Here is a 70,429-nt window from a genome sequence, read left to right as displayed (position 1 = left end):
TATGTCTGGGGGCAGTGATGTTCAGTATTCTTGGTGCTTGGGAGGGGCAACAGTGGGAGGGCTTCTAGTGTCCTGGCCCCACTGGTGGACCTCCTGATGGCAGCTGGGTTTTTTGGCCACTGTGTGACAGAGAGTGTTGGACTGGATGTGTCATTGGCTTGATCCAACATGGCTTCTCTTATGTTCTTATGTCTGGGGGCAGTGATGCTCAGTATTCTTGGTGTTTGGGGGGGCAACAGTGAGAGGGCTTCTAGTGCCCTGGCACCACTAATGGACCTCTTGATGGCACTTGGTTTTTTGGCCACTGTGTGACACAGAGTGTTGGACTGGATGGGCCATTGGCCTGATCCAACATGGCTTCTCTTATGTTCTTCCTTCCCTCCTTCCTTCCTGCCTGCCTGCTTCAAACATCTGACGTTTATTCTATGTGGCTCTTACGTTAAGCAAGTTTGGCCACCCCTGTTCTACAGGGTCACCATTAACAGGCTGCAATTTGACGGCACTTTCTAACACTGGTCATGGTGGGAAGACTTCAGGACAAACCAGGGCTAGAATTTGAGCTCCTGGCACACTAACTGGTATGTGGAATGTGCTAGTTGTGGCTTGCAATAGAAGCAAAGTTCCTGGTCCTTATGGGTGGTGAAAAAAGCATCACGACAAAGAATCCTGGATTGCCAGAATTTGATGTGGCACATGACTTACTATTGCAAGTGATAAGCAGGCAGTGTTGGATTTTAAAATATCTGTCCCTAGATGTACTGATAGTTTTAGGCAGGTAATTATGCTGATCTACAATAGAAGAGCAAGATTTGAGTCCCATAGCTTCTTACAGTGCAAGATCCCTTCGTCAGATACAAGTAGGAATGGAGATCCTGGAGCCCTTCCACTTTCTGACCAGGATATAAGAGGCATCTCCAAGCCTACTTGTATCTGACGAAGGCAGCTTTGACTCTCAAACATTCATGCCTTGGTCTCTCTCTTAAGACACTACTGGAGTCGAATCCAGAAATCCTGAATGGATGAATAAATTATGCAGGCCATGTTACATAATTCAGTCTATTTCTGGGGACAGGTCAGGAGAAAGCAGCAGAGTCTCAGGGATCTGGGCTTGTAATCGAACCTGCGCTCAGTGCTCCTTCTGCATTCCTTTAATATTGCAGCAAATGCACCCCTCTTTCCTGCATGGCAGGAGGAGGAGGAGGAAGAGATTTGATTTATACCCTGCCCTTCAGTCAGAGCCTCAGAGCAGCTTCCAATCTTTGTCCCTTCCTGTCCCCACAACAGGCACCCTGTGAGGCAGGTAGGGCTGAGGGAGCTCTGACAGAACTATGACTGACTCAAGGTCACCCCGCAGCTGCATGTGGAAGAGTGGGGAATCAAACCTTAGGCCTGTTTACCCCCCACCCACCCCCTTTTTTTTTTTTTTACATAAACTGTGTTCTATTCAGCCTAATCAATTAACTGTCTGGGGTCTCAGGCAAAGAGTTTTCACATGACCTCCTACCTGAGCCTTTTTAACTGGAGATCCTGCCGGGAATTGAACCTGGGACCTTCTGCAAGTGAAGCAGAGGCTCCGCCCCTCAGCCATGGCCCCTCCCTCCAGCCAGCTTATTCTCAATCACTTCTCCACCTGTTCCTCCTCATTTTTATTGTTTAAAAGTTAGCCGATAGGTGTTTTGCACGGCTCTGAATGAACGGGAGGGATCAAATTGGACACCCCCTCCCACCCCTAAGCTCCAGTTGAGTTGCGGAACGAGAAGAGAGACTCACCTGTGAGCGGGGGACAGACGGGAGCAGATGGCCTCTGTCATTGGCTATGAACTGAGTGTAGCCTTCCCGTGCAGAAGGGTGCTAGATGCAGAAGGTGGGCCCATCGGGACAGTCGAAATGGGAGGAGGAGGAAAAGAAGAAAGAACTTAAGGGTTGCTTTTGCTGGATCTGAAGGCCCATCTGGTCTAGCTGTGATCGTCCAACAGCCAAAGGCCTCCAGAAAACTCCCAAGCAGAGTATAGAGGCATCAGGACCTCCCCTGTGGTTTGTGGTCAGCATCTGGCAGTCAGGAGTAGACTGCTCCTGAACCGTGAGGCTCCATTTTACTATTGCGCCTGTCACCTCACTTATCTTTAATATATCTGTATGGTTTCTTTTTGAAAAGTAAAATAAGAACATACAACAACAACACACACACAACAATCCATCCTTGAAACTTTGTCAAGAAGAAATGACAGGGAGTTTTTTCTCCTAATCCTAGCATCCCAAAAGGGGATGAACAGCGCGTGCTTTTAATGCGTTTATGTCAAAAGGTGGAAGGCTTTTGCAGGATAAGTCTATCAATGGCTACTAGCTTCGGTGACTGAGGGGAACCTTTAACATTCAGAAGAACTAAGCCTCTGAATCCCAGAGCCCAGGAGGCAGCTTTGGGGGAAGTCCTTGGACTCTCTGCTCTGTTGGCCCGCCAGAGGAACTGGTTGAGGCCACTGTGTGAGGCAGGATGCTGGACTAGATGGACCCTCACTGGTCCGATCCAGCAGGACTCTTCTGATGTTCTTCTGAGAGGAAGGCCCTGGCCTCCATGCCCTGTTGTTGGCCCTCCAGAGGAACTGGTTGAGGCCACTGTGTGAGGCAGAATGCTGGACTAGTTGGCCACTTGTCTGATCCAGCAGGGCTCTTCTGATGCTCTTATGAGGGGAAGGCCCTGGCCTCCATGCCTTGTTGTTGGCCCTTCAGAGGAGCTGGTTGGCCACTGTGTGAGACAGGATGCTGGACTAGATCGGCCACTGGTCTGATCCAGTGGGGCTCTTTTGATATTCTTCTGAGGGGAAGGCCTTGGCCTCTCTGCCCTGTTGTTGGCCCTCCAGAAGAACTAGTCAAGGCCACTGTGTGAGGCAGAATGCTGGACTAGATGGACCACTGGACTGATCCTGGGGAGTCAGCTGGGGAGGGAAAAAGGGGGTTACGCCCTCTTCAAGGAATCCATCCTTGAGAAAAACTCACCTGTTTACACACTCTGGGAAGGTTCCAGTTTTGCAGATTCCGGGGGGCGTAGGCATCCTCATACTACAAAAGAAGAGAGATGAGGGGCATAAAATATTAAAGGCATCAGGTCCAGGGGGAAGGGGCGGGGTCTGTTGCTGAGCTGCAGAAGCATCAAACAAGCGCCAGATGCAGAATTCAGCTTGCTGCATCAGGGAAGAAGAATATCGACTTGTTTCTTTTTTAAAAAAAATGGAAAGGAAGTTTCTAGTCCTCATGGTTAGACAGCATCTGGGGGTGGATGGATAAGGTTTCTGCCTCCTGCATGGTGGGGATTCATCTTCTTGCTCCTCCATATGAGGAAGAAATACAGTATTATTATGTAAAGCTGGGAGGGGGGCGGTTTTGTGGGCAAATGGGGAAGGGAAAGGTCTGGGGGAGGGTACAGGAGTCTTTCCAAGGGAGTTTCCTGCCAAACATTGTAGCTGGTTTGGGACAGGGGGGTGTTTTCTTCCTGCATAGAGAGGAGAAAAGAATTTCAGAAGGGCAGGTTGGGGGTTCCATTGTATGGACAGAGACTGTGAATAGGAGAGAAGGGAGGTAGAGAGGGGTGCCAGCCTCCAGGTGGGACCTGGAGGTCTCCTGGAATTACAATTCATCTCCAAACAACAGAAATCGTTCCCCCGGAGGAAATGGATGCTTTGGAGGATGAACTCTATGGTCTGCTGAGGTGCCCCGCACCCAAACTCCACTTTCTCTAGACTCTACCTCCCCAATCTCCAGGAATTTTCTAACCTACAGTTGGCAGCCCTACCAACTAGGGAAGGGCAGGACTGGTTTTTTGAGCAGGAATGCACAGGAACACAGTTCCAGCTGGCTTGGCAACCGGGGTGTGTGGCCTAATATGCAAATAAGGTCCTGTTGGATTTTCCCTACAAAAAAGCCCCGTGTGGCACAATGGTGATGTCAGGGGGTGTGGCCTAATATGCAAATGAGTTCCTGCTGGGCCTTTTCTACCCGAAAGGCCCTGGGGAAGGGAGAGGACATTTAGGATTCACTTAGCTTAGGGAGCTGGTCTCCCTCCCCGGGGCTCAAAGGTTTGGCAGGGGTGGGGAGGGCTCTTCGTTTGGAATGAAGGACTTGGGGGGCTGTCTTTCTGGAAGGGGGGAGAGAATCCACAGCAAGGGCAAGGGGGATCCTTTGGATAGGAAAGCAAATCTGTCCCCTCTCAGTGGGGTAAGGAAAAGGGGGATTCGTTACTGAAAGGAGGGGTGTCCCCAGGGGAGAGAGGTCCCCCCCGCGGCTCTCACCTGTCCCGAACTGTAATGCGTTGCCATCCTGGCTTCTTTGATCCTTTGTTTGGACTGGTCTCCTAGCAACCCAAGGGCGGGACTAGGGGAGAGAGGCGGACCGCAGCCAATGGGAACCTGGGCTCTTAAGCCACGCCCACAGCTCTCCTCTGCCCTCCCGCCTCCTTTCTTAACTGACCTTTCCCAGAGGGCTGGAGAGCTCCGTTTGCTTTGCAAAAACGTAAAACCTTTTATGGGTCTGGTGTTTGAGCCCGACGACCTCTGCGCTTGTCGTGGGAAAGCGAGTGGCGTCTTCGCGGCCCCGATCCTGGCCTCAAGCCGGCTTTGTTTCCACCTTCTCGGGGCCAGCATAAGTTCCTAGTCCGTAAGGGGAGCTGTAATCTAAGAATTCATCAATAAAGTCTACTCTAGCCGAGACTCTTGGGGGGGGGGGGGGAGCGCGTTGCTTGCATTGTCATGGGACACGTGCAGAAAGTAGTAACGCGTGTTTCTGAGCATGCACAGAGTTCAATCCCTTGCAACCAGGTCCTGCGTCTTAGCTACGGTTGCCTACTCCTGGTTGGGAAAAATTGGCGGGTGGGGCCCGAGGAGCGCGAGGTTTGTGGAAGGGAGGGACTGCAATGGGGTATAGTGTGCTATACAGCCTGTCTTCCGAAGCAGCCATTTTCTCCGGGGGAACTGATCTCTGTCGCCTAGAGTTCAGTTGTAATCGCAGGGGATCTCCACCCAGGCACCACCTGGAGGTTGGAAACCACAAGTTCTGGGCAGCGTTTGGAGTGCGCGACTTCCCTCCTCGATTCACCGGCGGCGCCGTGAAAAATAACAACACCTTTTAATAATAATACTTAATAAAAACAATAAAAAGGTGGATCGCGCCTTTTCCAGGACGGCACACAGCTCGTTCCGTTTGCTCCGTATTTCTGGGTTCCGTCTCTCCCATGCAACCTGCTACCGGCAGTAATTAAATTGCATTTGCTTACATGCGAGGGAGCGGGGGGGGGGGGGTGTTGGAGCCTGGAGGCGATAAAGCCGGATTAATTTACAAGGATAATTAAAAACGGTCGTCCCGCCCGCCTGGGCTTTGCTGGCTGCGCCGTCTGCCTTGTCAAAGGAACGGGCCCGGCTTGCTAATGAACTGCGCGGCGGTCACATCAACCGCCGCAGCTCCCATGAAGAACCGGATCTATATGTTTTTTGGAGGGGGGAGGCAACATTAAAAGATGGTGCCCCCTTTTGGGCCCATGCTACCTTATGGGCCCATAGAATAGAGTGGACTCCATACACAATTTGGCGCACCTCCTCCAGGGCAAGCACCCCCCCCCCTCTGCCCCCCCCCCCCAGACCCGACCCTGCCAGGAAGCCACGGACACCGATACCCCATGATGCCAACCATCCAGGTTTTGCATCCGCTTCTGGAACGGGGAGAGGGGAGAGTTCAGAATCCCCAACTTCCTGAAATCCGAGTTCGGCAGGCGCAGATAGACTGCTCCAGCACAGAGAGGGTTGCTCAAAAAAAAAAAAAATCTATTGCTCCAAAAAAAAAAAAATCTATATCCCCCCTGGATATAGTGATCCTGCATAAGGTCGCTGCCCGCTCCAGGCAGGGTGGATCCTGCCACTAGGCAAGCTAGCCGATTGTCTGGTGCATCGGCCTTCTGGGGGTTAGGGTTGCCAATCCCCAGGTGGGGGCAGGGGATCCCCTGGTTTGGCCCTCCCCCCGCTTCAGGGTCGTCAGAAAGCGGAGGGGGGGGGAGGGGAGGGAAATATCTGCTGGGAACTCTATTATTCCCTATGGAGATTTATTCCCATGGAAAATCATGGAGAATTGATCTGCGGGTATCTGGGGCTCTGGGGGAGCTGTTTTTTGAGGTAGAGGCACCAAATTTTCAGTATAGCATCTAGTGCCTCTCCCCAAAATACCCCCCCAAGTTTCAAAACGATTGGACCAGGGGTCCAATTCTATGAGCCCCAAAAGAAGGTGCCCCTATCCATTATTTCCTATAGAAGGAAGGAATTGAAAGTTGTGCCGTCCCTTTAAATGTGATGGCCAGAACTCCCTTTGGAGTTCAATTATGCTTGTCACAGCCTTGATCTTGGCTCCACCCCTAATGTCTCCTGGCTCCACCCCCAAAATCTCCTGGCTCCACCCCCAAAGTCCCCAGATATTTCTTGAATTGGACTTGGCAACCCTACTGGGGGTACCTATTTGGGTATCTCCTGTGAGACTCGGTGATGTTATCAGTGCAGTGGGGAGCAGCAAAAGTTAGCCTTGTCTATGGTGCCAGACAGGCCAAGGCTGGCCCTGGCACCAGGTTGGGAAATGCCTGGAGAGTTTGGGGAAGGTGGCATGGAGTCCACCATACAAAACAGCCATTTTCTCCAGGGGAACCAGAGCTACCAAGCCCCCAGACCGGGTGGGGGTTCTCCCACCTGGGAGGTTCTCAACCTGCCGGCCCACATTGGGCCAGCGGGGGGAACCCCCCCTGACGTCACAGGTGCAATGATGTCACCTGGGATGACATCATTGGGCCAGCGACGTTGCACGCTGGCCGATCTAGGCGTTTCCAGGGAAACTCTGTGGTTTCCCCGGGTGCTCTAGCATTTTGGAAGGGAACACTATGGTGTACCATAGAGTTTTTACCTCCCCAAAAGCTAGAGCATCTGGGTAAACCAGTTTCCCCAGAAATGCCTAGAGTGGCCGTGCGTGACGTTGCTGGCGCAATGGCATCACTTGCGGAAACAGTCCCCCACCGGAGGCCACAGGGGACTAAGGGGAACTCAGTAGTCTTGAGGTCAGTTTGTAAGTCCAGGTGATTTCGAGGCCACACTTGGAGGCTCAATCCTACCTGGAATGAGAAGAAGAAGAAGATGAAGACTGCAGATTTATACCACGCCCTTCCCTCTGAATTAGAGACTCAGAGAAGCTTACCATCTCCCATGTCTTCTCCCCCCACAACAGACACCCTGTGAGGTGGGTGGGGCTGAGAGGGCTCTCACAGAAGCTGCCCTTTCAAGGACAACTCCTACGAGACCTATGGCTGACCCAAGCCCATTCCAGCAGGTGCATGTGGAGGAGTGTGGAATCAAACCCGGTTCTCCCAGATAAGAGTCTACACACTTAACCACTACACCAAACTGGCTCTCTGTACATACACATACACACACACACACCATACTCCCTCTGAAATGAGTGGTACCTCAACCCCCCATCCCAGCAACACATCTCCAGTTGCTTCCCTCTCTGCCCTTTTTAAGAACTTCATTTATCTCCGGGGAACCAACACAACTCGCATCACTCTTTTCTCCATTTTGGCCTCCCAGCAACTCTGTGAGGTAGGTTAGGCTGAGTGTATGACTGGCCCAAGGTCACCTAGTGAGCCTCCATGGCACAAGGCGGTTGAATCAGGCTGGGATCAATCAGGTCCTATTCTGACTTCCTCACCAGCAATGTTCCCGCTAAGCTGTGAAGTCTTGTGAGCAAAAATTCAACTTTGTGAGCCACAGGCATGAAAGTTGTGAGCTGCTGCATCAATCAGTGTGTTCTGGGGCCATTTTTCCTGAGCTGAGACAAAAATTTGTGACCTGGAGGCTAAAAAACTGTGAGCTAGCTCAGCTTAGAGGAAACACTGCTCATCAGTACACTGAACGTGCTCTTATGTCAGACCGTAAGACAGGGGTGCTAGCCTCCAGATGGGACCTGGAGATCCTCCAAATTACAGCTCATCTCCTGACTACAGCGTTCCCCTGGAGAAAACGGAGGCTTTGGTGGGTGGACTTTATGGCACTGTACTCCGCTGAGGTCTCTGTCCTCCCTGGGTTCCATCCCCAAGTCTCTAGGAGTTTCCCAGCCTGGACCTGGGAACCCTCCCCTCCCACCCCCTGTCAGTGGCTGCTGGGGATCCGGCAACCCTCCCATAAGCATCTACAACAGGACCTGGCCTGCTGCCCTGGCTAAGCCTCTGAGCCGGCCAGCCCTTGGCTTTTTTATCGACCTTCTTGGGGAGGGGGGAGAAAAGCTCAGTGATTCTGTCAAGGCAACAAAACATTATAAAACTGAATGGTATTTCAAGAAGCGGCCTGTGTATATCCTATGACATTTCAGTGCCTGTGTTATACCTGTCTGGGTTTTGTATGGGAAAGTGGGCCCTATTGCACACACACACATACACCCCATCAGGCCTCCATCCCAGCTACTTGAGTCTGTGTGCCTTCATGGAATATTTACGACTTAATCAAGAAAAGCTACCATCCATTATAAGAACGAAAAGCCATCTTTAATATTGCATTTGTCATTTCCTGTTAGCACACCGGAACCAAAATAGCCTCTGGTAATAACCAAGTATGCTTTAAAGTCTCTCTCCCGCTGATTAAGAAGAAGAAGACCATAGATTTATACCCCGCCCTTCTCTTTGAATCAGAGCCTCAGAGCTGCTTACAAGTTCCTTTACCTTCCTCCCCCACAACAGACACCCTGTGAAGTAGGTGGGGCTGAGAGAGCTCTCACAGGAGCTTCCCTTTCAAGGACAGAATGAGAGTGGCCAACAATCTCCTTTACCTCCCCGCCCCCCCCCCCCCCCCCGCACAACAGACCAGACACCCTGTGAAGTAGATGGGGCTGAGAGAACTCTTACAGAAGTTGCCCTTTCAAGGACAGAGTCAAAGAGTGGCCTACAATCTCCTTTATCTTCTTTCCCCACAACAGACACCCTGTGAGGTAGGTGGGGCTGAGAGAGCTCTTAACAGAAGCTGCCCTTTCAAGGACAACTCCTGTGAGAGCTATGGCTGACCCAAGGCCATTCCAGCAACTGCAAGTGGAAGAGTGCGGAATCAAACCTGGTTCTCCCAGACAAGAGCCCGTGCACTTAACCACTACACCAAACTGGCTCTGATCATCTGCCCTGACAGCCAGTGTGGTGTAGGAGTCACAATGCTGGATCAACCAAAAGTGCTGTTGATTAATCTATTGCTGCAAGTAGTGGTTAAGTACGTGGGCTCTTATCTGGGAGTACCGGGTTTGATTTCCCCACTACTCCAAATGCAGCTGCTGGGTGACCTTGGGCCGGTCATAATTCTCTTAGAGCTGTTCTCTCAATAGCAGTTCTCTCAGAGCTCTCTCAGCCTCACCTGCCTTACACAGTGTCTGTTGTGGGGAGGGGAAGGGAAAGGAGATCGTAAGATGCTCTGAGTCTCCTAGTGAAGGGCGAGGCATAAATCCAATCTCTTCTCCTCTTCTTCATATTCTCACTTGTTGAGCACAAGTTGCCCATCTTTTTAAGTTCTGTGGATCTATGAATGCTTTTCTCAGGATGGGGGGAATGTGTCCCAGACTGGAAGACCGCTTCTTCACATCTGATTGTATTTCTCAGCTGCTATCAAAACCATTGGAAAGGTTGTGATTTTTGCTCACCTGGGAATCAAGCAAGGCCAAGTGGGAGATACAGTCTGCTATGCACACAACAGATTCAGAGGAAGTATTTTCCTGATGTAGCACAACAGTGCCTCCGTGTGACAAGCTGGATCCTTACATGCTTTAGCTTATATTAGAAAGGAAAGGGTTCTACTAGTGTTTTTTGGGGGGGAGAGAAACTGAGGACGCATATAATTTTTTGCAGGGTGTGAAGAAAGCAAATCAAAACAACTTTGTCCTCTTATCTTCTAATTTGGGGCCTCTAGTGGAGATGATTATTGGTAGCAGTTTCTGTACAGGGTAAGCATAATTTATAAGAGCCCTGCTGGATCAGACCATTGAGGGTCCATCTAGTCCAGCATCCTGTCTCACAAAGTGGCCTCAACAGTTCCTCTGGATGGCCTGAAACAGGGCAGAGAGGCCGAGGCATTCCCTTCATAAGAATGTAAGAGGAGCCCTGCTGGATCAGACCATTGAGGGTCCATCTAGTCCAGCATCCTGTCTCGCAAAGTGGCCTCAACAGTTCCTCTGGAGGGCCTGAAACAGGGCAGAGAGGCGAAGGCCTTCCCCTCAAAAGAATGTAAGAGGAGCCCTGCTAGATCAGACCATTGAGGGTCCATCTAGTCCAGAATCCTGCCTTATACAGTGGCCTCAATCAGTTCCTCCGGAGGGCCAACAACAGGGCAGAGAGGCTGTGGCCTTCCCCTCATAGGGTTCCCAACCCTCCCGCCCTGGCGGAGGACCCCAGGATTTCCAGCCTCTTCCCCCGCTCCCCAAAAAAATGGAAGTGGGGGGAGGGGGGGGAAACGGCGCCAAAGAGCGTGGCCCGGTGAGTGGCAGGGGCGGCAGGACCGCGGCGATTGTCCTGGGCTGGCCGCCCTCTGGCCGCTTTTGGCCTTGCTCCCCCCCTTCGGCGGCTCCCGTGGGGAGGAGGGGGCGTCTGGGCCGGGCTGGGCTCCGAGCCCCCTTTGGCCGCGGGGAAGGAGGCGCCAAGAGCGGTTCTGGCGCGTCCCCGCCAGCCTTGCTGCTGCTGACCAACTGCTGCTGCTGCTGCTTCTTCCCGATGGCGAGCAAAGAAAGGAGGACTGAGCCGCCCGCCAGCCCGCAGGCAGCGGCTGTCACCGCCACGACGCGCCGGAACGCCATGAAGGCGGGCGAAGGAGAGAAAGAAGAGGCGAGAGAGAAGGAGCGGGGGCAACTCGGCAGCGCCGCCTTATCCGGGCCAAAGGCAGAGCCGGCTGCGAGCAGCCCGCCTCGTCACGCGTGTGTGCATCGTGTGTGTCGTGGCGCCGCCAGAGAGAACATGGCCCGGTGAGTGGCCAGGGCGGCGGGGTGCTGTGGGGTGGCAGGCTGGCTGGCAGGGCTGGTCACTTTTGGCCTTGCTCCCCCCCTCCGGTGGCTCCTGCGGGGAGGAGGGGGCGTCTGGGGGCGTCTGGGCCATCCCTTTAAATGTGATGGCCAGAACTCCCTTCGGAGTTCAGTTATGCTTGTCACACCCTTGCTCCTGGCTCCGCCCCTAATGTATCCTGGCTCCACCCCAAAGTCTCCTGGCTCCACCCCCAAAGTCTCCTGGCTCCACCCCCAAAGTCCCCAGATATTTCTTGAATTGGACTTGGCAACCCTATCATGGGGGTACCCATCTTCAATAATAATATTTAAAGACGCGAAGGTGTTGATAGCCCAAAGCCCTAAGGAGGCAAAGGAACTCTTAAGACTACTGGGAATCGCCACAGATGACTTGAGAGAACAAAGAGCAGAGGAAGGCATGGAGGCAGCAGACGACCCAGGAGAAGAGCCTCAAATAGGCACGATAAAAGGCGAAGGATGGATTCTCACGAGGAAACGAGGAAACCTCATAAAGGGAAGTATACAAAGGTTGAAGGAGCTAACTTTATGAAATAAGCTGTAAGGGGGGGATTGGGGTGCATACACTCTGGAAGGTGGGGAGACAGGATGATGTTTTCATTCACACTATTGTCTCTACCACAGGGAAGGGGGGTGGGAAGGGAGGGCATTTCTTAATAAAGAAAGAAAATCACCCACAGCCAGGAAGGCCTAAGATAAAAAACCCCAAAGAAAATGGATAAGACAATAAGACTACTTTCACTGAATGTAAATGGTTTAACATCAAACCTCAAGAGATACAAAGGATAGATTTGATGTGTCTACAAGAGACACACACACACACACACAAAGATAGAAAACCATTAATAAAAGATCCGAAATGGCAGGTCTTAGCAGAAGCTAGAGGGACTTCCAAGGCCAGGGGTGTGGCAACCTTGATCCATAAGAATTTTACAGTGGAGGATGTCGAAAAATTATCAGATAAGGAGGGTAGATACCTATTAGTTAAGTTTAAACTGGAAGGAAAACGAATTACTATAGTGAACATATACGCACGAAACAAAAAGCAAAAGAAATTTTTAATTAAGGTCTTTAAGAAGATTCAACAATTCTCAGAGGGAGAAATAATAGTAGCAGGGGATTTTAATACGGACTTGACAAAGAATAAAAATATTAAGCTGGGGGAATGGGGCCTGAAAGAAGCACACGAGTTTATAGGCTCACGACCTAGGCCCACACATATATCCAGTAGGCATAAAACGGCGTAGGGTTGCCAATCCCCAGGTGGGGGCAGGGGATCTCCTGGTTTGGAGGCCCTCCCCCCGCTCCAGTGTCATCAGAAAGCAGGGGGGAGGGGAGGGAAATGTCTGCTGGGAACTCTGTTATTCCCTATGGAGATTTATTCCCATAGAAAATCATGGAGAATTGATCCACAGGTATCTGGGGCTCTGGGCAGGCTGTTTTTTGGGGTAGAGGCACCAAATTTTCAGTATAACATCTAGTGCCTCTCCCCAAAATACCCTCCAAGTTTCAAAAAGATTGGACCAGGGGGTCCAATTCTATGAGCCCCAAAAGAAGGTGCCCTATCCTTCATGATTTCCTATGGAAGGAAGGAATTGAAAAGGTGTGCTGTCCCTTTAAATGTGATGGCCAGAGCTCCTTTTGGAGTTCAATTATGCTTGTCACACCCTGGCTCCTGGCTCCACCCCCAAAGTCCCCAGATATTTCTTGAATTGGACTTGGCAACCCTAAAACGGCGTCATGCATAAATTACATAATCCTGGAAAAGAATAATAATATGTCTATAAAAGAGATTACAACCTTTCCAATCTGGATATCTGATCGTGCTCCCATAAGTATTGAATTGGAGTTAAAATTACCCACAATAAATAGACCCTGGAGATATAACAATCTAATAATGGTGAAAGAAGCGGATAGAAAATTTATGAAAACACAGATAAACTTATATTTTAAGGAAAATAGAGGAACGGTACCCACTAATATACTATGGGATATTGCAAAAGCGATAATAAGGGGTCATTGTATAAAGAAAGAAAAGAGTATAAAAAGAGAATGGTACGAAAAAGGACAAACCAAATTCCAAGAACTAGAGAAGTTACAAAGGGAACAAATGGTAAAATATTGCCCTACATTACAGAGCAAAATTAAAGAGATTCAAAAACAGTTGGAGACACTAGATATAGCTACAATATGGAAAAAGGAAATTATGGTAAGGAACGACTTTCAGAGGAATAGCATTAACACAGCTAAAAGATTGGCGAACTATTTGAAGCAAAAACAAAACAGAAGGTTAGAAGTATAAAAATTAGTAATAACTCAACACAAAGCTCCAAGGAAATCATCAAGGCTTTTGAGCACTTTTATAAAAATCTATCTAAGAAAAAGATCACAATAGAGTTTCAGGAGACAACCAGTCTAGCGTTGGAGAAAGAAAGGAAAGAAATACTAGAGGGCGATAATACAGTTCAGGAAATAAGGGAAGTAATAAAAGAACTAAAAAAAGGCAAATCGCCAGGGCTAGATGGCTTCGCAGGCGAATTTTATAAAGAAATGATGGAGATTGTTGTACCCGAAATGCAGGTAGTCTTTAACGAAGTCTTGAAAGGGGAGAATGCCCCGGATACGTGGAGGGAAACAGAAATAATATTAATCCTAAAACCTCAAAAGGATCCAGAAGAAGTAGGTTCATATAGAAGAAGAAGTAGGTTCATTCCACAAAATTGGAATGGCAAGCAGCAGTTCTTAATATAAGTGGGCAGTGAGTTGGTGCATAGAATCATGGGAATGTTTTTAGCAGATTAAAAAAATCCCAAAGGGATCTGTGCTTGTTAGTGTTAGGACAAAACAGGGCTGAAAAAAACACTGGAGGGTGATAAAAAGCAGACTGCTGTTGTAGGTGCGAAGTGCCATAAATCTAGGTGACATTCTGGCTTTGTTAGTTAGACAATTTGCTTCATTCAGCACTCTGAAAACTGACTCTAATGTTATAAACAATACAATACAAAAACTGTGCACAATATATCACAACCAATAATATAAAGGCTTTACTACACAAGTCACTGAAGGAAGGAAGCGTAAGTTTCCATCAACCGGTACATCATATACACCAAAAGAATACCATTCTGACTTAGCCTCCGGCTCACACCTTTTTTTCTTAGCTCAGGAAGGATAGCCCCAGAGCACACTAATTTCTGCAGGAGCTCACAAAGTGGAATTTTTGCTCACAAGACTCTACAGCTTAAAGGGAACATTGCTGGTGTCCTAGCGGAGGTATTGCTTGTGCATAAATTATGCAACCCAACAAGCATCTTTTCTGTATGCTGAGCCTGCGCCTTAAAACAAAACACACACTTGGTTCTTTTAAAAGTTTTTTAAACCAAGCAAAAAAAGGGGGAGAGGGGCTATGGCTGTCTGTCTTCTTCTTTACCTCCTGAACAAATCTGAGGGAAACATACAATAGATTCTTCTTTACTTGGTGAATTATAGATTGTAGTTTCTTCTGGGACATTGTTTATGATTTCTACTTCACTTGTTTATTAACTCTTGCTTTTTTTTGTAACAGGAACTCTTTTGCATATTAAGTCACACCCCTCTTATGCAGCCAATCCTTCAAGAGCTTACAGGGCTCATCTTACAGGGCCTACTGTAAGCTCATGGAGGATTGGCTACATAAAGGGTGTGTGGCTTAATATGAGGAGTTCCTGCTTCAAAAAAAGCCCTGTTTGTCTATCAGTTTCTACCTGCACTTGAAAAGCATCTGAAAGATTGGTCTTTACCTGTTGAAAAATACAAGATTCTGTTCTTTATCTGGTGGGCTGTACATTGTAGTTCCTGTTGGGATGTTATTTATAAACTTCACCGAACTTGCTTATGAACTCTACCTGTACGTTTCTGCCTGCAATTGGTAAAGTATATGAAAAACTGGTCTTCACTTAATTTTTTTTCATGAACCGCATATTGCAGTTCCTAATGGGAGACTGTTTTTGAACTTTACTTATTGGCTGTTGTCTTTACTGTATATTTATGTTTGGAATACTTTGATTTTTTTTCCGCCTTGATATGTTTTATATATTCATGTTTATTATGCTTTCACATGTATCGGTTATTCTAATACTTAATGTTTGTTCTTCATATAAGGAGTGCGTGTGTTTTGTAAAACAAATCAGAGAAATGACATGTTGGGAGTTATTCTGACATATTCCTAGGGTTGCCAATCCACAGGTGGGGGCAGGGGATGCCCCGAGTTGGAGGCTCTCCTCCTTCTTCAGGGTCATCAGAAAGCAGAAGGAGGGGGGGGGGGAATGTCTGCTGGGTTATTCCCTATGGAGACCGATTCCCATAGGGTATAATTGAAAATTGATCCGTGGGTAACTGGGGCTCTGGCGGGGGAGGCTGCTTTTTGAGGTAGAAGCACCAAATTTTCAGCATAGCATCTGGTGCCTCTCCTGAAAACACCTTCCAAGTTTCAATAAGATTGGACCAGGGGGTCCAATTCTATGGGCCCCGGAAGAAGGTGCCCCTATCATTCATTATGTCCAAATGGAGGGAAGACATTTAAAAGGTATGCGGTCCCTTTAAATGTGATGGCCAGAACTCCCTTTGGAGTTCAATTATGCTTGTCACAACCTCACTCCTGGCTCCACCCCCAATGTCTCCTGGCTACACCCCCAAAGTCCCCAGATATTTCGTGAATTGGACTTGGCAACCCTACATATTCCGGAAGGCAAAAGACCGTCACTGACCAGGAACTATCCAAACACCGCTGCAGTTGCATACTTATACTTTGGGGGAACTGGGACCAGAGCTTTATTTTGGTCACGATTCAGCACCCCAGGAATCTGTTTCCGGAGCCAGGGATGGTGCCTACTTGGTACGGTGCGAAGGGCGGGGTATAAATCCCAATATAAATAAATAAATAAATAAAATAAATAAAGCGAAAGATACGCCTATGCAGAGTCGCCGTTGCCCTCCCCCACAAGATGTGTGCCAGTTGAACTGCGCCCATACCTGGTCGCCTCCACCCACAGCAAGGAAGAGAGATAAGAGGGCAGAGTCCAAGGGGTGCAGCATGAGAAAGAAAGGCAGCTTGAGCTCCACAAGGTACGTGGCGAAATGTCTCTTTTCTCCTCCGTGTGTAGATTCCATCGGGCAAAGAGATTTGGGGCGGGTCTGAACAAAAACAGTGACCTAGAGGCAGCCCACCCCTTGAATACTTTCTCCCCTCAGGTGCTTAACAGCTTCCCCTCCCCTGCTTCTGCTGCTCCAGAAGGGCAGGCCAGATGGGAGATTTATCCACCCCTTAGTGGTGGTGGAAAGTACCATCCAGTCACAGATGATTTCTGACGACCCCATGGGGTTTTCAAGGCAAGAGTCCTCAGAGCTGGTTTGACATCGCCTGCCTCTACGTAGCAACCCTGGACTGCCTTGGAAGTCTTCCATCCAAATACTAACCAGGGGCAACCCTGCTTAGCTTCTAAGATCTGACGAGATCAGGCTAGCCTGGGCCCTTCATGTCAGGGCCCACAGCTTCGTAGGCCACTGTCAATTGGGGAGGCAACCTCCAGGTGGAACCTAGAGATCTCCCATTATTACAGTTGATCTCCAGACGATCAAGATCAGTTGCTCTGGAGAAAATGGCTGCTTCGGAGAGAGGACTCTATGGCATTATAAAAGAAGAAGAAGAAGATATTGGATTTATATCCTGCCCTCCACTCCGAAGAGTCTCAGAGGGCTCACAATCTCCTTTACCTTCCTCTCCCACAACAGACACCCTGTGAGGTAGATGAAGATATTGGATTTATATCCCACCCTCCACTCCGAAGAGTCTCAGAGTGGCTCACAATCTCCTTTACCTTCCTCCCCCACAACAGACACCCTGTGAGGTGGGTGGGACTGAGAAGGCTCTCACAGCAGCTGCCCTTTCAAGGACAGAGGCTCAGAGTGGCCTACAATCTCCTTTCCCTTCCTCCCCCACAACAGACACCCTGTGAGGTGGATGGGGCTGAGAGGACTCTCACAGCAGCTGCCCTTTCATGGACAACCTCTGCCAGAGCTATGGCTGACCCAAGGCCATTCCAGCAGCTGCAAGTAGAGAAGTGGGGCATCAAACCCGGTTCTCCCAGATAAGAGTCTGCACACTTAACCACTACACCAAACTGGCTTTCCAAAAGGTACTACACCAAAAGGTACTACAACAAAAGGTAAAGGTAGTCCAATGTGAAAGCACCAGTCATTTTCGACTCTGCGGTGATGTTGCTTTCACAACATTTTCACAGCAGACTTTTTACGGGGTGGTTTGCCATTGCCTTCCCCAGTCCTCTACACTTTCCCCCCAGCAAGCTGGGGACTCATTTTGCTGACCTCGGAAGGATGGAAGGCTGAGTCAACCTGGAGCCAGCTACCTGAACCAGCTTCTGCTGGGATTGAACTCAGGTCATGAGCAGAGGGCTCCAACTGCAGTACTGCAGCTTTACCACTCTGCGCCACGGGGCTCTTCCGGTGGCATTATACCATGCTTTTAAAATTTAATTTATTATTTATTTTATTATTTGGTTTAAGAACATAAGAGAAGCCATGTTGGATCAGGGCAATGGCCCATCCAGTCCAACACCCTGTGTCACACAGTGGCCAAAAATACCCAGATGCCATTAGGAGGTCCATCAGTGGGGCCAGGACACTAGAAGCCCTCCCACTGCCCCCCCCCCAAGCACCAAGAATATAGAGCATCACTTGCCCCAGACAGAGTTCCAGCTAATAGCCAATGATGGACCTCTGCTCCATATGTTTACCCAATGTCCTCTTGAAGCTGGATTATATCCTGCCCTCACTGCAAGTGGGTTCAGGCCCTTTGCCTACCTTAACCCCATCCTCTGCAGACTCCAGCCCTCAAATCTCCAGGAGTTTCCTCACATGGAGCTGGCAACCCTACTCCCCACCCCCCACACAATGCAGGAAATTCACAAATACCTTCCCCCCCACACATAAATCCCCAAGGACCCCTGCTCCATGCCCGGAAGATGGCAGAAACCTCCAGGATCCCTGGCCAAACTGGCTTGGAGAAATATTGCTGGACTAGATAACCCTGGAGGCTCCTTCCAACTCTATGATTCTAGGGTGTTTTGGAGGTCATCGATTCATAGGGTTGCCATAGGTTGGAAGTGCCTCTGTGGCACATAACACACAAAGGGGTTTTTTGGCTAAATTATTTGAGCAGATCGTTGTCAGAAGAAAAACGTACAGGAACATTTTGCCAGGAACTAGGGTTGCCAAGTCCAATTCAAGAAATATCTGGGGACTTTGGGGGCGGAGCCAGGAGACTTTGGGGGTGGAGCCAGGAGACATTAGGGGTGGAGCCAAGATCAAGGCTGTGACAAGCATAATTGAACTCCAAAGGGAGTTCTGGCCATCACATTTAAAGGGACGGCACACCTTTTCAATTCCTTCCTTCCATGGGAAATAATGAAGGATAGAGGCACCTTCTTTTGGGGCTCATAGAATTGGACCCCCTGGTCCAATCTTTTTGAAACTTGGGGGGTATTTTGGGGAGAGGCACTAGATGCTATGCTGAAAATTTGGTGCCTCTACTCCAAAAACCAGCCCCCCCAGAACCCCGGATACCAGCAGATCAATTCTCCATGATTTTCTATGGGAATAAATCTCCATAGAAAATAACAGTGTTCCCAGCAGACATTTCCCTTCCCTCCCCCTGCTTTCTGACGACCCTGAAGCGGGGGAAGGGCCTCCAAAGCGGGGGATCCCCTGCCCCCACCTGGGGATTGGCAACCCTACCAGGAACATTTACTGAGAGGTAACTCCCATTTCGCTCAAGGGGGGCTTGCCCTCAAAGAAGTCGGCATATGGTAGTTTTTTGTACTCCACTTTTGTCTACAAAACATATCATCGCCCCTCTCCTCCGTTTTACCCTCACTACAACAACCCTTTGAGGTAGGTAAGACTGAGAGAGAGAGAGAATGGCTGGCCTAGAGCTGCCAGCTTTGGATTGAGAAAATTCCTGAAGATTTTGGGGATGGAACCTGGGGAGGGCAAATCTGGGGAGGAAAGGGATTTCAGCAGGGTATAATGCCATCTAGGCTGGCCACCCTCCAAAGCAGCCTTTTTCTTTGTCATCCGGAAATCAGTTGTAATTCTAGGAGACCTTCAGGCCCTACCTGGAAGATGGCAGCTAGAGTTGCTGGCTGCTGGCAGGTGGTGGGAGGGAGGTGGGTAAAGTGCCCAGATTCAAGTTGGGAAACTCCTGGAGATTTGAGGAAGGAATGATGGGAGATTGGGTTACCAGGTCTGTGTCGGAGAGCCGGCAGGTTATGAAGAGAGCATGCGTTAATCCATGTTAAAGAAATCAAGCTAAGGGTCCACACAAAGTCGGGAGAAGGAGGCTGATGAAGTGTTTACTATCGAAACCGTGAGGAGTCCTGCAATAAGCTTTCTTTCTCCACACTGTTTGGAGTTGAACGCTGAGTTGAAAAGTTTTCACCCACCTCTGCGTTTACCTGAAGAAGCCATTTATCAGGCTGTGGAAAGACTTTGTGAGGACATTTCATATATTGTGTACTCAGTGTTCTGCACTTGTTCTTTTCAGTTTTGCACTAAATATATTCACACACAGTTTACGTGGAGGTTACATTGTTTCCGGTGGTTTTCTTATATTGTTTACTCAATGCACCGGCTCCAGTTGTGTTGATTATTTTCTGCAGGGGAGCTGATCTCTGCCTGCTGGAGATCCGTTGTCAAAGTGGGAGATCTCCAGGCTCCACATGGAGGCTGGCAACTCTATGGGGAGAACAGGGACCACTGCTGGGTACAATGCCATAAAGCCCACCCTCCAAAGCAGCCATTTTCTCCAGGGAAACTGTTCACTGTCATCTGGAGATGAATAACAGGGGGATCCCCAGGTCCCACCTGGAGGCTGCCATTCCTTGCTGGGCCAAGGTCACCCATCATCCTTCTATGGCAGATTGAGGATTTGAACCTGGGTCTTTTAGAGCACTCTTGCCAGTACATACCACTTTTAGCACTACAATGGTTCACAGAATAAACAAAGGATCTCATATGGCCCTTCCGGAATCCTGCAAAGTGTAGGCTGTTGAAAGTGAAACCGTCTGGCTGAATAAACAGCTTTTTTATTTCCTCCTGCAGCTGTTCTCGGATCAGAGCGCCATTTGCCTGGAGACAAAGCAACTTCTTGTCCTGTGGTGATCTGTGCGCACAGATCCCCGCCTGGGTCCTCAATGTTTCTGGGGAGTTGAGCTGATGGGCCAGTCTCCTTGCCAAGCTGAGAATCAGGTCAGTGGTCTTCCCTTCTCAGTTTCCTGTTCCGGCTCCCTAAGTGGCTGCCAGGCCGGTTGAGTTGGCTGTGGGGTTGTCAAATCCCAGGGGGGGACCTGGAGGTCTGGTGGCTGAATAGGCTTCCCAATCCCCAGGTCCCAGAGGGGGATCCCCTGGTTTTACAGGCTTCCCCCCTCTCCCAGCCAGCTGGCCGGCGGGGGAAGCCCCGCCCCCACAGCCATCATGCACCTCCAGGAACGATTCCCATAGGGAATGATGGGGAATTGATCTGCGGGTATCGGGGGCTCTGAGGGGGCTGTTTTTTGAGATAGAGGCACCAAATTTTCAGTATAGCATCTTGTGCCTCTCCCCAAAATACCTTCCAAGTTTCAAAAAGATTGGACCAGGGGGTCCAATTCTATGAGCCCCAAAAGAAGGTGCCCCTATCCTTCATTATTTCCTATGGAAGGAAGGCATTGAAAAATTTGTGCAGTCCCCTTAAATGTGATGGCCAGAACTTCCTCGAAGTTCAATTATGCTTGTCACACCCTTGCTCTTGGCTCCGCCCCCAATGTCTCCTGGCTCCACCCCCAAAGTCTCCTGGCTCCACTCCCAAAGTCCCCAGGTATTTCTTAAATTGGATTTGGCAACCCTATGGCTGAACTCTGGATGAAAAAAGCTGGAGGAAATGGCTGCTTTGGAGGGTTTCTAGAAAGTGGGCGGGGCCTAGTGGAACTTTTTCCCAGCAAGGCTTTAGACTTGCTATTGGTGATTTGGCTGGCTGTGAGATTTTAAAAAATGTTTCTTTGGCAGCACTTGTCACTCACCACAATACAGTATTGCATGACTACAGGTAAGCGACAGTAGCCATTTTGTGTTTGGCTGCACCTAGGGTTGCCAATCCCCAGGTGGGGATAGGGGATCCTCCAGTTTGGAGGTCCCTTCCCCACTTAAAGGTCATCAGAAAGTGGGATGGGGGGGAAGGGAAATGTCTGTTGGACACTCATTTCCTATGGAGACCGATTTCCATAGGGAATAATGGAGAATTGATCTGTGGGTATCTGGGCCTCTGTGGGGGGGGGCTGTTTTCCCATTTTTGGGGCCCCATTTTTTGGGTCAGCATGGAGCTGGCCAGTGGATGGAATTCCCGCCCCCGAAGAGCTCTGTTGACACTGGATGTTCCCAGCATGATGCTGTCACTCAGAAGTGACATCATCAAACTGGGCACGTTGAGCGGGGAACGTTTGTAGCATTTGGATAAAAACTCGATGGCACTATTCCCCACTCTCAAAGTGCCCTTTGGAAAACCCTGAAGTTCTTTGCAAGCTTCAGGGATGCTCAGTCATTAAAGGCAGGTAAACTTAAGAACATGAAAGCATCAGAAGAGCCCTGCTGGATCAGACCAGTGAGAGTCCATCTAGTTCAGCATCCTGTCTCACACAGTGGTTTCAGCCAGTTCTTCTGGAGGGCCAACAACAGGGCAGAGAGGCTGAGGCCCTCCCCTCATAAGAACATCTGAAGAGCCCTGCAGGATCAGACCAATGGTCCATCTAGTCAAGCATTCTGTATCACATAGTGGCCCCAACCAGTTCCTTTGGAAGGCCAACAACTAGGGTTGCCAAGTCCAACCCCAGAAATATCTGAGGACTTTGGGGGTGGAGCCAGGAGACTTTGGGGGTGGAGCTGGGGGGAGGGAGGAAACGGCGCCGGGGAGCGTGGGGAGCCGCCCCGCAGCTGCCGCCTCTTCTCCGCTCGCCGTGGCTCCTCCTCTGAGATGGGCTCAGCCTGAGCCCATCTCGGAGAAGCAGCCACGGCGAGCGAAGAACAGGCGGCAGCGGTGCAGCGGCCTCTTCTCCGCTCGCCGTGGCTGCTCCTCCGAGATGGGCTCAGCCTGAGCCCATCTTGGAGGAGCAGCCACGGCGAGCGGAGAAGAGGCGGAAGCGGCGCGGCAGCCTCGCCCGCTCGGCCTCTGGGGTGGAAGCGGAGGGGGGGGGTGGAGGCGGGCCGGGGGCGTGGTGAGCCGCAAGTCCGGGTCCTAGAAAGGTCCGGATTCGCGGCTCGCCATGCTCCTGGCCTGCCTCGCCCTCCCCTGCGCTGCTGCCGCCTCTTGGCTGCTCCTCCGAGATGGGCTCAGCCTGGGCCCATCTCGGAGGAACAACTGCGGTGGGCGGGGAGGGGGCGGCAGCGGTGTGGTGCGGCGGCCTCGTGGCGGCCTCGCCTGCTCCAGGATCGGGCGGCTCGCCGTTTCCCCCCTCTCCCCCCGCTTCCATTTTTTTGGGGAGCGGGGGAAGAGGGTGGAAATCCTGGGGTCCCCCGCCAGGGCGGGAGGGTTGGGAAGCCTACCAACAACAGGGCAGAGAGGCTGAGGCCTTCCCCTCGTAAGAACATCAAAAGAGCCCTGCTGGATCAGACCAATGGTCCATCTTGTCCAGCATCCTGTCTCACACAGTGGCCCCAACCAGTTCCTCTGGAGGGCCAACAACAGGGCAGAGAGGCTGAGGCCTTCCCCTCATAAGAACATCAGAGGAGCCCTGCTGGATCAAACCAGTGAGGGTCCATCTAGTCCAGCATCCTGTCTCACACAGTGGCCTCTGCCAGTTCCTCTGGAGCACCAACAACAGGGCAGAGAACTGAGGCCTTCTTATAAGAACATCAGAAGAGCCCTGCGGGATTGGACCAGTGGTCCATCTAGTCCAACATCCCATTTGATCAGACTAGTGGTCCCTCTTGTCCAGCATCCTGTCTCACACAGTGGCCCTGCTGGATCAGACCAGTGGTCCATCTAGTCTAACATCCTGTCTCACACAGTGGCCAACCAGTTCCTCCGGAGGGCCAGCAACAGGGCAGCGAGGCCAAGGCCTTCCCCTGATGTTGCCTCCTGGCCTGGCATTCAGAGACATAGTAACTCTGAATGTGAAGGTTCCCCTCAGCCACAATGGCTAGTATCGTCTATGAACCCATATAATCCTCCGTTAAAGCTGATTATTCCTGTGGCCATCACTACATCTTCTGGCAGCAAATTCCACCTTGTAAAGTAGCGTAAAGCTGCCTTTCCAGAAAGTGGGGTTTGAACCATGGACCTGCAGACCTCCCACTTTTAGGGGCAGCCTCCTTAGCTACTGTTTTTAGATGGTTGGCCATGGGGGGTGGGGGCAGACAATAATTTGTGTGCGATTTCTTTGATAAAGGGTTAAAAAGCGCCAAGTGAACAGTTCTCCTGATGTGAATTTCTTTCTGTCTCTCTCCCTCAGGCTTCTCTAAAGATATCATAGTTGGGGGCCTCTCCAAAATGTCCATGGACAACAGAGGTCCCGTAACCGAAGGTGAGCCTCTGTGTGTGTTTGTGTGCTTGCCTTGCCTGACAAATGAACTACTCTCGCCAGCAGCTGCTTATTTATTTTATTATCCCTTTATTAATTATATTTATATCTCACCTGAGATACATTTAGTGGTGGAGCTGTGCCGTGAAAGCCTTTGAAAATTCATGGGAAGGCTTGTTTCGACTGGGTTGCCAGCTCTGGGTGGGGAAATATCTGGTGATTTTGGAGGTGGAGCCTGGGATCAGACCATTATATCCTCCACCCAGCAGGATATAATGCCATAGAGCCCACTTTCCAGAGCAGCCATTTTCTCCAGAGGTAAATATCAACAGGTTCCGATGTAAGTGAATAATCAAAGCCAAAAAAATCACCAGAATAGCAATAACACTTTTACACAATATAGTGTATATGCAAGCTACATTTATCTAAATACATGCAATAATCATCAGAAGTAACTTGTTAACCACTCATAATACTTAATTCAACAAATGCTCACAATACATAATTCATCAATGCGACTGGAAAAAGAGTTCCATTCACTCCCCCACAGTCTGCTGTATAAAGATAAAAAAAGTACAGTTCCTCTGAGGCACATGTCTTCCTGCATTGCCAGCTTATATACAGGCTTATGTTCAGCAACTTGGGTGGAGTCCTCAAATTTCCAGCAAAACTTGTCTCTGAGAGGGTAAGGGACCGTTAGCCCAGGATTCCTCACAGTTTCAGTGCCTGTCCTTTATCAGCCTTTTTCTCTCAATATTTTATCCTGGAGCCTCAGTGCAACATTTAACAACTTGGATCAACGCATGTCAATTGCTCTTTCTGTTCCGGCTCTCCAGGATAAAATATTGAATGAAAAAGGCTGATGAAGGACCGGCACTGAAACCGTATTATGAGCATTTTTGGCTTTAATTATTTTCTCCAGAGGAACTGATCTCTGTCACCTGGAGATCAGCTGTAATTGCAGGAGATCTCCGGCCACCACCTGGAGGTTTGCAACTATTTAGGATACCTACCTCAACATGTCAATTTTTGGCTTTTTGTGATTGCTGCCCTTTCTCCTCAGCGGACATTGAAGCCTTTGCCCAATACCTGAGGAACTTCACATCTGGCCAGCTGCTGCAGCTGAGTGAGTATTTCCGCCCAGAGTTCATCTACGTCATCGAAAATGACATTCCCACCGTGCTTCAGGAACTGATAAGCAGGAGGGTCGTCACGTATTCGCAAGCTCAGGTAATGGTGCCTTGGAGTTCTTTATAAATCAAGGAAGGGGCCGCGGCTTAGTGGTGGAGTGTCTGCTTGGTCCCAGGTTCAATCTCTGTCATCTCCCAAACACCTCTGCCTGAGATCTGTACCACTATCTCTCTGGAAGAAGGAGCTTCAGGGAGATCTGTCTCTTAATTGCAATACTCTAGCCCAGGGATGGCCAAACTGTGGTTCAGGAGCCACATGTGGCTTTTTCACGCATATTGTGTGGCTTTTGAAGCCCCCACTGCCCCATCGGCCATCTTGGAGAAGGCATTTGTCTCTTTAAATCACTTCTCCAAGCCAAACCAGCTGGAGGCTTGGAGAATGCATTTAAAGTTAAAGTTGCTTTCTTTTCACTGTTCCCTCCCCATCTATTTTCCTCTCTCCCTCCCTCCTCTTAAACATCTGATGTTTATTCTATGTGGCTCTCATGTTAAGCAGTTTTGGCCACCCCTGTGCTATACAGTTCACTCTCCAAAGCAGCAGCCATTTTCTCAGTTTTTAAAAAGTTTTATTCGTTTAAACTACTACAAGACAGAAGCGTTTCAGAGTATACATAAAAGAAAGGGGAAAGAGAGAAAAAGGGACATAAAGAATGGGAGAAATAGAAAACAGAAACCAGTACAAATGTATCAGTTATAATTCCACCTCTCAATATAATACTCTAATCTTTCTACCTACAAGTATAAAAATCTCCATTAAATGTTACCTTCCTTTCTTCTTTTACCAGGACAAGAAAAAAAAAGAATAATTCTTTTAGTAAACTAGTAAAGCATTGTACAACTAAACAATTCTTCTTACACACAAATCAGACTGTCTCATCCTCAAATTTTATTAAATTAATTTACAGCTATAACAAGCACAAATTAGATTATTAATTTGGCCAAAACCCTATCATAGAAAGCACATGTATTTTCTTTATTCATAGCAGATTGCATAAAGTACCTCAAATGCAGTCAATTACTTTATCAGTCTCTATCTAAAACATTTCTCCTACAGGCATGTTAAAGCATGTCTACCAAATTACCAAGTTGTTTAAATCCTGCAGCCGTTATGTTATCTAGCTTTCCACCATTAATCCTATTTTCACCCCATTAGCAACAATCTCTCTAAATAGGCAGACTGTCAATATTTACCTATTCACCGGGGAGAGAAGAAAGAGAAAGAGAAGAGAACATAAAAAAGACCCAAATTCCAAAGTCCTTCTTCCCCAGAGTTAAAAACTTTTAAGTTCCTTTAGTTTCTACGTCCAAGTTATATCCGAGGCAGCCCATTTGTCCATAACTTGTCTTCTAGCGTCATCTTATATTTCTTAGTCAGAGTTCCTTGGTCAGCCGTTCACCAAAGCAGAAAAAAAGATCCAAAATCCTTTTTGAGGGTGGATTTCCAGATCCAGATTTGACTGTTGAAGTGCAATTTTCCTCTTCTCGACATGGCCCGCCTCTTAAACCACCAAAGAAAGAGTTCTTCACCATTTTCCCTTCTCCAGTTGATCTTTTTAACGGTCTGCATCCGGTGAAGAATTAAAAATGCATCAGACAGGGCCATTTTCTTTTCCCTTTGTTTGTTTCGCATAATCACCATTTCCCCTTCTGTTTTCACTGCCACTGATTCACTCTTTTTAATACAGAGCTCCTGTCGATTTGCCCTTTCATTAGCTGTTAAATCCTCTTCACTCAAATAGTTACCTGTAAACATGAAGTAATCTCCAAGAAGCTGTGTGAGTGAAATAAAATCCTCCTTTAGAGATCTGAAATCTGCACTGATATCTTTTCCATGTGCCATTTCATTAAATTATGTCACTTTAAAACTCAGATTGTGCATAAGATCAGTCTCTTAAATCAGATTATTTTTCGCTTCTCTCTTGTTAATTCTCGTTCCACAGCAACTTTAACAAAAGTTGTTAAGAGACATTCTTTCAGCTACCGACAGATAAAGGAGACAGAACTTTCTGTATTTCCGTTTTGCATTCAGATCATATTGCAAATTCTTAATGATCTTTGTAATATATGTCCAATTAAAGTCCGGGTCAATTTTATTGTTTATATTCAAGCCGGTTTGAATAATTAAGAAGAAGAAGAAGAAGACATTGGATTTATATTCCGCCCTCCACTCAAGAGTCTCAGAGCGGCTCACAATCTCCTTTATCTCCCTCCCCCACAACAGACACCCTGTGAGGTGGGTGGGGCTGAGAAGACTCTCACAGCAGCTGCCCTTTCAAGGACAACCTCTGCCAGAGCTATGGCTGACCCAAGGCCATGCCAGCAGGTGCAAGTGGAGGAGTGGGGAATCAAACCTGGTTCTCCCAGATAAGAGTCCACACACTTAACCACTACACCAAACTGGCTCTCATCACATTCCAAGGCCTTTTGAAGTAATCCTTGAGCTAGTCTATTGAGCTAGTCTTTATGTTAAGTGACCCATCGGGGGGGGGGGGGTAGGGTTAGAGAAATAAAACACCTACTTGTTAGGCAGAGTTGTCGCTTTAGATGTGGAGAAATGTTGTTTTAAAGGATGTACTGGAGAATAAGAAAGCTGAAGCAATCGGGAGTTCTTCTTTCATTGCTGACTTCAGCATTTATAGCTGCGGAGCTTCAGGATGCACGATGGGTCTCGGGGGCCATTGCCTTTGGCCCCTTCCTCCCCCCTCCCGTGGAATTCCCATGCCGAAGAGAAGGCTCTACAAGCCCCCCCCTTTGGGGGTATCACTTTGGTGATCCCCCTCCAACGACCAGATTCAGAATTGCTGCAGAGAGCATCTGCAGACCACTCTGAAGTCAAGATGATGGGTCCCGGAAGTCCTCAGCAGCCATTTACTCCAGGGGAACTGTTGTCTGGAGAGCAACTGTAATAGCGGGAAAGCTCCAGGTTTCACCTGGAGGTTGGCAAGCCTGACACACATACAAAGACCCATCAAGTGTATACTGTGCATGGATTGTAGGTGCCATCACCATAACTTGTGGACAGGACTTCTGTCCCCTTGAAGGAGTATGGTTGAAAATTCAATCCCAGCTCTGCCCCACAGCCCAGTCCACTCTAGTAAACCGTTCCTGGGTTATCTGCTCTTCCACGTGGTCCTGCAAGACTCCGTTCTGTAAATGTAGCTATAATGAAAGTTGTCTCTGACTGCGCTCTTTTTTCACCACTCAGTTACTACGTTTAGCATAGGATTTGTCATAGGATTGCTAATGGAAGATGGGTAGGTGGCAGAGAAGCCAAACAAATTCTTTGCATCTCTGTTCCCTGTGGAAAGAGAAGACCCCAGAGCACACTAATTGACGCAGTAGCTCACTACTGTATTGCCAAAGTAGAATTTTTGCTCACAAGGCTCTGCAGTTTAGAGGGAACATTAATCCACACCACAGCAACTATTTTCAGGAAAGGAGGCTGAGGAACCGAGTCAAATTGAGTTGATGAGAGTTGAAGTTCTAAACCTATTGGGGAAATTAGTACATCTCTAGGCATAACCCCAAGAGTTCTCAGGGAACTCCAATGTGAAATAGTTGACTTAATAACTCATAGGTGTCAGGGCTGGCTCGCCCACTAGGCAAACCAAGTGGTTGCTTAGGGCGCCGGGAGGTAGGGGGCACCGAATTGGGCTCCCACTGGTGCCCATGGCAAATGCCTAGTTTGCCTCCCTCCCTCCCACCCTCCCCACCACTGCCGCAAGCCCCCCCACCCCCTTCCTTTTGTGGCACTGCCTGGCAGCGCCGTGATCCGTCGCCGCCACCCCCCCCCCCCCCCCCGTGTGCCACACCATGCTGCACCAAGGCTGGTCTTTACTGGCTTTAGTCCGGCTGGCGCAGCTTCTGCTTCTTTGAAGAGCCCACAACACAAGAGGATGTTGATGTGTTGAGTCCTCCTGCCACGGCATGACAGGAGCAAGGAAGAAGCAGGTGGATCTATCTGACAGCTGAGGTCAGATCAACCTTGCCAGCAAGCCGGTTTGGGCTGGATTATGACTAAGGGAAAGTACCTGCTGAAGTCAGCACTATATGGACTGCCTTGATTGGCTGACTTGTATATATAAGGACTGCAATACCTGTGTGTCTTTCTCTCAGTAGAGAGTTGGATCCTGGCAGAGCACTTTGTCACTCTGATGTATATTTCTCACCGCACTAGTAGCTTTGTATATATAGATTGTAAATACACTGATTTGATACTAGGTGCTGGTGTGTGGCTCTACTTCCTTCCGGAGTACGCTCTTGTACAGTTCTCTATTCCACCCTCTGCACACACACACGCACCGACAGAGGAGACTTTGCTCTCCCTCACTTCTGGTTTCTCCTTTCGCGTTGCAGGCTTTTCAAAGAAGTAGAAGCTGCACCAGCTGCATTGAAGACAGTAAGAACCAGCCTCGGTGCAGCACAGCACGCAGGGGGCGGGGGCGGTGATGGAGCGCAGCATTGCCTGGCAGTGCCGCAAAAGGAAGGCAGCAGTGGGGGGCAGAGAACTTGCCTGGGGTGCCACACGCCCGCGGGCTGGCGCTGATAGGTGCAACCTGTCACATGGCCACTGTACCAGAAGACTGCAGAGCAGCATATGTTACACCAATTTTTAAAAAGGGATCTAGAGGGGAACCAGGAAATTACAGACCAGGCAGCGTAACATCTGTCCCAGGCAAATTAATGGAAACTGTAATAAAAGACAGAATTGTCAGGCATATAGAGGGACAAAGCCCACAGAGGGGAAATCAGCCTGGCTTCTGTAAAGGGAAGCCCTGCCTGACCAACCTTTTGGAATTCTTTCAGAAAGTGAACAAGCACGTAGACAACGGTTACCTGGCAGGCAATACATACTTTGATTTTCAAAAGGCTTTTGACAAGATGCCTCACCAAAGACTCCCGAGTAAACCCAGGAGTCATGGGATAAGAGGACAGGTCCTCTGAAGGACCAAAAATAAGTTAAACAATAAGAAGCAGAGAGTAGGAATGAATGGAAAATGCTCTTGATGGAGTGAAGAAAGCAGTGGGGTCCATGTTGGGTGTACTGGTTAAGTGTGCGGACTCTTATCTGCGAAAACCGGGTTTGATTCCCCACTCCTCCACTTACAGCTGCTGGAATGGCCTTGGGTCAGCCATAGCTCTGGCAGAGGTTGTCCTTGAAAGGGCAGCTGCTGTAAGAGTCCTCTCAGCCCCACCCACCTCACAGCGTGTCTGCTGTGGGGGGAGAAGATATAGGAGATTGTAAGCCGCTCTGAGTCTCTGATTCAGAGAGAAGGGCGGGGTATAAATCTGCAGTCTTCTTGTTCTTCTTCTTTTGTCTGTGAGACCAGCTGGCCATCTTGACTTGGCTCTGTTCCATTTAGACTTATGCCGAGCTGGAGAAACATCGGGATGCAACAATAGCAGCAGAGACTCTGGTGAATGAAGTTCTTGCAGAGAGCCAAGATGCTGCCGTCGGGCTTTGGAAGTGTTTCTTTGCTCTCAGGAGCAGGTGGTCTCACCCTAACCTCCAGGGGATGGTAGAGGAAATCCTCCGAAACGGTAAGGTACCATGTCCTTCTCCTTCTTTCCCTGAAAAGTGAGTCAGGAAAGCTTGCAAAAGAAGTTTCTCATACCTTTGGTGGCTGAGTTGAACAGGACGGCAAGTGAGCCATTCTGATGTTTTTAAAACTGGTCATAGTGGCTGTGTTTGGGGGGAGATCAGATCAGGACCACAGTGCCGAGAGGGTTAACCAGGGTTAACAACTCCAGGTTAGAAAATACTTGGAGATTTTGGGAATGGAGCTTGAGTGGGGCTCTTTAGCTTGGAGTGGGGCTCTTTAGCTTGGAGAAACGTCGACTGCGGGGTGACATGATAGAGGTTTACAAGGTTATGCATGGGATGGAGAAAGTAGAGAAAGAAGTCCTTTTCTCCCTTTCTCACAATGAAATTGCTGAGCAGTCAGGCTAGAACAGATAAAAGGAAGTACTTCTTCACCCAAAGGGTGATTAGCATGTGGAATTCACTGCCACAGGAGGTGGTAGCAGCCCTCCCACTGTTGCCCCCCCCCAAGCACCAAAAATACAGAGCCTCACTTGCCCCCGACAGAGAGTTCTAACTATACCTTGTTTTGCTGAATTAAAATTAGAAGCATGGAACGCTTCTTCACCTCCACATGCTTACTTATGAGTATTGACTGCCCTCTACTGTGTTTCTTTGTACATTATTGAGATGAGGGTGCCCCCTTCTGGGGAGGAGAGAAACCTAGATCAGGAACTCAAAAAGGAAGGCAACAGGCAGCCTCCTCTGAGGGCAGGTCATTCTGCTGCATTTCTGCTGCAGGAGAGATTGAATGATCCAGTCATGCTTTGGGGGTAGGAAATGGCTGCTGCAGGGGAGCAGGCCAGGAAATTTGAGGAAACCCAGTATGTGGATGTTCCGCTGTCATTAAATGCCTCTGCATTTGCGGCAGCCATGAGAGATCCATCACTGTCCGGATGCCACCTAGGAGATCAATTATTTGTTTGGCGGGGGATGAGGAATCAGATGTTGCCAAATGTCATTGCCGACTGTTGCTCTTCCGTGTTTCCCAAAGGTAATGCACTGTTAGAAGAAATTCTTCTGAATGAATCTGGATGCAACCTTGATCTGGAAGTTAAAGGTACGAGGGAGTCACAGCCTCCACAATGATGCTTCTGGCTCTCATTGAATATGAAAATAAGAGAAACCATGTTGGATCAGGCCAGTGGCCCATCCAATCCAACACTCTGTGTCACACAGTAGGAACATAAGAGAAGCCGTGTTGGATCAGGCCAATGGCCCATCCAGTCCCACACTCTGTGTCAAACAGTAAGAACATAAGAGAAGCCACGTTGGATCAGGCCAATGGCCCATCCATTCCATAGTGGCAAAAAACAAAAGGTGCCATCAGGAGGTCCATCAGTGGGGCTACAGCACTAGAAGCCCTCCCACTGTGGCCCCCCAAGCACCAATAATACAGAGCATCACTGCCCCAGACAGAGAGTTCCATCTATACCCTGTGATTGATAGCCACTGATGGACCTCTGCTCCATATGTTTATCCAATCTGCTCTTGAAGCTGGCTATGCTTGTAGCCGCCACCACCTCCTGTGGCAGTGAATATGTATGAGGGGTGGCATCAAAGAGATCTGGGCTCCCCTCCCATGAATGGCTCCCCTCTTCTGTACTATGGTCATGCCTTACTTATGCCCAAAAGCCCAAATAATAAATATTTTTACTTATTTTCCTTAAAGTGTTATATCCTGCCTTTCTATTAAAAATACCAAAATGTGATTATAAACAGGGCTTTTTCTGGTAGCAGGAATTCCTTTGCATATTAGGCCACGCACCCCTGATGTAGCCAATCATCCTGGAGCTTACAGTAGGCCTTGTAAGCTCTTGGAGGATTGGCTACATCAGGGGTGTGTGACCTGATATGCAAAGAAGTTCCTGCTACAAAAAAAGCCCTGATTATGTCTTGCCATAATCTCCTATTTCATTTGAGTCCCCAACTTTCACTTTTTTAAAAAAAGGAAGCCTCTAAAACCTTTTTATTGCAAAGCTTCACCTTTCCTATTATATCTCTGCAACACAAAGGCCGATAGATTTGCCCTTTTTAAAAAAGTTGTAATTACTAGATTACTATAGCTTAGTATTAGAATGATCTATTGCCACAATCTACCAGCTCTTCTGAATTCCTGGCTTTCATGGAGATAGAGATAAAAACTGAGATTTAGGAATTCAGAAGAGCTGGCAGATGGTGGCAATAAATATAGATCATAGAATCATAGAGTTGGAAGAGACCTCCAGTCCAACCCCAGTTCCAGTTCCAGTTGGAAGGGACCTCTAGTCCAACCCCCCGCACAATGCAGAAAACTCACAAACACTTCCCCCTAAATTCACAGGATCTTCATTGCTATCAGATGGCCATCTAGCCTCTGTTTAAAAACCTCCAAGGAAGGAGAACCCACCACCTCCTGAGGAAGCCTGTTCCACTGAGGAACCGCTCTAACGGTCAGGAAGTTCTTCCTAATATTGAACCGGAAACTCTTCTGATTTAATTTCAACCCATTGGTTCTGGTCCTACCTTCTGCGGCTACAGAAAACAATTCTGCAGCCCCAGATGTCTGATAATGTACCGAGACTGTGCTCTTTCCTACAAGATCATGTTGAGAAAAAAAAAATTGATAGTCATGTAGCATATTCCTATGTGTCATTATTTTTTAAAGCAATTATTTATTCAATTTATATCACACTATTCTTCCATCATGGAACTTGAGGAATATTTATTTATTTAGGCAATTTATATTCTGCCCTTTCCCAAAACGGGCTCAGGGTGGATCACAACATTCTAAAAACAATATAAGTCAACAGTTAAAAACCAGGAAGTCCCCAATCCAGACATTAACCAGATCCTATCTTCCTTAGCTTCAGCGAGGTCATGTGCCCTCCAATATTTCTCTAAGCCGTTCAGTCTTGAGAGCAAAATTCTACTTTGTGAGCTACTGGGATTAAAGTTGTGAGCCACTGCTTCAATTAACTTGCTCTGGGGCCATTTTTCCTGAGCTGAGGCAAAAATGTGTGAGCTGGAGGCTAAAAAACTGTGAGCTAGTTCACACTAACTCAGGTTAGAGAGAACACTGGCAGCCCCCAGCTGTACTCATGGGACCAGGGCCAGCCCTAAACTGTCTGGCATCCTAGGCGAGGCTAGCTTCTGGCAACCCCCCCCCCCAATGATAATGTCACCAAGTCACATGGGGTGCCCACTTTGGCGCCCCCAGAAGGCCAGCGCCCTAGGCAATTGCCTAGTCCGCCTAACGGCACGGTTGGCCCTTCATGGGACACTGGCTATCTTCCACCTTCCAGCCTAAAAGTCTGGCTTAGAGCCCTTGATATGCTAATTCAGGATATTCGTTTTTAAAAGGATTGTCATGTGATTCATCTAGATGATTTTGGCATCTGAGTTCACTCTCTCTGTCTGAACTGCTGCAGTGCCGAAATCACTGACTACAAAGTCGTCTTCATTTCTCAGAAGCTGAGCCTAACTTGGCTGTTCCTGTGGTGTTTTGTAGCCCCCTGAGTAGCCCTGACTAACCTGAGCTCAGCTAAACAGGGTCAGCTTGTTGGGAGATAGGGTTGTCAAGTAGGGTTGCCAAGTCCAATTCAAGAAATATCTGGGGACTTTGGGGGCGGAGCCAGGAGACTTTGGGGATGGAGCCAGGAGACATTGGGGGAGGAGCCAAGAACAAGGCTGTGACAAGCATAATTGAACTCCAAGGGTGTTCTGGCCATCACATTTAAAGGGACGGCACACCTTTTTAAATGCCTTCCTTCCATAGGAAATAATGAAGGATAGGGGCACCTTCTTTTGGGGCTCATAGAATTGGACCCCCTGGTCCAATCGTTTTTAAACTTGGAGGATATTTTGGGGAGAGGCACTAGATACTATACTGAAAATTTGGTGCCTCTACCTCAAAAAACAGCCCCCCCAAGCCCCCGGTACCTCCAGATCAATTCTCCATTATACCCTATGAGAATCAATCTCCACATAGGGAATAATGAAGTGCTCAGCAGACGTTTCCCTTCCCACCCCCTCTGTTTCTCGGGACTCTGAAGCGAGGGATTGGCCTCTCTATTCATGAGTTGCTGCCAAATTCTTCAAAGTAACACAGACACCCCATCCCAAGAGGAAGCCTTTCCATCGGAGACAGAAGGCTCCGAACGTGGAAAGGCACATGGTGGTTGTGGGGGGGGCGGGGCTTCCCCCCGCTGGTTAGCTGACTGGGGGCGGGAAGGAGTCTTGGAAAGCGGAAGAACTCCCGCTGGGACCTGGGGATTGGCAAACCTATTGTCAAGTCTGTTATGGAAAATACCTGGAGACTTTGGGTGTGAATCTGGGAGAGGGCAGGGTTTGGGGAGGGGCCTCAGTAGGGTCCAATGTCACAGCCATTATCTCCAGGGGAGCTGATCTCTGCCACCTTCTAAGCAGCCATTTTCTCCAGGGGAGCTGATCTCTGCCAGCGGGAGATCAGTTGTAAAAGTGGGAGATCCCCAGGCCCCCCCTGGAGGCAGGAGACCATCTGGGAAGACTGGGATGCTATGCAGAGGAAGGCCATGGCAACTGCCCCCCCTCTGCTTACCTCTTGCCTGAAAATCCCCACGAGGGGTCACCATTGGTTGGCTATGACCTGGCTGCACTTAATTATTATTTTGTTCTCTTCCGCCCAGCTTGTCAGGATGAACACAAAAATATTCTGAGGAAACAAACCAAAATGCTGAAAGAGTGTGGCAGTCAGGCTCAGTCTGAAGGGCAGAGCTTTCCCATCCTCAGTCGCTATGTAGAGATAAAAATAGTCTCCGATGTCCACTTCAGGAAACAGAGCGCTGAGGAATACGAGGCCCTGGCAGCCGCTGGCGAACTGAACGAATATCGCCTCCGCCACAAAACGCAAGCCGAGTTGGAACGGATCACGCCGGATCGTCTCTTCCGCTGGTGCTTTCGATCCGGCCGCTCCCCTCGGTCTGTGATGGTGAGCGGAGTGGCTGGGGTGGGCAAGACGACCCTTGTGCAAAAATTCGTGTTTGACTGGGCCACAGGGAGACATTACCAGAAATTCGCTTTCGTTTTCCTCTTCAAATTCCGAGACCTTAATGCCTTGGGGCCAACAACCAGTCTGGAACAGCTCATCCAACAGGCGTACCCCCAGTTAAGTGACCACCTTCCAATGATTCTACAGGACACAAAGAAACTGTTGTTCATCTTTGATGGTTTGGATGAGAGCAACTGCGACTTGGATTTGAGCCGGAACCGATCCCAAGACCTCTGCGACCAGGTGGGAGACGTGAAACCCGTCTGCGTGATCGTGGCCAGCTTGCTCAAACAGACCCTTCTCAAAGGCTGTTCTGTCCTCCTGACCAGCCGGCCAAACAAACTCGTTCACTTGGAGACTGGGGTCCTCCATCGCGTGGCCAGCATCGTGGGCTTCCTTTCCCAGGAACGAGAAAGATACTTCCGCAACTTCTTTGAAGATGATGTGGTCACCCACAAGGCCTTGTCCTATGTGAGGGACAGCCAAGTTCTCTACACCCTCTGCTACAATCCCTCCTACTGCTGGATCACTTGCACTGCGTTGCAGCCTTGCTTTACCTCCAAGACGGGCCAGCTTCAACCCCTTCCAAAAACCATGGCCCAGCTCTTTGTGAGCTACATGAAGCACATGTTGGCCAATCACAGCAAGCAGCTCCCTGGACCGCCAGAAGTGCGGGAGATGCTGATAAAGCTGGGCTGGTTGGCCGATTATGGCCTCAACAACCACACCTTGGTCTTTGACCAAAACTATTTGGAGGCCTTCAATTTGGACAGGTCTCCTTTCCTAACGGCCTTCCTGGTGGAGAACATCCAAGCTGGCATCTCGGTCTCTTCAGTCACCTATTCCTTCGTTCACCTCACCGTTCAAGAGTTCTTCGCTGCCCTCGTCCATTACTTAGACTTCAAGGAGCAGAATTTTGAGGACGTCATGGTGTCAGCTAAGAGTAACCGAGGTGGGGAGTATGAAATTTTTTCTCGTTTTCTCTGTGGCCTCTCTCACCCTGCCACGAGGGCACCCCTGGAGGAGAACTTGGGGAAGTTCTCCACGGTGACCACCAAGCGTGTCATTGAATGGCTCGCCAAGATGGACTGGAAAACTTTGATAAGCATGGACACCGGTGGCAGAAAAAATGGCACGGAAAAGAAAAGGAAGGCCATGAACATCTTCCATTTGCTTTTTGAGGCTCACAATACTCAGCTCGTGCGTCAGGCGGTGGAGGAGACTTCCTATATGGACTTCTCGGAGCTGTTCCTCATGCCCGTCGATTGTATCATCCTTGCTTATGTCTTCAGCTGTTGCAGGCAGATTGCGGGCCTAAACCTTGACTCCTGCCTCATCCAGGTGGAAGGGTTGCAACGGCTTGGCCCTCAGCTACACAAGATCAGAGAACTGAGGTGAGAGAGTGAAGGGAAATTCGGGGATGGTGTAAAATTGGGAGGGTGGCACGCAACTTTGAGGGTGGTTACCATCTGCCAAATCGTCTGCTCCCCTATATGCTCTTCGGTGTTCCTAGTTACCTTCACTGGAAAGCGCTTTCCTGATCTAAACAAGCAGGGCTTTTTTGAGCAGAAACTCACAGGAACGCAGCTCTGGCTGGGTTGGTATCAGGGGGTGTGACCTCATATGCAAATGAGTTCCTGCTGGACCTTTCCCCACAAAAAGCCCTGTGTGAAACAATGGTGGCATCGGGGCGTGTGGCTTAATATGCAAATGAGTTCCTGCTGGGCTTTTTTTTCCTATGAAAAATCCCTGCGCGAAACATTTGTGTTGTCAGAAGGTGTGGCCTAATATGCAAATGAGTTCCTGCTGGGTTTTTTCTACCCCCAAAAGCCCTGTAAACAAGGCATCCCTGACCTGGATGGCCCCATGCTAGCCTGATCTCATAAGATCACAAAAGAGATAATGTATAGATCACAAAAGCTAAGGAGGGTGAGCCCTGGCCAGTATTTGAATGGGAGACCACCAGAGAAGTCCATAGTCCCTATGCAGAGGCAGGGAATGGCAAACCACCTCTGAACTTTGACCGAGATGGCCCAGGTTAGCTATATCTCATCTGATCTTGGAAGTTAAGTATGGTTGAGCCAGTTTGGTGTAGTGGCTAAGTGCGCGGACTCTTATCTGGGAGAACCGGGTTTGATTCCCCACTCCTCCACTTGCTGGAATGGCCTTGGGGCAACCATAGCTCTTGTAGGAGTTGTCCTTGAAAGGGCAGCTTCTTGGAGAGCTCTCTCAGCCCCATCTACCTCACAGGGTGTCTGTTGTGGGGGGGAGAAGATATAGGAGATTGTAAGCCGCTCTGAGTCTCTGACTCAGAGAGAAGGGTGGGGTATAAATCTACAATTCTTCTTCTTCTTGACCCTGGTTATTACTTGTATGGGAGACCACCCAGGAAGTCCAAGGTTGCTATTTTTTTTTTAAGTTGCTGCTCACCTAAAGGGTCTTGTGGTGACCTGCAACCTGAAAACTAATAAGGTAAAAAACAACCTATAACAAATATAAAATGTGAACATCAAAATATTAAAACATGTGGCTATCACCACACCCCCATTAACACCGCCCAAACATGTGATTACCCTCCAAAGGCCAACCTAAATAATTCAGCTTTTCATGCCCTGTGGAAACTAAACACACCCAGCAGGGCATGGGTGTCATATGAGAGTCCAGTCCACAAAGCAGGGGCCACAACAGAGAAGACCCTTCCCCTGGCGACAGCTAACCAAGACATCCTGGGGTCAGGCACCTGTAAGAGGCTCCTACGCAAGAAGAAGAAGATGATATTGGATTTATATCCCACCCTTCACTCCGAATCTCAGAGTCTCAGAGCGGCTCACAATCGCCTTTATCTTCCTCCCCCACAACAGACACCCTGTGAGGTGGGTGGGGCTGAGAGAGCTCTCACAGCAGCTGCCCTTTCAAGGACAACTCTGCCAGAGCTATGGCTAACCGAAGGCCATTCCAGCAGTTGCAAGTGGAGGAGTGGGGAATCAAACCCGGTTCTCCCAGATAATCCGTGCACTTAACCACTACACCAAAATGGGGAATCAAATCCAGTTCCACTGCTCTTAAACACCACACCACACCAGGCCACACCACACCAGGCCACACTTAACCACTACAAGGGCGTGCAGGGGATTGTAAAAGGAGAGGGCCTCAGATGGTGAAAGGGCATTAAAGGTTAACACCAGCACCTTGAATGGGATCTGGAGACTAACTGGTAACCAGTGCCACTACTGAAAAATTGAAGCAATATAAGCTGATCGTGATGCTCTGGTCAGCCACCTGGCGGCTGCCTTTTGGGTCACCTGCAATTTCTGAAGCGTTTTCAAGGCTATGCACAGGAAGGCAAATGGCAAAATACCGCTGTTTGTCTCTCGCCTTGAAAACCCACGGGGTTGCTGTAAGTCCTGCAACTTGAAGGTACTTTCCGCTACAGTCATACTTTTTGATCCAGTGGGGCCCTTCTGATGTTCTTATGTTGATGGACCGATAGTCTGATTCAGTGCAAGGCAGCTTCAGGTGTTCACATTCCCATTTTTATGCTAAACCCGGAGAATCCAAAGCCCCATCCTGCTTGCCAATTGCAAAGGCTGGTTTTATTACACCCCAGTTGTCTGAAGATGTCTTTGGAATCCTCACGTCCAGCCCACGGGAACTCAACCTGGGGTGCCTTTTTCAAATTCTGTATTCCAGGCAATCCCAGATAGAAATGTTAATAAGAGAATCTGTCAACGGAATGCTCCTTTGTGTGCTTTTTGGTGCATGCATAGACCCTCCAGGAGGGAATCCACATTGAGTCTCCAGGACCTCAGTGGCACATGTGAGAGAAGAAGGCAGTCAAAGACTTGGAGATATTAAACACTACGGGCGTTTTCGCACTGACCTTAATCGGCAGCGATGTCCCTCTTCACCACGCAGGATCTGCGCGGATTTCGCACCAATTGCTGCGGAGCACCCGGAAGAGCCGCAAAGTCCCGTGGCGTCGCAAATGGTTTTCGCGGAAAACCAACTTTACATTTGCGATGCAAAAGCCGCGGGACTTTGCGGCTCTTCCGGGTGCTCCGCAGCAATTGGTGCGAAATCCGCGCAGATCCTGCGCGGTGAAGAGGGACGTCGCTGCCGATTAAGGTCAGTGCGAAAACGCCCTGTCTCTTTTGACTTCCAGCTCTTTGTTCAGCTTGTCAACAATATATTCGATGTCCTCTCTGTTCTTGCAACTCACAACCAAATCATCAACGTAAACCAGAAGGCACTGATATTCTCCATCTTTGAGTCTGGTGTACAAGCAGGGTTCAGGCTTCCCTTGCTCCGATCCGTGTGTTAGAACAGGGCCTTTTGAGCAGAGCAAACGCCCAATGCTGTTGTATCTTTTGTCCTTCATTCACAGTCTCCAAAACAATGACCTGAAAGATGCGGCAGTGAAGGATCTCGTTTGTGCCTTGACGCATCCGGACTGCAAACTGGAGAGCCTGAGGTACTGCTCGTGTGATGGGAAGCAACAATTGATGTTAGTTTTGTGTTTGATGGTTTATCTGCTGCTGCCCCTTTAAGACTGTTTTGCTTGAGCCTGGCCATTTATATTTTTTACCAGCCAAAACTCTAAAAAACAGAACTGCAGCAAAGCGTAAATGTTCATGTAACACATTAAATGATGCAAAATGACACTACAGGATCCAACTTGCAGCAAACTATACATCAGGGGTGTCAGACCTGTGGCCAGGGGGGCCAAATCAGGCCCCCCGGAGGGCTCCTATCAGGCCCGCAAGCAACTCACTGTCATCTGTTCCCTTCTCCCTCTCTTGCTTCCTTCTGCATCACAACTTGCATTGCCAGGCTTGCTTAATTGCACAGGAGCTACACAGCAAAGCTCCTCCCTTGGGGAGGAAGTGGGGGAAGGAGAGCTGGCTTTGCCAGGCTCTCTCAGTTGCACAGCAGAGGTATTGAGCCACGCCTCTCTTCCTTCTGTTGGCTGAGGCTCAACAAGCCAGTGGTGAGGTGGATTAGGCTGTATGTGCGTTTGTCTGTGTCCTTTATAAAGTTTATATCTCCCCTACCTGGCATTACATTTTATGGCACACATGGCCCGGCCCAATAAGGTCACATTTATGTCAGATCGTGCTCTTATGAGTTTGACACCCTTGCTATACACAGTAGTATAGACCACAGTCCCCAATAATGCATCTAAATAACTTTGCGGCTGAAATCTCCACTCATCTATGAAAGTCACTGAACATAAGAACCTAAGAGAAGCCATGTTGGATCAGGCCAATGGCGCATCCAGTCCAACACTCTGTATCACACAGTGGCCATAAGAACATAAGAGAAGCCATGTTGGATCAGGCCAATGGCGCATCCAGTCCAACACTCTGTGTCACACAGTGGCTAACAAAAAAAAGGAGGTTCACAAGTGGAGCTAGAAGTCCTTCCATTTTGCCCCTGCCCCAAGCACCAAGAATACGGAGCATCACTGCCCCAGACAGTTCCATTAATATGCTGTGGCTAATAGCCACTGATGGACCTCTGCTCCATATTTTTATCCAAACCCCTCTTGAAGCTGTCTATGCTTGTAGCCGCTGCCACCTGTGGCAGTGAATTCCACATGTTAATCACCCTTTGGGTGAAGAAGTACTTCCTTTTATCCATTTTAACCTGACTGCTCAGCAATTTCATTGAATGCCCACGAGTTCTTATATTGTGAGAAAGGGAGAAAAGTACTTCTTTCTCTACCTTTTCTATCCCATGCATAATCTTGTAAACCTCTATCACGTCACCCCGCAGTAGATGTCTCTCCAAGCTGAAGAGCCCCAAGTGTCACACACACACTCCACCCCAGTCACACACACACACGTATTCTCAGGGCCCTTCTGAAGACCTCCTCCCTCTGCAGGTTGGGAACATCCTGAAGATTTGGGGGGTGGAGCAGTGGGAACAGATGGGGTTTGGGGAAGGGGTCAGTGGGGATATCGATGCCCCCCGAGTCCCCACTCTGAAATCGCCCTTTCCTATGGTGGTGGGGGGCGGGTTTGATCTTTGCAGTCTGGAGATGCACTGTTGTTAGAGCACATCTCCAGGCCCTCCCTGGAGGCTGGCAATCCTGTCCCAATCAAGACAAAAACCCCCCCCAAAACACAATACTGGGTGACTTTAGGCAGGTCACTTCTCCAACCTGCCTCATTATATTACTTACGGTACAATTCTAAACAGAGTTGCACTGCTCTATATCCATTGAAGTTAATGGGCTCAGCAGAATGTAGCCCTGCTTTGGATTTAAATGTTAGTAATAAAAAAACCCTGCAGAATGTTGCCTGAAAAGAGCGATGCCACCTCCAGCTTTTGACTATCTAGTGAACTGCTGCCTAAATTTATGCTCATATTTCCATACACACTCCTGCTGGTCAGTGACTATTTTGGTAATTTATTTATCTACTATATTCATAGTCCACTTGTCTCACTGAAATGATTGCATGGTCAATAAAGCTTAATAGTAAATACCTCAATGGAGAGCCAGAGATTTAAGGATAACTGAACATATGCAGAAGCCAAAACTGTACATAGATGTTTCTTTCCCTTACATGTTGGCACCTAGAAATTTTGGGGGTTTCAGTAAACAACATTAAAATGTAGTTGTTGTAGATTTTCTGGGCTGTATGGCTGTGGTCTTGGCATTGTGATACCTGACATTTCGCCAGTAACTGTGACTGGCATCCTCGGTGGTATAACTCAGAAAACTGGAGTTCTCACTGGGTCAAAGTGTGAAGAAGATGGTTATTATTATTATTATTATTATTATTATTATTATTAGGCAGGTAATTTAAATCTACTCTGGAAGGTGGGGTAGGGCTGAGTCATTATCTTGTAGGAGCTTCCCAGGCTGTGACATGCTAATAGAGACGCTTTCCTGAGGAGGTTCTTTTGTGTATTCAATAGCCAATCCATATACAAAAGAACCTCCTCAGGAAAGCTCCTCTATTAGCATGTCACAGTGGCCGTGAAAGCCTTCAACAACATAAAATTAAAATTCTCGGGGATACCAATACTGTACTGCATGGTTTGAATGGCTATTTTCTCTCCTTTCACGTCCTTCTCTTTCTGGCCTCTCTGCTCTAGCTTGGCAAAAAATGCCTTTACCGAACCATGCTGTGAAGACCTGGGTTCTGCTCTGTCAGTGAATCAGACCCTCCTGAAGCTTGATCTGTCCAAAAATAAACTGCAGGACGGAGGCCTTTCCAGCCTGTTGAAGGCATTCAGTGATCCCCGGTGCAAGATAAGGGAACTGGTGTAAGTGACAATCGCTTCGGCGCAGGCAAAGAAACCAAAAAGTAGAAGCCAGTATCCAAACTTTAAAAAACAAACAACCCCAAGTGTCAGCTCCTGAGCAGTCCTCAATAAGCAGACCTCTTTCTGATGTTCAGGAAAGGTTTATGTTTATTGATAGACGCATCACAGCAGTACGACTCTGTGTTAGATCTCGTGTTTGCTATTGAGGCCAGATCTATGTACCCTCTCCTGGGCTGTTATGAGCCCGCCAAAAGTCAGAACAGAAAGCCCGTACAAAGCAAAGGTAACAGTTTCTCACCCAGCTTCCCACTGCATGTTAACAGGTGCCAAGACAGTCTCTGAAGTGAAGACAGCATATCCTTCAAGCCCAGACACGAGCATCCCAGCCAGAGTGGAATAAGTACTTTATGCGTTACAGACCAAAGCCAAGCAAGCGAAGCACAGCAGAGCCTAACTCCCCCAAAACATTCTCAGAACAGTTACAGCAAATACAGAGGCCAAAAATATTCATGGCAGGGGCCCTTGACACCAAGCAAACTAGCCACACCTGGAGAATTCTGGGATTCAATACAGCGAAATTTATGAAACTGCGTGAACAAAGAAAACAATAGAGAGGTTCCCCCCCTCAATGCTGGAACCTATATGGAACTCATTGCCTAGGGTTGCCAACTACACCTTGGGAAATTCCTGGAGATTTTGGGATGGAGTGATTTTTCGTCAATCTTAAAAGCAGAACTATAAAAGATATAGGTTAAGGTTGCCAGTTTTGGGTGGGTGAGTTTTTGGAGATTTGGGAGTGGGGCCTATGGCAGCACCCATGACACAGGTGGAGTTTGGGGAGGTCACCTGGGATGTGACGCCACAGAATCCACCCTCCAAAGCTGCCGTTTCCTTCAGGAGACTAAGAGAAAACCGTGTTTGAAGAATTAAGTTATACCACTAATTACTATTCTTCAGAATTACCATAGGCTTTATGACATAATTATTACTCACAATCATGAAGTAAAACTGTATATCGTTACTTCTTTGCGAACGTACAAACAATGGCTCTGTGAACGGTACAAACATTCATACAGACATGTAAATACAAGGTCTGCTGACATGAGAATCTGCACAGAAATTCCTTCAGGAGAGCTGATTTTTGTTGTCTGGCAATCGGTTGCAATTCCTGGAGAGTTCCAGGCCCCACCTAGAGGGTGACAACACTCTTATTGTCAGAAGACGTGCTGGTCAATAGCCTCGATGGCTTTTAAAAATGTAGGCTAATTCATGGAAGTGGATAGGTCTATTAGAAGCTCTTGTCCTTCCATGTGCTGGGACAGTTTCTTTGAATATCAGGTGCTGGGGACAGGCAAAAGAGGAGGGTTGTCTTCATGTCCTGCTTTTGGGTTTCCAGCGGCTAGATCCATGCTCTAGTTTGGGGTAACGGTTAAATGCATGGAGTCTTATCTGGGGGAACCGAGTTTGATTCTAGTATTGTGGGAGAGGGAGAAAATGTTCTCTGTCAACTCTCTCCACCCAATACATAATTTATAAGCCTCTCTCATGTCCCCCTTTAGTCCTCTCTTTTCTAAACTGAAAAGTCCCAGACCCTTCAGCCGGAAGAGGTGAGGGCCCTGCGGGACCTTGCTCAGTTCCGCAGGGCCTGTAAGACAGCCCTCTTCCGGCTGGCTTATAACTAACTGGCACTGACTGACTGACAACTGAGTGTAATTTAATAGACTGCTGTTATGTTTTTTTTTAATGTTTTAACTGTGTAAAATGTTTAAATGCTTAAATTTAATACTTTTATGTTGGATTTTACGTGTTGTGAGCCGCCCTGAGCCACTTTGGTGGGAAGGGCGGGATATAAATCGGAAATAAACTAAAACTAAACTTTCCTCAGAGGAAAGGAAGTCCAACCCTCTCATTGTCTTGGTCTCCCGCCTCTGCACATTTTCCAGCTCTGCAATGTCCTTTTTGAGATATGGTGACCAGAACTATACACAGTATTCCAAATGAGGCTGCACACAGACATTGCAACATTGGACATTTTATTCTGTAAGGTCATAGTAGTGAGAACCGGAAACAAGATCTCCCACCCCAAGCATTTCAGCATTTGAGAAAGCTTGAGAAACTTTACTGTTTGCCTATCTGTTTGGCAGGATCCAGGAAAACAGTTTATCAGACGCATCTTGCAAAACTCTTTGCTCTGCTCTCGCCAGGAACACGAGCCTCCAGCTGCTAAACTTGAACGGCAACTATTTCACAGATCGGTGCCATGAAGAGATGTGTGATCTCATTTTGCATTCCCCTGTCCTTAAAGAAATCAGGTACAATCTGGGCTGGAGTTATTCTTGCACACACATATGCACACAGACACATGCCTGCTAGGTGGACTTTGGAAGTTAGACGTGTTATATGAATTGCAAAGAGCCAATTTGGTGTAGTGGTTAAGTGCGAGAACTCTTATCTGGGAGAACTGGGTTTGATTCCCTACTCCTTGCACCTGCTAGGTCAGCCATAGCTCTCAAAGCTAGGTCTCACATAGCTCTCACAAGAGTTGTCCTTGATAAGGCAGCTTCTGGGATTGTTCTCTCAGCCCCACCCACCTCACAGGGTGTCTGTTGTGGGGGAGGAAGATAAAGGAGATTGTGAGCTGCTCTGAGACTCAAAGTGAAGGGCGGGATATAAATCCAATATCTTCTTCTTCTACTTCAAACTGAGAATTCCCAGCGATTTGCAGATCTGACCTGGACTTGACAACTGAGGACTGTGCATATATTTCCCCCGTGGCTCTCTGAGACTCTTTCAGGTCAGGAAATTGGAGCAGGCAGAGGGAGAGGTTTGAGCTCCTTCTCTTCACGTGCTGCAGTTCCGCTCTGAATTGTGTTGTGCATGTGTCTGGGAATTAGGTAGGGTTGCCAGGTCCAATTCAAGAAATATCTGGGGACTTTGGGGGTGGAACCAGGAGACATTGGGGGTGGAGCCAGGAACAAGGGTGTGACAAGCATGATTAAACTACAAAGGGAGTTCTGGTCTCGTCATCACATTTAAAGGGACCACATGGCTTTTAAATTCCTTCCTTCCACTGGAAATAATGAAGGATAAGGGCACCTTATTTTGGGGCTCATAGAATTGGACTCCCTGGTCCAAACTTTTTGAAATTTGGAGGGTGTTTTGAGGAGAGTTCCTGGATGCTATGCTGCAAATTTGGTGCATCTACCTAAAAAATAGCCCCCCCCCAGAGCCTCAGATACCCGTGGATCAGTTCTGCATTATACTCTATGGGAATCAATCTTTGTGGTTTTGTCTTCCAGTTCTCCATCTGTATTGCTCCCTCCAGTGGTCGACTGGGTATTATTTCCAGCCTATCCCGCTGCAATTTAAAACTGCAGAAATAAAGATATGTGATATCAAATCGACCACTAGAGGGAGCAGAACACATGCAGAATAGGGGGGGAAACTTTGAAGAGACAGGAACTTAGCAGAAAGTAAAATGAGAATGCAGAAAAGACCTTTGACTGTTTGATGATTGCTGGTCCTGACCATGCGATCTATATCAGGGGTGTCAAACTCATTTGCTATGAGGGCTGGATCTTCACCTTGTCAGGTCAGGCCATGTGTGTCATAAAATGTGCTTCCAGGTAGGGGAGATACAGATGTTATAAAGGACACAAACAAACACACACATTCAACCTAATCCACCTCACTGGCTTGCGGAGCCTCAGCCAACAGAAGGAAGAGAGGCTTGGCTGAGTAGCTCTGCTGTGCAACTGAGAGAGCCTGGCAAAGCTAGCTCTCCTCCCCTCACTTCCTCCCCAAGGGAGGAGCTTTGCTCTGTAGCTCCTGTGCAATTGAGCAAGCCTGGCAAAACAAGTGATGCAGAAGGAAGCAAGAGAGGGAAAAGTGAGTTGCTCGGGGGCCTGATAGGAGCTCTCCGGGGGCCTAATTCAGCCCCTGGGCCATGTGTTACACCCCTGATCTAAATGAAGAATATTTGGGTGCATGCACTCACTTTTGTATAACTTGGTGTTCTTCCAGGAATGAAACTTTCAAATATTTTGGATTTGTCATCAGGGAAACTGGAAGTGGCTTAAAGTTTGTAGCATGACACAGAACCACTTGCATTGTTTAGTTACTGTTGAAGGTCCGAACTAGTTAAGATAAAACTGCATATTAGAGGCGGCGGCTTTGAGATAACAGACAGCGCAATCCAAAGAAGAGTTACGCCCTTCTAAGCTCATTGACTTCAGTGGACTTAGAAGGGCGTGATTGCTCCAAGGATTGCCCTGTTATCATAGTTTGGCAGGCTAGAAATTAAGGAAATAAAAATGCAATTCAATAAATTTTGCTATGTCGAAAGGCAGATAAGGGGATTAGAGGAGGGACAGTGGCTTAGTGATAGAGCATCTGCTTGGTAAGCAGAAGGTCCCAGGTTCAATCCCTGGCATCTCCAACTAAAAAGGGTCCAGGCAAGTAGGCATGAAAAACCTCAGCTTGAGACCTTGGAGAGCCAGTCTGTGTAGACAATGCTGACTTTGATGGACCGAGGGTCTGATTCAGTAGAAGGCAGCTTCATATGTTCATAAGGATCTCATGCAGCAGGTATTGGAGAAGACCTTTCTCCACTTGAGGCTCTGGAGAGCTGCTGCCAATCAGAGCAGACAATTCTGAGTTAAGCAGATCAATTATCTGATGTGCTGTTAGACAGCTTCCTATGTTTGCAGCATTCCTGGTATGAGATCAGAACATGAAATGATAAATGGTTATAACCAGGCGCATCTCATGCTGCTCTTTCTCACCTTTTGTCTGGGCTTTCCCACTTTCTCATTTTGCGTTCTTGTGTGTTCCTGTTGCTTCTGGGTCCCTGCCCCATTGTCCATGTGTTTTGCTCCCTCTAGTGGCTGATTCAATATTACATCAGTTTACCTCCAGTATAAAAATCTGTAGTTTAAATCATCAGGGAAATATGCTGGAGATAAAGCTGTGTAATATCAAACTGACCAGTAGAGGGAGTAAAACACGCGTGGAGCAGGAAAATCCCTGAAACAATAGCACTACACAAGCACGGAAAATGCGAATGCAGAAAAGCCTCAGACCTCCTGCCAATCAATTTCATTGGATGATAATACACTTTGACAAGTTTTCTCTTTGGTTCTTCTCCTAGGTTGAGTTTAAATCAGTTCTCTTCAGAGGCGGAAGGATACCTGAAACAACTTGAAAGTGTCCGAGAAGGTTTAAAGATTGACTTTTAGAGCGTGATCGTGGGCCCTCTCTTCCTAGTAGTTATTGGCAAAAGCAAGAAAGGAATGACCAATACGTTTGGGAGTGGACTATCTAAATATGCTGGATACAAGAGGAGTACTTGTGTTGGCCCAGCCAAGTGGATCCAGTGATGCATTCAAAGAACTTTAGGAATTATAAACTGAACGAAAGTCTCTAGAACAGGGGTTCCCAAACTGTGGCTCTCAAAGCCCCCACTGTCCTGTTGGCTGGCTTGGAGAAGGCATGTAAAGTTGCTTTCTTTCCACCTCTCCCTCCCTATCCTCCATCTATTTGCTTTTTTCCCTCCCTCCCTCCATGTCTTGCGGCTCTCAAACATCTGACATTTATTCTGTGTGGCTCTTACGTTAAGCAAGTTTGGCCACCCCTGCTCTAGAAGGTTCCAAGCCAAGCAGCCACATATTATGCAAGCCGTGTTTCCAAGCAGCCGTTCTTCACAGACAATAAAAAAATGCTGCTTCCTCAGCTCTTCCAAACTGACTTTCTATTCCAGAGAAATGAGGGAAAGGTGAGATTGTCTCTTCCCTTTAGTCTTTAAGACCAGCCACGCTTAGCTGCCTTGAGCCAACAGGAAAGGCGAGGGACAATTATTTTAATAAATGAATTAAAAGCGCGCTTGTTTCCATGACAAAGAGCACAGGTTGAAAGGCTCCAGGGAAGGGACTAGAGGGGTGATTTAGAGAGGGTGCAGGAGGGCTGTCAACTCTGGGTCGGGAAATTTCTTGAGATTTTGGGGAGGTGGAGTCTGGGAAGGGTGGGGTTTGGGGAGGGGAGGGGAGGGACCTCAGTAGGGTATAAGTGCTATCTGGTCCACCTTCTAGAGCAGCCTTTTTCTCCAGGAACTGATCTCTGTAACCTGGATAGTACGATCGTGTATAAGAGGGAAAAGGCAGCCAAAAAAGCAATTACTTTGACAAACATGCTTTCCTTCATTCACAAAGTTCCACAGTGTGATGCAGCTTTGTGAAGCTGTGGCCGGGACCCTTGGGATAAACACAAAACGTTTGCCTGGCATTGTGTGTTTTTTTCAAGTAAAGTATGTGTGAGTGTGTGTGTGTGAACAACAATGTGTAGGCCAAAAGCCTTGCTGAAATTATCACTAAAGCAATGAAACAACCAAGATTAGACCCCAATGAAGTTACTCCCTTCCCCAAACCCTCCCCCCTCAGACTCCTCCACCAACTCTCCAGGTATTTTCCAACCTGGAGTTGGCAAACCTGCCCTGTGTTGAGAGTTCCAGCTAAAATAAGAAGTCCCCTCAGATTAGATTGAAAGGATTTTATTTCCGCCTCAGAAATTTCTTGGTGTTCCTGTCTGGCCTCACCAAGATAACAAAGACCTTTGGAGTAAAGATACAGGCCAGAATCCCAGCACTGGAAGCCAAAATGGAGAAGATCTCCACGGCAACAGCCGTCTTCCCTTGAGAGCTGAGGTATGCGGGGATGAAGGAGATCCAGACACAACAAAAGATGACCATGCTGAAAGTGATGTGCTTGGCTTCGTTGAAAGTATCTGGCAACTTCCTGGCCAGGAAGGCAACTGTGAAGCTGATAATGGCCAAAAGACCCAGGTAGCCCAGGACACCATAGAAAATACCCACCGATCCTTCATTACACTGGACCATGATCTGGTCGACTTCTGACTGGGTGTTATTTTCTGGGAAAGGGGGAGATGTTCCCAGCCAGACAGAACAAAGAACAACTTGAATGAGGCCCCCAAAAAGGACAATAGAGTTGGATATCCTAGGTTTTAGGCAGATCCTCAGTCTGTAGCCCATCTCAGTGCCCTTGAAGGCCAAAACCACAGTTATGGTTTTAGCCAATATGGAAGAGATGGCCACTGCAAAAGCAACCCCGAAGATGGTTTGCCGTAGCTGGCAGGTGCCTTTTCTAGGGCAGCCGATGAATATAAAGGAGCAGAGAAAACAGATGAGGAGCGAGATGAGGAGGATGTAGCTGAGGTCGCGGTTGTTGGCTTTGACAATAGGAGTGTTGCAGTGCTTGATGAATATCACCAGAACACAGGTGGTGAGGACAGAGAAAGAGACGGCCAGCGATGCCAAGGTTAGCCCCAATGGTTCTTCATAGGCCAGGAATGTGATAACTTTGGGCAGACATTTGTCCCTTTCCTCATTCGGGTACCGGTCTTCTGAACACCGCAAACAGCTTTCCATGTCTGAAAATGTGAATCGTGGCATTAGTATATATAAAAAATGTGGTAGTGATTGTAAAGCATGTTTTGAGAAACATACACCAGCAACAAAATGATGGAACGTTAGTCCCAGAACGGGATGTACTATACCTTACACAATGCTTCATATGTTTTAATTTCTAGTTTACTTTCCTTTTTCTTGAGATTTTTGTAGATTTGTAACAGCCAATGGCTAATTACAATAAACGAACGGAACCATAAATGTGTAGCTCTGCCTAAGAATTTGTGCAAAAAGCCATGAGAAGCCGAACTATTCATTTTTGGCTGATGAAGGTTGGATAAAGAAAAAGAAGAAGACGACCACAGATTAATACCCTGCCCTTCTCTCTGAAGCAGAGTCTCAGAGCAGTTTACAGTCTCCTTTATCTTCTCCCCCGCAACAGAATACCCTGTGAGGTGCGTGGGGCTGAGAGGGCTCTCACAGCAGCTGCCCTTTCAAGGACAACCTCTGCCAGAGCTATGGCTAACCCAAGGCCATTCCAGTAGCTGCAAGTGGAGGAGGGGGGAATCAAACCTGATTCTCCCAGGTAAGAGTCCACGCACTTAACCACTACACCAGATTGATGCGCGGTCCCTTTCAATGTGATAGCCAGAACTCCCTTTGGAGTTCAATTATGCTTGTCACATCCTGGCTCCACCCCCAAAGTCCCCAGATATTTCTTGAATTGGACCTGGCATCTTGTAAGCTGCTTTTGGTCCCTTCCTACTGGGGAGAAAGTCATGGCTGACCCTGCTTAGGTCAGGGCAGCTAGACCCAAAAGGCACCAGTTCAACCTCCAGGTGGCGCCTGGAGATCCCCCTTGCTATTTCAGTGGATCTTTGGGAGACCAAGGTCAGTTTCACTAGAGAAAATGGCTGCTTTGGAGGGTGGGGGACCCCCCCAATGGCATTTCACCAGGGTTACCAGCAACGTTCCCTCTAAGCTGTGGAGTCTTGTGAGCAAAGATTCTACTTCATGAGCTACTGGCATGAAAACTGTGAGCTACTGCTTAAATTAGTTTGCTTGGGGGTAGGGTTGCCATATCTAGCTGGGACCTCGTCGGGACACCCCACCCCAACTCCACACTGCGTTGCCCAGAAAGTAACGGGAAGGCAGTTTGGTGACCATTAATTTGTTTACCTGAGGCGCGCGCCACGGTTGCTCCCCCGCGATGTTCTAAAGGGGGTCTCGCGCCTCCTCTCAAACTGCCTGAAGAGCACGCGCCGCTGCCGCCACTGCAGCCGCAGCTCCCGCCGCCGCCACTGCTGCTGCTACCTCAAATGCCGTTTTTGAAGTGGGAGGGGCGGGGGGAGAAAATGAGCCGAACTCTCCTTAGTTGTCCTCATCCTCCCCCTCCTCCTGGCTTTGGCACATGCGTAGAAGAAGCAAGCATTTCGCCGGCTGCTGTTGCCGGGCTTTCTGCTCCTCCAAAAAAGCCGCTGAATGGGGTGGAGGGGGCGGGGCTGTGTCGAGAAGCCCAAGAGCGGTGCGAAAAGGCTGCTGGGGGCTGTAGTTTAGCATTTCAGTCAGTGTTCAAAGCGCTTTGCATGGTGCAAATCGGGACAAAATTGGGTCTTGTCGGGATGTCGGGACAAGAAGGTCCACAACGGTGACGGTCCCGATATATCGGGACGGATGGCAACCCTACTTGGGGGGCATCTTTCCTAAGCCAAGACAAAAATGTGTGAGCTGGAGGCTAAAAAACTGAGCTAGCTCGCACTAACTCAGCTTAGAGGGAACACTGGTTGCCAGCTCCGAGTTGGCAAATATCTGCAGATTTCAGGGTTGGGGCCTGAGGAAGGCGGGGCTTGGGGAGAGACTTCAGTGGGGTATAATGCTTATTATAATGTATCCAGGTGGGTTTTCAATCTACAGCTAGCAATGCTAGGCAATTGGAAGCATCTAAAGCCCTCTTCTAACACTAACAAGTGTGGGCTATAACACTGTTATAGTGGATGCACAGTGGACTTCCCTTGGAGGGACAGCTGAAAGTTCGGCAGCTGCTATAGAAAATGCTTCCTGACTCGGCTTTTTTTTTGTAGCAGGAACTCCTTTGCATAGTAGGCTACACCCCCCTGTGGTCACCAGGGGTGGAATTCTAGCAGGAGTTCCTTTGCATATTAGGCCACACACCTCTGATGTAGCCAATCCTCCAAGAGCTTACAAGGCTCTTTTTTGTAAGCTCTTGGAGGATTGGCTACATCAGGCAGGTGTGGCCTAATATGCAAAGGACCTTCTGATAGGATTCCACCCCTGGTAGTCGCCAATCCTCCAAGAGCTTACAGGACTCTTCTTACAGGACCCACTGTAAGCTCTTGCAGGATTGGCGACATTAAGGGGGTGTGGCCTAATGCAAAGGAGTTCCTGCTACAAAAAAAGCCCTGCGAAGTTCCTGTCTTGTAGCCACTGGCTGTGCCTTGGACCCTGGGAGAACACAGTGACTGGTTAGGTTTCTGTGGGAGAAGGCAGCCCTTCAGAAGCTTAGGACCTCAGAGGCCCTGATTGGATGCAGGAAAGTAACTGAGTAGCTCATTTTGAGATGGTAAATAGAGGAAACAGTATGAACTTACTGATTTGGTTGGAAATCTCTCCCTCTGTGCAGGGCACACAGTCGAAGCAGCAAGCTGGCTCCCCTCTGCGGTTTTTCTTTCGGTATCCAGGACGACAACTTTCACTGCATACTGAATAGGGGTGCTGAGGATGAGGAGGGTAGGGTTAGCTTCTGGCCTAGAAGTCTGGATCTGATGTTACCTCCAGAGCCATTTTTCTAACTAGCATAGGTGAAGTACAGTCTAAAACCTGAGAGGGAAGGGAAGATTACAACAGCACTACAGATAAAATTAGAATTTCAATAGCCACTCCATATACAAAAGAACCCCTCAGGTAAGCTCCTCCATTAACATGTCATAGCCCAGGAAGCTCCCACAGGATAATGACTCAGCCTTACCCCACCTGCCTGCGTAGATATAAATTACCTGCCTACTATCTTCTCAATTTGACCCAGAGAGAGCTCCAGTTTTCTGGGTTACACCTCTGAGGATGCCAGACACAGGTATTTTTATTTATTTATTTACATTAAATTTCTATCTCGCCCTCTCCACAAGTGGACTCAGGGCGGCTAACAGTCAATTTAGATATTTACATTTATAATTTAAAAACCAATAAAATACAATTACAATTAAAACATTCTAAAAAACATTCTATGGTGCTGTCTTTAATATAGGCGGATTCTTTTCCTGATGGTGATCAGATAGTAATCATAGCTCTTTAGAGATGTGGGGTGGCAGTCTTCTCCCGGGTCAGATGTTAAATGCCTGTCGGAACAGTTCTGTCTTGCAGGCCCTGCGGAACATAGAAAGATCCTGCAGGGCCCTTATAGCCTCTGGGAGGGCATTCCACATTCCTGGTGCTGCCACCGAGAAGGCCCTACCCCTGGCGAAACATCAGATCTCACAATGCCAAGACCACAGTCACACAGCCCAGAAAATCTACAACAACCAGCCAAAGGGAAGATTGCTTGGACAACCTGCAGTCTTTCATCCAGTTAAAAAAGACCACCACCAAAGGCAAAAACGATGATCAGGGCTCATTTCGTAGAAAAATAGATGCCGCAGCTCATTAACACAACAGGGGTGCGTGGCATATGTCACGCACCCCTGACATCACTGGAAGGTGTACTAAATTATATCAGCTTAGTATCTACCTTAAAATGCTTCTTGAATTATAACAGTCATAATAAAACCTTACTCCCATCATACTTTTAAAATTGCTTTCTCCTACGTGGTCGCAGTGGCATGATGAAGATTTCCATCTGTCTGCTTTACATGTGTTGGTTATTTTCCCATTTTTTGTGCGGGGAAATATTAGAAAGTTTGTCAAAGCTTAGAGTTTAGCAAAATTCTCACAGGCGGGTTGGATAGTGGAGCCCAGAAGCAAGTATTTTTTTTGGGGGGGGGGGGGGGTAAGGTAAAAAAGAAAAAGCACAATAACATTTAGAGGTTCTGGAGCTCTATTCCTGTGAGCTCCTGCCCAAAATGAGGCCTGATGACGACAATGATTTGTGCGAGGACCAACAAGGAATTATGGGAGGAATCCCATTTCTCCGAGTATCTAGGGTTGCCAATCCCCAGGTGGGGCAGGGGGAAGGGTGCACAGGCCTCCGAGAAAACCAGCCTCAAAGAAATCACAATACTTAACAATCCTTAAAGACATAGAAATACATTCATACAAAAGAGTGAAATTAATCACATTTAAAGTGACAGAACACTGACCACGCCTGCACCCATAATCCTGAACGTGCGTGCTATGCCAATTTCTCCAGATTGAAGGTCCGGGCTGTGGTGTAGAAGTCAATTCTCAGACAGAGTCCAATGCTCCAATTTTACTTCCAAGAAGAAGGGTGGGATGATAAATTGCAGCAAGGCAAGAAGGAAACGCGACAGGGTTGTACGTGATTCCCTGTTTCACCCAAAGCTTCTACAGGCTTCAAAATGCCATTATGCAGTTTTCAAAGAGCAAAGCTTCAAAATTCTCAGCAAAAATTGCTGAGAATTTTGAAGCTTTGCTCTCCTTACCACCACCACCAGAAGAGTACAGAACCCTAGGGTTACCAAGCTCCTGCCAGGGGTGGGTTTCCCCTAGGCTTGGGGGTCCCCAGCCATCCAGCATAGAGCATGCTGCCGGGGGAATCCCCGCCCCTAAAGAGCTCTGTCATCACACATGCCCAGCACAACGACATCACCCAAAAGTGACATCATCGTGCTGGGCACATTGCGCCCAGGACGCTCTAGCATTTGAGTTAAAACTTTATGGCACCAGAGAGTTTTTACCCAGAATGCTAGAGCGTCCGTGGCATGATGTGCCGGGTGCACTGACGTCACTTCCGGGTGATGTCATTGTGCCATTGATCCCCCGCTAGAACCAAGGTGATACTTGGAAACCCTAAACAATTCACTTGTCACCTGTTCAAATTTGCCATACCACTGGATTGCCCTCTCGTTAATGATGAGCTCCTGTCCCGAAGGAGCTTGGGGCCGAAAAGATCCAATGGGGACCTTAGACAGGATTTTCTCAGAGGAAAGGATCCAGTTGAAAATGTCGTAGCCAGCCGCTATGTCTCCGTTTTTGTCAAAGAACACCTCCTCTCCTGCTGGGTTCGTAAACCGCACGCTTGTCAAGAAAGAGAGAAGCTGAAATGCATATTTATTTGTTTATTGTATTTCTATACCTCATTTCCCTTCCCACTCCCACACCTCCAAGACCCAAAATGGCTTAGAACAAGGGTTACAGAGCGAGTTTTGAACCCAAGTGTCCCCAATCCTAGTCCAACACTCTAACCACTGTGTCACACTGTAGGGTTGTCAGCACCACATCCCCCCCAGCAACCACTGAGGGATGCGGGGGTGGGGTTGTCAGATCCAGGTTGGGAAACTCTTGGCGGTTTGGGGGTGGAGCCTGGGGAGAACAGAGACCTCAATAGGGTACAGTGCCACAGAATCCACTGTCCGAAAGGAAAGGTATTTGTTCCTTTAAATCACTTCTTCGAGCCAAGCCAGCCAGTGGCTGGGAAAATGCACTTAAAGTTGCTTTCTTTCCACCTCTTCCTCCCCCATCTATTTTCCTTCCTTCCTTCCTTCTCTCAAACAACTGATGTTCATGTCTTGAGGCTCTCGAACATCTGACATTTATTCTATGTGTCTCTTGCATTAAGCAAGTTTGGCCACCATTTGGCCACCAAGTTTGTGCTAGCAGATTGCAGTCTTGCTGTTTTCCTGTAGACCAACATGGCTGCCCTATGAAAAAGGTCTTTCTAGGATTGTGAGTAGGTTGTTTGCGACCCTCCCGGAAATAGCATGAGATGTCCTGCTATTGCAACTGATCTCCAGATGACCAAGATCAGCAGCCTGGAGAAAATGGCTACTTTGGAGGAGAGACTCTATGGCAGGGGTGTCAAACATGCGGCCCAGGGGCCAAATCAGTCCCTCAGATGGCTCCTATCAGGCCCCTGAGCAACTGGCTGTCATCTGCTTCCTTCTCCCTCTCTCTTGGTTCCTTCTGCATAACAACTTGCTTTGCCAAGCTTGCTCAATCGCACAGGAACTACAGAGCAAACCTCTGTTTTCTCCATTAACTGAGGCTCCTCCCTTGGAGAGGAAGGGGGGAGGAAGTGCTTGCTTTGCCAGGCTCTCTCAATCATACAGCAGAGTCACTGAGCCAAGCCTCTCTTTCTTCTATTGGCTGAGGCTCCTCCCCCTCCTGGTCCCCTGGGGAAGGAAGGAAAGAGCCAGAGCTTCTTTTTTTCCAGTTCCCTGGATCCCATGGGAGAGATACAAAGAAAGCACCTTTAATACCAACAAGTCTTAATATTTTAAGCATGTTAACATTTAACATTTAATTGTGTTTGTCTGTGCCCTTTATAAAATTGATATCTCTGCTACCTAATCTTAAATACGTACACACATGGCCTGGCCCAACAAGGTCTCATTTATGTCAGATGCAGCTCTTATAACAAATGCTTTTGACACCCCTGATCTACCCTGCTAAGGTCCTGCCCTCCCCAAACCCCACCCTCCCCAGGTTCCATCCCCAAATCTCCAGGTATTTCCCAACCCAGAGCTGGCAACCGTATTTCTGATGTGGAATAGCAGCTTTCCTGTGGGCATACCTCTTTTACCTCTGTTGACATTATGCTTATATGTTTGCAAAGAAAGCAAATATTACAGAAGGATGCCAGAAGTGGTCCTCTACCATCAAAAGGCTATTCAACCTGGTAGCATTATTTCTAGCACTTCTGTGTGTGTATATGTCATATAACCAGGGCTTTTTGTGTAGCAGGAACTCCTTTGCATATCAGGCCACATACCCCTGATGTAGCCAATCCTCCAAGAGCTTACAGGGCCCTTACAACAGGGCCTCCTGTAAGCTGCAGGAGGATTGGCTACATCAAGGGGTGCGGCCTAATAGGCAAAGGAGATTCTGCTACCAAAAACGCCCTGCATATAACGATACAAAGGCGACTCAAGGGAGATACAGCAAGGCTCTGGCTCTTTCTGGTGTCTCTTTGTAAGACAAGAAGGCGGTACCTGCCACGATTGGATGCCCCTTGCATTGCCCAGGGGCCGTCGTGAGAGCGCGGCATGGAGAGCGCGAGCAACGGCATGCACTGCATTGTATATGCTGTAACCCCAGGTTGGAGAGAAATAAGAGTCTCTGAAAAATGTGCCGCTGGTAAGATTCTCTTCACCTGTACACTGCGGCTGCCAGGATACGTAGTGCCAAGAGCAGTCGTGGACTTGCTTCCATAACTGCTCCATGTGCCTGTCACCTGTGGGCGGGGGGGGGGGTGGGTGGGGAGAGGTTGGCATATAGACAGTAGAAAATAAGCAGAAGTTAAAACATAATAAACTGGCAGGGCTTTTTTTGTAGCAGGAACTCCTCTGCATATTAGGCCACACACCCTTGATATAGCCAGTCCTCCAAAAGCTTACAGTAGGCCCTGTAAGAAGAGCCCTGTAAGCTCTTGAAGGATTGGCTACATCAGGGGGTGTGGCCTAATATGCAAAGAGGTTCCTGCTACAAAAAAAAAGCTCTGTAAACTGGTATCTGTCAGGAGGTAGGGAAGGTGGCATGGTATAGGGTTGCCAATCCCCAGGTGGGGGCAGGGGATCCCCCGGTTTGGAGGCCCTCCCCCCGCTTCAGAGTCATCAGAAAGCAGGGGGAGGGGAGGGAAATGTCTGCTGGGAACTCTGTTATTCCCTATGGAGATTTATTCCCATAGAAAATAATGGAGAATTGATCCAAGGGTATCTGGGGCTCTGGGGGGGCTGTTTTTTGAGGTAGAGGCACCAGATTTTCAGTACCGCATCTAGTGCCTCTCCCCAAAATATCCCCCAAGTTTCAAAAAGATTGGCCCAGGGGGTTCAATTCTATTAGCCCCCAAAGAAGATGCCCCTCTCCTTCATTATTTCCTATGGAAGGAAGGAATTGAAAAGGTGTGCCATCCCTTTAAATGTGATGGCCAGGACTCCCTTTGGAGTTCAGTTATGCTTGTCACAGCCTTGATCTTGGCTCCACCTCAGTGTCTCCTGGCTCCACCCCCAAAGTCCCCAGACATTTCTTAAATTGGACTTGGCAACCCTAGCATGGTATGACCCAGTTGCATTGGATCTCCGAAGCTAAGCTTGGAAGGGAGACCACCAAGGAAGAATGCTGCAGAGGAAGGCCATGACAAACTACCACCTCTGCTTCTGCCTTGAATGCCCCTGCTGGGGTCATTATACATTGGAAGCTAAGCAGGGTCAGCACTTGGATGAGAGACCACCAAGAAGGCCTCTGCTGAGGAAGGCCATGACAAACCACCACCTCTGCTTCTCACTTGCCTTGAAAGCCCCTGGCTGGCGTCAATATACACTGGAAGCTAAGCAGGGTCAGTACTTGGATGGGAGACCACCAAGGAAGACTCTGCAGAGGAAGGCCATGGCAAACCACCTCTGCTTCCCCCTTGTCTTGAAAGTCCCTGGCTGGAGTCATTATGCATTGTAAGGTAAACAGGGTTGGCACTTGGATGAGAGACCACCAAGGAAGACTCTGCAGAAGAATGCCATGGCAAACCATCTCTGCTTCGCCCTTGTCTTGAAAGTCCATGGCTGCTGTCAATATACATTGGAAGCTATGCAGGACTGGCACTTGGATGAGAGACCACCAAGGAAGACTCTGTATAGGAAGGCCATGGCAAACCACATCTGCTTCTCCCTTGTCTTGAAAGCCCCTGGCTGGGGTCAATATACATTGGAAGCTAAGCAGGGTCAGTACTTGGATGGGAGACCACCAAGGAAGACTTTGCATAGGAAAGCCATGGCAAACCATGTCTGCTTCTGCCTTGCCCTGGCTGGGGACGCCATCAGTTGGCTGCAACCTAATTGCACTTTACAGACCCATGCAAGCAACTACCGAGGCACAAACAGTTTAAAAATACTTGCTAGACAGATGCATTTCTCCACATGGGGCCGCCAACTCCGAGTTTGGAAATACCTGGAGATTAGAGGATGCAACCTAGAAAGGTGGCATTTAGGTAGTGGAGGGACCTTGTAGGGTGGAATGTTTCACAGTCCACCTTGTGAAGCAGCCACTTTCTCAGAAGAAGTGGAATACATGTTTTAAATAAATAAATATAATTAACAAATAAGCAATCCATAAGAACATAAGGGAAGCCATGTTGGATCAGGCCAATGGCCCATCCAGTCCAACACTCTGTGTCACACAGCAGCCAAACCCTCCATCCTCCCAGGTTCCATCAGGAGGTCCATCAGTGGGGCCAGGACACTAGAAATCCTTGCACTATTGCCCCTCCCAAGCAGCAAGGATTCAGAGTATCACTTGCCCTAGACAGAGAGTCCCAATAATACACTGTGGCTAATAGCCATTGATGGACCTCCGCTCCATATGTTTATCCAATCCCCCTCTTGAAGCTGTCTATGCTTGTAGCCGCTGCCACCTCCCATGGCAGTGAATTCCATGTGTTAATCACCCTTTGGGTGAAGAAGGACTTCCTTTTATCCATTCTAACCTGACTGCTCAGCAATTTCATGGAGTGCCCACAAGTTCTTGTATTGTGAGAAAGGGAGAAAAGTACTTCTTTCTCTACCTTCTCTGTCCCATGCACAATCTTGTAAACCTCTACCATGTCACCCTTCGGTGGACATTTCTCCAAGCTAAAGCGCCCCAAGCGTAGTCTGGGGATCAGCTGGGTGGTCTCCAGCTCCCCCTGGAGGTTGGCAACTCTATCCACACCCTCCCTTAAAAGTAATTTTTTAAAAGATGCCACCTGGGTAGTGCCGAGGTTTAATTCTCTGGAGGAAACGTCTGAATCCCGGAATCTCCCGCTTATGTCCCACAAAGAGCAACGATCCATGGAAGATCTGGAGAGAAGAGTATTTGACTTGTGACAAGAATTCTTCCTGGGCCGTGAGGATCCACACTTGCCCTTTAAGCTGGACTCTGAACCAATATATCTGTATCCTGAATGCTTCAACGTAGCCTTTTGTTCCATAGAGAACTGTCACATTGGCTGAAGATTTCTGGAAGACGTCCAGGAGATGTTTGTGCTTCTCACCGCGGTAAGAGGTGTATTTCTGAAGCATCCAAGTGAACGCAATGCAGCCCCCTCCCTTGCTGATCTCCCCGGCGAGAGTCTGCACAGCCCTTTCCCCTTGGTCGTCATCTGAAGCAATCAGTCCCACCCAGTGCCAGTTGAAATGCTGGATCAGTCGGGCGATCCCTGTGAGGAGGGACTCTTCGCTTGGGACCATCCCATACAATGCAGGGAACAGAGCTTTAGGGCGAAGGGCTGGGTTCAGGAGCCCATAGCTGAGCTACAGGGAACAAGAAAGCAAGAGTTCAGCCTCGTAAGAACACAAGAGAAGCCATGTTGGATCAACCTAACGGCCCAACCGATCCAACGCTCTGCGTCACACCGTGGCCAAAACCCTGGAGGCCCACCAGCAGGCCTAGAACTCTAGAGGCCCTTCCACTGTTGCCCCCAGCACCAAGAATACAGAGCATCATCACTGCCCCAGACATAAGAACATAAGAGAAGCCATGTTGGATCAGGCCAATGGCCCATCCAGTCCAACACACTGTGTCACACAGTGGCCAAAAATCCAAGTGCCATCAGGAGGTCCATCAGTGGGGCCAGAACTCCAAAAGCCCTCCCACTGTTGTCCCACAAGCACCAAGAATACAGAGCATCATCACTGCCCCAGACATAAGAACATAAGTGAAGCTATGTTGGATCACGCCAATGGCCTTTCCAGTTCAATACTCTGTGTCACACAGTAGCCAAACACAGGTGCCATCAGGAGGTCACCAGCGGGGCCAGAACTCCAGAGGCCCTCCCACTGTTGTTACCACCTCAGCCAACTTTTTATTAGGGAATATTAATATTTTCTTAGCTCAAAATGGTAGGCCTACGAGAGGTGAGGTGAGCCAGGATCTCTGTCAATGATTACAGAGATAGACCACTGAAAATCCTTTGGTTAAATCATGGATTTTATTATAGGAAATGATTTTCAAATAGTTATATCCCATTCAAATAATTTTCAAGAATGCAAGAGGAAACAGAGCTTAGCTGAATAGGTAGGAGGGGGGGAATTTATACAATTACCTAATCCTTGCAGGGTAGGCTCAGTCAGAGGAAACACGAGGCCTCTGGAGAGAGATTTCTCTTGAGAAAGGGGGGTGGGGTGGGTGAAGGCAGGAAGGGATGGAGGGAGGGAAGGATGCCAGGGAGAATGGGAGGAGGGAAAATTCCTGGATGGAGGGGAGGGTGGAAAAATCTAATCCTGACAGGTAGGGTTGCCTGTTTTCTAGGGTCAGTTACATCACATCTAGCGATTCAATTGCCCAATGGGGAAGCAGAGTGTCACACCAATGGAAAATCAGGTTGTCATATGTTGAGTATCCAATCAGAGATCAGGTTGTCATACGCCCATACCCCAAAAGAGGAATTTTTAAAATTACACTGGCCAGATGACTTTATGGCTCTGTTGTGGCCAACGCTGGTTCCTTTGAAGCTCACCAAAAGTGATAGATTTCTGAGAAATAGCGGAACATATATACAGACCATTTGTTTGTGTTGCAAGGGCTCTTGTATCCCTTATATTGTTTTTATGTTTTGAGAACAGCACTTGAAAGGTTGCCAAGAGGAGTGAAGGGATTTTTATAGCTTTGCCCAGTATGTGAACCAGACTTGACATCATTCCAACCTGTTTAGGGCCTAGATTGAACCGGATTTGCCTCTCTTATGAGCGAGAAGGACCATTCCTATTCAAATGGGCATTGCTGTGTCATATTAATATTCTAGGGTTACGTTGCAATATCATATTCCAGGGGTGCATTATTTGGTTATCAGTGCAGGGGTGTGTTTCTGGGTTGCACTGGATTACACTGTTGCCCTACAAGAACATAAGAATAAGAACATAAGAGAAGCCATGTTGGATCAGGCCAATGGCCCATCCAGTCCAACACTCTGTGTCACACAGTGGCCAGAACCCAGGTGCCATCAGGAAGTCCACCAGGGGGCCAGAACTCTAGAGGTCCTCCCATGGTTGGCCCCCCAAGCACCACCAGTGCCCCAGATACAGTGCCCCTCATGGTACAAGTATTTGTGTATGCAAAACAACATGAAAACATAGGCTATAGGGAGGTAATCATGGGGGATTTTGATGGGGGCCATAGCAAAGGGATTAACTCTTTCCCCCTGTGTTGGTTTTCAGATGACAAATTAGGATTGCCAGGTCTCCTGGTCACTGACGGGATAGGGGTGGTAGGGTTGCCAGCTCCAGACTGGGAAACTCCTGAAGATTTGGGGAAGAAGTCTGGGGAGGGCAGGGACCTCAGTGGGATGCAATGCCTTCAAAGTAGCTAGGGGGACATTTCCATACTTTGGAGAGTTCTGAGAGATTCCCAGGTCCCACCTGGAGGTGAAACCAATATAAGATCCATGACCAATTACTAATACAATTCAAAATCCATTTCCAATCAATTTATAACAAATTCCTAAGGTACTACGTGAACTTGTGAGATACAAGTCATATAAGCAGCATAAAAATTCATAAATCGCTGTAAGCTTTATAGAGAGCTTTTCTCCATTGAAAGGACATTGTGCTGGATACTCTGTTGAAAAGCATAACTGAATGTTTATGGTGGACTGTCCAAATACCCTTCCTTGAGGAAGATGTCGGATGATTGAAATGTGCAGAATACGCTATCCACATTGAAGGTGCACCGGGACACCTACTCACCATCATTTAAATTTATTTATTTATTTTATTTTATTTATATCCCGCCCTCCCCACCAAAGTAGTTTTTGTGGACTTTAAGGCCCTGTTCACACAGTGTGTTGAGTCCATGTTAAACTGACCCAGTTCTGTTTTTTGTTTCGGATATTATCGATCAGACTGTCATACTGCAATTCGAATCACTCCGCAGTGAAACCGTCTTCTGCTTCCACTATTATGCGCATGTGCGCATTATGCGCATATGTGCATAGGTTAAAACATTATGTGGTTATGCACATATTTCTAAGCAGTAGAAAAAAATGGTGACTGTAAACCAGATGTCTGAGGCTCCTTTTGCTCTGGGACAGCCTTCAGACATCCGGAAGTTGGTTAATATCGCAGCAGAACTATCCAGACAGAGAAAACTACGAGGTGAAACCGGAGAACTCAAAAAACACCGCAAAGGAGCAGGTAACAAAATAATCCGGTCCCGAGAAGGATTGGGGGGCCTACCACAAGTTAATACCGGGAGGCAGATGTTGCTGTCTGATCAGCCACTTTAAATCCAGAAGGAAACAGCAGCAACATCTGATTATACTGTGCGTCTGAACAGGGCCTAAGTGTAATTATCTGGGAGAACCGGGTTTGATTCCCCACTCCTCCACTTGCACCTGCTGGCATGGCCTTGGGTCAGCCATAGCTCTGGCAGAGGTTGTCCTTGAAAGGGCAGCTGCTGGGAGAGCCCTCTCCAGCCCCACCCACCTCACAGGGTGACTGTTGTGGGGGAGGAAGGTAAAGGAGATTGTGAGCCGCTTTGAGACTCTTTGGAGTGGAGGGCGGGATATAAATCCAATATCTTCTTCTTCTTCTTCTTAATTGGAAACTTCCTTGCACTAGCACCTCGTCATTTGCCCTGAGTCCATTTGCAGAGAAGATGGGATATAAATCTAATGTAATAATAAATAAGAATTACTGTAAGCTTATAGCGATTTATGAATTGATTGATTCCTTGATTCCCATAGGATATAATGGAGAATTGATCTGTGGGTATCTGGGGCTCTGGGTTTTTTTGTTTTTGTTTTTTTTGAGGTAGAGGCACCAAATTTCTAGCATAGTATCCAGTGCCTCTTCTCAAAACACCCTCCAACAGTATTTGTGCTGTATTGCTGTTGAACGTTTCTGAAATTCAGTCACTTGAACATATGAAGCTGCCTTATACTGAATCAGACCCTTGGTCCATCAAGTCAGTACTGTCTACTCAGACTGGCAGCGGCTCTCCAGGGTCTCAAGCTGAGGTTTTTCACACCTATTTGCCTGGACCTTTTTAATTGGAGATGCCAGGGATTGAACCTGGGACCTTCTGCTTACCAAGCAGATGCTCTACCACTGAGCCACCATCCCTCTACCACTGAGCCACCACTTGGAGATATTCCCTTATTAGCAAACAAACCACTTTGTTTAATTGCTTTCCACTGGTCCTTTAGAAAATCAGTCACTTCCTATAACCATTCAGAAGGAACCACCATATCCCAACTGTCATTCTCTGCCTTTCTTTTCGGCATAACCAAATAGACAGAATCTTCTTATAACTCCACAGTAATTAGGGATAGAAACTTGGGTTTTCTTACAGAAAGAAGGCATGGCACTGGTGCATTGTTTCAATAGATGATTGCTAATAGATGATTAGCAATCTAGAACATAAGAAGAGTCCTGCTGGATCAGACCAGTGAGGGTCCATCTAGTCCAGCATCCTGTCTCACACAGTGGCCAACCAGTTCCTCTGGAGGGCCTGAAACAGGGCAGAGAGGCGGAGGCCTTCCCCTCATAAGAACATTAACAGCCCTGCTGGATCAGACCAGTGATCCCTCTAGTCCAGCATCTCGTCCCACACAGTGAGCATCACCTGCGATCAAAAAACATTTCTTCAGATTGGCTATTTAGTGTGGTCCCAAGAGTGGTGACAAGTCTAACCCCCCCCCCCCCGCCAAATGTTTTATGGCTCACTTAAAAAGTTTAGAAAGCAGCCTGAACATGAGAAAATAAGAAGAGCCCTGTTGGATCAGACCAGTGTGGTCCATCTAATCCAGCGTCCTTTCTCACACAGTGATCTCAACTAGTTCCTCTGGAGGACCAACAACACGGCACAGAGGCTGAGGCCTTCCCCTCATAAGAACATCAGAAGAGCCCTGCTGGATCAAACCAGTGAGGGTCCATCTAGTCCAGCCTCCTGTCTCACACAGTGGCCTCAACCAGTTCCTCTGGAGGGCCAACAACAGGGCAGAGAGGCTGAGACCTTCCCCTCATAAGAACATCAGCCCTGCTGGATCAGACCAATGAGGGTCCATCTTGTCCAGCATCCTGTCTTACACAGTGGCCTCAACTAGTTCCTCTGGAGAGCCAACAACAGGGCACAGAGGCCGAGGCTCTGCTGTTGCCTCCTGGCACAGGGAAGCAGAGGCTGATTTGGGGAGGGGCTGTGGCTCAGTAGTGGAGCATCTGCTTGGCGTGTAGAAGGCCTAGGTTCAAGCCCTGGCATCTCTCCAGTTGAAAGGACCAGGAAATAGGTGATGTGAAAGACCTTTCTCTGCCTGACACCCTGGGGAGCGGCTGCCAGTCAGAGTAGACAATACTGACCTTGATGGGCCAAGGGGCTGGTTCAGTCTAAGGCAGCTTCATCTGTTCAGCTTAAGGCAGTGATTACAGATGTTTTAAAGACCCTCCAGAGCTGTGGGGGGAGGAATAGCTGCTGTGGAAAGCTGAGGCCAGGAAAGTTCAGGGAAAACCTCTATGTCAGGGGTGGCCAAGCTTGATTAAAGTAAAAGCCACAGAGAATAAAAGTCAGATGTTTGAGAGCTGCAAGACAGGAAGGCAGGCAGGCAGGCAAATAGATGGGCGAGATATAGGTAGAAAGAAAGCAACTTTAAATGCATTCTCCAAGCCGCCAACTGGCTTGGCTTGGAGAATGCATTTAAAGAGATAAATGCCTTCTCCAAGTCGACTGATGGGGCGGTGGGGGCTTCAAGAGCCACACAATATGTGTGAAAGAGCCACATGTGGCTCCCGAGCCACAGTTTGGCCACCCCTGCTGTATGTGGATGCTCTATTGCCACTTCAAATTCTCTGCAATGGCCTGAGGAACAAGGAGAATCATCTCCACATAGGAGCAGCTCGAGACACACAGAGGAAAAGTATCTCTTACTTGTGGATACCGGTATGGTGCCAGCAGTGTGGCTATCCCGAACGAATGACTGTCGGCTGGCCCTTCGACAACGGCAGTGACCTTATTGCCTCCTCCACAGTCGTAATTGGGCGCCACTGCCCTCGTTCCCGAAAGGAGCCCCCAAATCCCCCCCAGTGCCGTCTCATCACTAAAAGCAGAGTTGTAGATGTGGAATCCCAAGGATGCATTGGGTAAGAGATGTGGGCTTTGATTAATTTCCTCCACAGCATGGACAAAAACTAGGAAGTGTAGATAACTGTTGAGCTCCACACTGGCAGGAGAAAAGAAAGGGACGTATCAGAAACGAAAGAACGGCTGTTTTTGTGGAACATGGTAGCGGAAAGTGGCCTCAAGCAGCGGCCAACTTACAGCAACTCGTCATGCAGTTTTCAAAGGTGGTTTGATTCATTCATTTATTTATATACCTTAGATTTATATCCCACCCTCTCTGCAAGCGGACTCACTGTCAATCAACATGAAAAAGATATCCTAAGTATGTGTTTAAAGCCACGGGCAAGGCCTTCCCCTCAAAAGAACATCAGAAGAGCCCTGCTGGATCAGAGCAGTGAGGGTCCATCTAGTCCAGCATCCTGTCTCACACAGTGGCCTCAACCAGTTCCTCTGGAGGGCCAACAACAGGGCAGAGAGGCCAAGGCCTTCCCCTCAGAAGAACCTAAACCCCAGACACTACCAATGCAGTACTACACAAAGGTAGGGTTGTCAAGTCCAATTCAAGAAATATCTGGGGACTTTGGGGGTGGAGCCAGGAGACTTTGGGGGTGGGGCCAGGAGACATTAGGGGTGGAACCAAGATCAAGGCTGTGACAAGCATAATTGAACTCCAAAGGGAGTTCTGGCCCTCACATTTAAAGGGACGGCACACCTTTTCAATGCCTTCCTTCCATAGGAAATCATGAAGGATAGGGGCACCTTCTTTTGGGGCTCATAGAATTGGACCCCCTGGTCCAATCTTTTTGAAACTTGGGGGGTATCTTGGGGAGAGGCACTAGATGCTATACGGAAAATTTGGTGCCTCTACCCCCAAAAACAGCCCCCCCCAGAGCCCCAGATACCCGTGGATCAATTCTCTATGATTTTCTATGGGAATAAATCTCTATAGGGAATAACACAGTTCCCAGCAGACATTTCCCTCCCCTCCCCCCGCTTTCTGACGACCCTGAAATGGGGGAAGGGCCTCCAAACCGGGGGATCCCCTGCCCCCACCTGGGGATTGGCAACCTTACACAAAAGTATCTCCAAGTCACAGTGAGCAAGGCTTTCTCCCTGTCCTAAGTATTATATGAATTCTGTCTTAGATTCTGTTGGGAGTGTGTGTGTGGTTATGGGTTTAGTATCTTGTGAGCATAATTCGGCATGTGCTGTATATTCTTGTTATAATTCAATAAAAATGAAGAATTGGAAGGGAATAAATATGAGGCTGCTGTAGGACTACGCCCTTTATTTGGGTCTGCATTAAGAAGGGGAAGAAAATGGCAGATTTATACCCCGCCCTTCTCTCTCAAACAGAGACTCAGAGCGGCTTACAATCTCCTATATCTTCTCCCCCCACAACAGACACCCTGTAAGGTGGGTGGGGCTGAGAGAGCTCTCACAGCAGCTGCCCTTTCAAGGACAACTCCTGTGATAGCTATGGCTAACCCAAGGCCATGCTAGCAGGTGCAAGTGTTGGAGTGGGGAATCAAACCCGGTTCTCCCAGATAAGAGTTTGCACACTTAACCACTACATCAAACTCCTGGATCAGACCAGAAGCCCTTCTAGTCTAGCATCCTGTCTCACACAGTGGCCCTAACCAGTTCCTCTGAAACGCCAACAACAGGGCAGAGAGGCCAAGGCCTTCCCCTCAGAAGAACATTAAGAAGAGCTCTGCTGGATCAGAGCAGTGAGGGTCTATGTAGTCCAGCATCCTGCCTCACACAGTGGCCCTAACCAGTTCCTTTGGAGGGCCAACAACAGGGCAGAGAGGCCAAGGCCTTCCCCTCATAAGAACATTAAGAAGAGCTCTGCCAGATCAGAGCAGTGAGGGTCCATCTAGTTCAGCATTCTGCCTCACACAGTGGCCTCAACCAGTTCCTCTGAAGGGCCAACAACAGAGGCTGAGACCTTCCCCTGAGATTGTCTCCTGGCTCTGTGATTCAGAGGCTGAGTGCCTCTGAACAGATTATGGAATGACTAATAATACTTAGCATTTACATAACACAGTCTTCCAAGCATTTTACATAATTATCACAGTAATCCTATAAGGAGAGAGAGAGAATTGTGTGTGTGAGCTCCTGAGCAAGTCTGCTCAGAATTCAACCCAGGTCTATTCTGTGGGGCTTCCTTCCAGAAAAGCAATTTTTAGGATTGCACCTGATACAGTTAGGACACCTAGTACAGCTGGGCCCAGATTGCTCACAGCTTGGTTTAAGATTCGATATCAGTTGATAGTAAAAGCTTGAGATAAATGATAAATGTTGGTGACCCAATGGCTAATGCCATGTCCTTCAGAAACCCTTCATGAAGCTGTGGTTTCCTATTGTTACATACCTCTCTGACTGTGACATTTTGCCAAAGAACAAATTTTATCATAATCTGATATTTTTCTAAAAGCAGCGACACTCCTTTACTATTGCATTTTGGCTTTATTGTATATATGTCCCCCCCCCCCTTTCCCCTTCACCTTCCTTTTCTGGGAAGTTAGTTCACCCCGTGCATTCTATAAGCTAAGCTCTTTTGAACTCTGCAGTGACACTCTTTTACTGCATTTTGTCTTTATTGTGTATATTTTAGTTAGTTAGTTTGTTTCCCCCCTTCAACCTCCTTTTCTGGAAAGTTAGTTCACCTTGTGCATTCCATGCATTCTATAAAGTTAGCCTCTTTTGAACATGTCAGTATGTATTCTCTATGTAGGGAGTTTGTTTTGCAGCTTTTTATGTTGATCGTATTGTATCTACTTCTTGAACTTTAAGAACATAAGAGAAGCCATGTTGGATCTGGCCAGTGACCCATCCGGTCCAACACTCTGTGTCACACAGTAGCCAAAAAAACCCAAGTGCCATCAAGAGATCCACCAGTGTGGCTAGAAGCCCTTCCACTGTGCCCCAGAATATAGAGCATCACTGCCCCAGACAGAGAGTTCCAACAATAAGCTGTGGAACTCTCTTTCTGGGGCAACTTTGCCTGTCTGAATCTGATCCTTGGATAATGGTATAATGTGCTATTATAGATTTTTGTCTGGTGGGAGGGGGGAGTTAAAGGGTTACGATTTTGTGAATATTTGACTGCACTTGTTGTATATCTTTTTTTAAGTTTAATTAAAAAAAGAGAATGAAAAAAAAAACTGTCAGTGTGTGTTCTATGAACAGTGTAGGGAGTTTATTATGCAGCTTTTTATTTTGATCACATTGTCTTGCTGTTGTATCTACCTCTTGAACTTCCCCTGTCTGAAACTGATCCTAGGATAATGGTATTGCTGTGTTATTATAGGTTTTTGTCTGGGGGAAGGGGGATCTAAAGGGTTGAATTTTGCGAATATTTGACTGCACTTGTTGTATATCATTTTTAAAAGTTTAATTAAAAAAGAAAATGTAAAAAACCCAAAAACGTGTCCTTGAGTAAGAAAAGGGGAGACACCCACCTCTGATCTCTCTTGACAAGATGTGGAGGGTTTCTGAAGTTGTCATATTGAAGGGTGGGGGGCTTGGTCAAGGGAAGGAAGCCCCCGATAATCCTGTCTCCTTCCTTGTAGTGTCCTTGATGGGGGTACCCATTGAGGGTACACATGGACCATTGTGGCAACCCAACAGCTTCAGGGAACAGCAGTACAATTAGAATCCATGCAAACAGTAGCATCACCCTTAGTTTGGAAGAATATTACTGGGGCAAATTAGTGTTCTGATACTATCTAGAGGAAATAAGTTGATCTTGTAAAGTAAAAAAAAAAATCATTTAAGGAACATACAATAATAATTTACCTTGAGCTATCTTTTACAATATATTAAAATATTCTGGTATAAAATGACCAAGTTCATACTAACAAGTCCACAGAATTTTAAGTATCTGAAATGCAAAGAGAGGAAACCTAGAGGGGAAATAACCATTTTTGAACAGGATGGGTAAGAAGAAAATAAAAAGAAGGGAGATTCAAAGGAAGTGACTAAAGTGGAAAGAAAACCGGTACAATAAGCAACCTGTAAATAGGAAAAGAAGCCAAATCGAGAAGGAAAGTGAAGTGGGGAAAGAGGTGGCTTTTTTAGGTCAGTCTG

General features: G+C 48.0%; 3 protein-coding genes across 3 annotated transcripts in view; 1 reads left to right on the top strand and 2 right to left on the bottom strand.

The window, feature by feature from the left end:
• The window catches only part of CFAP126 (cilia and flagella associated protein 126), a 12,853-nt gene extending 8,543 nt beyond the window's left edge, over positions 1-4,310 (bottom strand). The window contains exons 1-3 of the mRNA XM_060252535.1: positions 4,284-4,310; positions 2,995-3,057; positions 1,771-1,851 (exon numbers count right to left, since the gene is read on the bottom strand). Coding sequence (XP_060108518.1) covers positions 1,771-1,851; positions 2,995-3,057; positions 4,284-4,310 — 171 coding nt within the window. The remainder of the gene's footprint in view (positions 1-1,770; positions 1,852-2,994; positions 3,058-4,283) is intronic.
• A 6,443-nt stretch (positions 4,311-10,753) lies between these two features.
• Positions 10,754-48,144, top strand: LOC132581218 (NACHT, LRR and PYD domains-containing protein 12-like). The gene is made up of 11 exons (XM_060252411.1): positions 10,754-11,001; positions 21,458-21,579; positions 23,589-23,660; positions 24,721-24,887; positions 30,211-30,388; positions 31,423-31,488; positions 35,075-36,830; positions 39,821-39,907; positions 42,541-42,711; positions 44,856-45,023; positions 47,861-48,144. The coding sequence occupies exons 1-11, from the start codon at positions 10,754-10,756 to the stop codon at positions 47,946-47,948; spliced, it is 3,123 nt and encodes a 1,040-aa protein (XP_060108394.1). The 3' UTR covers positions 47,949-48,144.
• A 1,111-nt stretch (positions 48,145-49,255) lies between these two features.
• Positions 49,256-69,947, bottom strand: LOC132581142 (vomeronasal type-2 receptor 26-like). The gene is made up of 7 exons (XM_060252287.1): positions 69,802-69,947; positions 66,143-66,434; positions 59,991-60,537; positions 57,250-57,343; positions 55,129-55,336; positions 52,738-52,861; positions 49,256-50,151 (listed from the first exon to the last, which is right to left on the bottom strand). Exons 1-7 carry the CDS (start codon positions 69,945-69,947, stop codon positions 49,256-49,258), a joined length of 2,307 nt encoding a protein of 768 aa, XP_060108270.1.
• Positions 69,948-70,429: the final 482 nt, after the last annotated feature.

The sequence above is a fragment of the Heteronotia binoei genome, chromosome 1 (genome assembly GCF_032191835.1).
Source record: "Heteronotia binoei isolate CCM8104 ecotype False Entrance Well chromosome 1, APGP_CSIRO_Hbin_v1, whole genome shotgun sequence".
Classification (NCBI taxonomy): domain Eukaryota; kingdom Metazoa; phylum Chordata; class Lepidosauria; order Squamata; family Gekkonidae; genus Heteronotia; species Heteronotia binoei.
Note: the sequence above shows the minus strand (reverse complement) of the source record. Positions and strands in the feature narration are given on the sequence as shown.

What these genes read in the sequence shown, in the direction of transcription:
- LOC132581142 (XM_060252287.1), bottom strand. Translation starts at nt 69,947, where the DNA reads ATGTGTACCCTCAATGGGTACCCCCATCAAGGACACTACAAGGAAGGA. An exon ending in CTTGTCAAGAGAGATCAGAG is followed by an intron (nt 66,435 to 69,801) that starts GTGGGTGTCTCC and finishes TTCTCCTGCCAG; the next exon opens with TGTGGAGCTCAACAGTTATC. An exon ending in AGAGATTTCCAACCAAATCA is followed by an intron (nt 50,152 to 52,737) that starts GTAAGTTCATAC and finishes TCACATTTTCAG; the next exon opens with ACATGGAAAGCTGTTTGCGG.
- LOC132581218 (XM_060252411.1), top strand. Translation starts at nt 10,754, where the DNA reads ATGGCGAGCAAAGAAAGGAGGACTGAGCCGCCCGCCAGCCCGCAGGCA. An exon ending in GGGCACGTTGAGCGGGGAAC is followed by an intron (nt 21,580 to 23,588) that starts GTTTGTAGCATT and finishes TCTCTCCCTCAG; the next exon opens with GCTTCTCTAAAGATATCATA. An exon ending in CACAAGATCAGAGAACTGAG is followed by an intron (nt 36,831 to 39,820) that starts GTGAGAGAGTGA and finishes CTTCATTCACAG; the next exon opens with TCTCCAAAACAATGACCTGA.